We start from the raw sequence: 72,089 nt of genomic DNA, 5'->3' as shown, positions 1-72,089 counted from the left end.
TTCTCACTCAAACGAATGCAGTTGAGTTTTACACCATGGACATCAACACTTTGAGTTAAAAGTTTATAGTTTTATTATTACTATATGAAACAAAAAATTGTTGAAAGGAATATATTTGGACTGCTAAATGCACTCTCTTGTTTACTAAATGCACCTTCCTTGTGCAATTTTATTTTATTATTTTTAAAATTATCCCTTTCTAAAGACTAAATTTTAAAATTTTTTTATATTTTGAATCTGTCCATGACTCGAACCTAAGACCATTAATATGGTGTTGCAATAAGCAAACCATTAATCTAGGTTGAGGACAAACTAAATTCTAGAAAGTATTCAAATTATTATACTTATGTAAACTACTTTCTGAAAGTGTTATAATGCTTTATTGTATAATTTACTTTCCAAAACCAAAATATGGGTTGTAAGGATTTGTCAATAGAAACACAAAGAAGGACTTCCTAAAGTCCCAAACACCATTGTCTCGAAGTTTTACCTCTACACTCCCATAAGTCACTTTCCCCCGACCCTCTTCCCCATCACTTTCCCCCGCACCCCAATCCTTCTTCTCACCCCCACACTCGTCTATTCCCCTTCTTGCATCCCTTCACCTTCTTCTCCTCCCCTTTTCCACTTCTGCCTTCACCTTGTTCTCATTCCCCTTCACTTAGTAGGCACGCACTTTGTCACAAGTTTTTTTTATGATCAACAAATGAAATCATGATATGGATGTAATCATAATAGAAACACACTTTTGTTGTAGTGTGTGATGAATTCTGCATTTTGAAAGTGTGTTTTTATTGTATATCTATCGAAGACCCATAATGAAAATACACTTTCATTGTGTAACTCGCCACGCCCTTCAACAAAAGTGTATTCTTGTTGTAGGATCAAGCAAAACATATAAAAAATACCTTGTACAAAAAAGTAAGAGAAAAAGAAAACTTATCGGGCCTTAAGCCCATGGCAACAAAACATATATAAATGGCAATTTCTTCCTACACCTCCAAAACCCAAATGAATGACAACATCCCTCCATCCAACCAAGATGAGGGGTAGTTTTGTCCATCAGGGGTGCAGGAAGTAAATTCCTAGATAAATGGATCAATTATTGGATTATAAACGTACAAATCATGCACGAGGAGGAACCTGCCACACGTACGTACCATTTCTCACGATTCCTTGATCACCATGAATCAATTATATGTATTACTATTTAACACTTTATAATATGGGAATGAGGACATGGAATATCGTTTTCGAAGTTCAATTAAAAAATAGTGCAACTTTTTCATAGGATCTTCCTGTCACTATTTTGAAGCTGTTATTGCCATGCCTTCCACTCAAACATGTGATGTAATTTCGCATGACAATGGACAAATGTGCACCCCTCGTAGCTTCCTTGCTTGCATTACCTTCTGTCTCTTTATCCATCATATTGTATTTTATATCATTGTTTACTCCTATCCTATGTCCTGTATATTTTTTCAAAGTAACAGAATGTTCTAGAAGAACTTTATCTATTTCTTTTTAAAATAACTGTTTTTTTTATTTGGTTTGAAAATAACTTTTGTGTAATATGACTGTCTAAGTAATTTAATTCTTTTTATGTATGTTTTTAATAATGATTTTATATTTTTTTATCATTTTATTGTAATGAAGCACACACTGACTTCGTGGATGACTAATTTTTATTTGAAAATTTGGTTTGTCACTTTTAGTGAGATTCTTTCCTCCTAATCATATTTTTTCACCCACAAAATTCAAACTCGAGAATTTATTTAGTTGATCAAATTTAATACCACTCAAACGAATGACTTGTTGATATTGATTTCAGATCATTGGTTAATGTTGATACCATTTAACAAGAAATACTTTATAGAATTTGGGTAGGAGCCCATTTATTTGCCTTTAAAAAATTGATTAAAAATATGTTTAGAGATTTTATATTAATTCATTGAACTATTAAAGATGTTAATATTTTTTAACTAAAAACAATAACTTAAAAAAAGTATAAAAAGTATTATACCATTAAATTATTTGCATCTATTTGAGAGGGAGGAAAGTTTTCTTTAAAAAAAGTCAAGCTTAATCAACATCATTTTCATCCTATAATATATATATATATATATATATATATATATATATATATATATATATATATATATATATTTCTTTTTCTTTTTAATCTTTATAATTTTTGTTTTGGTCTTTGCCATTACTTAAATTTTGTTTAAGTGTTGGTGTGACTCACATAATTAAGGACATATCAGCATGCATGTAAGATTACCATCAACACTTAGAAAAACATTTTAGGGACCATTTTGAAAAAAAAAATGGACTAAAAAATATTATAGCTTTTGCAATATTATAATTTTTCAAAGGAACTAATAACAAATTAAAAAAAATGTTAGAGAACAAACACAAAATTAGTTAATTTATCAAAGATTAAAAAAAATGTCAAGGACAAGAAATAAAATTATTATTTTATTAGAAACTCAACAAAGAAAAAATTTATCAGGAAACAAACACAAAATATACTAATTTATTATGGACCTAAAATATATTTTAGCCTTATTTTTAAGCCTTTTGCAATTAAGATTTGATAATGATATCAATGTTTCCTCTTTTTAAAGCACCTTCCTCTTTCGAGGAGAAATGAATTATGTTAAATTTTAAGAGAAAAAAGATTTTGCACTAATAATTTAAAATAATTGTACACTATCATTTAATCACAAACTATAACATATACTAAGTTTGTTGACTTTTACAATAATTATCTTAAAAGTCATATCAGCATTAATTTGTGATTAAATAATAGTATAAAAAAGTTTAACACTTTATGTGCATGATGATAATTATTGTGCATTCTTAATTTTTACTTAAATTTCACAACAATTATCTATCTTTCGTCTCATTTATTGCTTACATTGATCCCAATTGATTAGTATTTACTCTCTTTCAGGTTTTTAATTTCATATAGTTAATTATAGGAAATTTTATTAGATTTTTATGTATTTTTACAGAGTTTGAGTGCACTTGAAAGAGGAGCTAAGGTTTTGAATTTGAAGATTGCTTGCTCAATGAGCAAACCTTGCTACCAAAGGAAGAATTGAATTTAATTGTTGCTCGTTCAACTAGTATTGCTAGCCCAACGAGCAACTGTTTTGCATGGAAAAGTTTTGGAATTTAAGGAGAATTCGCCCAACGAGTAGCTAGCAAGTTGTGCTTTTATGCGAAAACGACAGAGTGATTCTCACCCTATTTGAGACATTTATCATTTGGGACAAAGGGGTCAACCTAAGGGGTTTGTTGTGGAGGTCGAGCCCTCATTCTCTCATTATTTTTCATCTTGTACCTTGGTTTTTCCCTTTTTCTTGTATTTTTCATTTTTTTTATGCATCTCATGACAATGAGAGACTAATTTATCTATTATTAGGAGTTTGATGTATTAAATACTCTTTAATTATTGAGTTTGATGTACTAATTTACCTATTATTTTCACTATCTATTTAATGTTATTTTAGTATTATTGTTTTCTTTTCTTTATTATTGTGTTGTTTATGTCTTGATCACTCATATATATATATATGTTTATATAGTGTGAATGACATTAGAAAATGCTTTTAACACTAAGTTCAACTAATTTTATCTTTTAAAAAAATATTTTTAATTTAATTTTTTATCTAGAAATACATATAAAGATATTTATCCAAAGAGTTTTGATTCTAATATTTAAAAAATAAATCAAGCTAAGCTTTCCAAATTCTATGGTTATTGTGCTTACACTACGAACATGGATGTTATGCTCTTTGTTATTCTTAATGGGATGAACCATACAACAAATAATGAGTTTAGACATATCATTGTAGAGACAAACTCTTTAGCTACTATCCACATGATTGAGAGTTACTTTTGGCTCTCCAATGGGAGGTTCGCATCATCTACAGTGCCGGAAGTGAATGTCTACGATGAAATTCTTACGAAGAAAAGAGCTTTCACCATTGTGTCATTGCTAAAAAATTTCCAGATAATGTTTTGCCCTGTGTAACTGCACCGTAGATGTACTTATAATTCTGCTTTTTACTTCTCTTCATTAATCAAAAAATAAAAAATAAACCAAGCTCAAACAAATAGTGTAGAACTGTACCTGACCAATCCATTTTTATCCTTACTTGCTACTAACGCAATTTATGACTGTTCCCCCAGTCCCAAAACTATCATCCATCGATTCTCTATTTTGTGAGTCACTGTGCAGTCCAAGAATTGCATCACACTGCATCTGCCAAAATCTAATCCATTTTTGTTGAACACCTGAAAGCTCCACCATGCATAGCAATAGTAATATCCCAGCCAAAAGGGTCATTGTTCTAGCTCACCATAACCTTTCACCAACCAAACCATGCCACTATCAATTGCTAAGTTTGTCCAATCAATGAAGCATTCTCCTTATCACTTATCCAATGCAATTTAATTGTTTGTCAATAATGATCAATGCTTCAATGCAATCCCATTACGACGATTGAATCCCATTCCGCACAAAAGAAGAAAAATAATAAGTAGAATATATCGATGGTATAGAAAAGTTATACCATAATTCAATCATTTATTGTAATAGAATTAAAACTAATTAACTTTTATTACAATTAGTGTAAAAATCATATTTAAGATAATTTCAAATTATTTTTTTAAAAGAAAAAATGAATTTATTTATGGAACATGTAGACATAATTAAACTCACACAATCCATGCCAATTTGTTTTAATTGGATTTGATTTCTGTTATAATGGTGCACCCATGCTATGCTATGTAATCAACAACTCTTGACAGTTTATAGAAAATATATGTAGAAAAATATCCAATATTAATTAGCTTTCTTGACCAATCCGAATTTATTTAAAATTCAACATTATTAATTAAGTCTGAAACATGTTTATCAGGTTCAATTTTTTATCATATATAAAAAAAAGATATCGAAAAAACTCTAAAAAGTGAAATTCACTTCAATATAATTCTATGTTTTGAAAGAAATTAATTTTTAATTCTCCAATAAGAGTTACCCCTTGTTCACACTTAGGATTTGGATTTTGAGGGGGGAGGGGGGTAGAAAAAATAAATTTTACGAAACAAGATGTTTGAATTTGAAACGAAGAAAATACATGTAAAGGCTTAAATTGAATTCAAAATAAATTGAAAACATGTATCATTTTTTAAAAATTTCATTACAACAATACATAGAGCATGGTAATCAATAATTTTTTTTTTGAAAATTTCATTATAACAATAAAAAAATTTAAAATTACTAATAAAACATGAATTTGATATTTCAGAAGTTATTTTCCTTTACGATGATAATATAATTTTTATTTTCTCAAACCAATTGATATTGCCATAAAACAATATTGGCAAGAGAACAAACACACACTCTTCGGGAAAAGGGAAGTACAAATAGAAGGTTACAAAACACACCTCACTGGCAGTCAAAACACTGGCACAACGCGCGATTGAATCTAAAAATATGCTGATTTCACTTTTCCAAAACAAAACTCACACCACTTAATTTATGTCAAATGGACATTTCTTTTTAATTTGTTTTTTTTTTCTTTTCCCATTTTGTTGGTCTGAACTGAAACTGGGCTCACCACAACAGAAGTCTTACTAGGAAGTCCATAGGAAGTGATATTCTTGTACATGGGACTGGGACATACCCTGCAAGCAACAACAACAGTAGTAGTATTTAGTATTTAAAGAGGCAAGGACCCACCCCTTGGATCTATGTCACTGAACACAACACAAGTCATGCACTCCTCCCCCTCAATTTGTGTCTAAACTGCAACAACATACCTCTCTTTAATGTGTCCATTACTCACGGTTTCTGATCCCATTATTTAATTTTGTTCTTGATTCTATTCTCTTTTGTAACACGTCCTTGAAGAAGTGGGGCCTAGACAACTAGAGTGGAATGAATGACCTCGTGCCATCGATTTCCCCTGTATGAGATATTTTTATTATTTTTTTAGTTTTTTCCTTGTTCCACCTTTAATTACATTTATTTAATTTTAAACCCAAAATAACTAATTAAATTATTATAATTTCATATTGAATGATCTACATCTTGGGTAGTTGTAATTTTCCAAAAATATATTGTTCTATTGTTAATTTATCATTTATTGTAGTCAAAATTCAATTTTGATCTCCTTATTTTTTTTTCACGCGGATTTATTCTTTTATCATTATAATTGAGTAATTATAAATTATTTATTAACTTGATGTTTAATATTTAACAAAAATACCAATGTAACAATGTAAGAGAGTGTTACATTGTCCTTGACCGGATTGAGAATAAGATATGATCATGATTGATTAGATTAAATTCTCTTGATTTTGAGATATAAGATAGGACGCTCATGACACAAAACAAGTCTTACATGATAGGTTGAGTTGGGTTAATTAACAATCGACCCACTAGGCAATGCGATGGATTCGATCCATTGTGCTTGACCCAATGAAGACTAAAGAGCATACAATCTCTTTGTGTCTCAAGTTTGATAGCATATACTTTCAATTAGATATTGGTTTTGTCCAATGGAGATCGAAGAATAAATAACCGATAAATTAAAATTATATAATTAAAATGGTAAGAAGAATTTGGAATATAATGGGATAATTAAAATTGCAATTAAGTTTTTTTTTTCTTTTTTGTTGGAGGTTGAATAGGTAGATTGAAATGTTGCAATTATGGGATGCACGAACACGAAAGATATAATGAAGGAGCTGAATTGTCTATTGCCTATAGTCACCAAGGTGGTGAAACCGGCAGTTAAAGTTGCTTTCAAAATTCATATCTGGCTGGTCAAAACGCACTACTACTACTACACACCGAGAAAGAGGTGGGAAAGGACAAGAGAGGAAGGAGAGAGAGAGAACCAAACCAAACCAAACCAAAACCATGGTGTGAAAAACTTGACATGGGGGGCATATAGGGATTACAATATTTTATTATGGTTTTGTCCCTCAATCCTTGCCAGAAACAGTGAAAGCCTCACGAAAGTTTAGGACTTTTCAGACCACCTTCTTCAATCAAAGAGGACCCATCATTTCCTTTCCCTTATTATAATTATTATTATTAATTTTTTTTCTTTCTTTCTTTGTGTGTGCTGTTGATGGATCCCAAGGGCTCAAAGCAGCAGCCACAGCAATCACAGGAGGTGGTACCAAACTTCCTCAGCCTCCCCCAACAGCAACAAGGGAATACCAACAACAACAACATGGGAGAGAACAAACCTGCAGAGGTGAAGGATTTCCAGATAGTGGTAGCTGAGAACAAGGAAGAGAGCAAGAAACAGCAGCAACAGTTGGCACCAAAGAGGAGTTCCAACAAGGACAGGCACACCAAGGTTGAAGGCAGGGGAAGGAGGATAAGGATGCCTGCTCTCTGCGCAGCCAGAATCTTCCAGTTGACCAGGGAATTGGGTCACAAATCTGATGGGGAAACCATCCAGTGGCTCCTCCAGCAGGCTGAGCCATCCATCATAGCTGCCACTGGGACTGGCACAATACCAGCATCTGCTCTTGCTGCTGCTGGAAACTCACTCTCACCACAAGCTGCTTCTCTTTCATCATCCTTGCACCAACATCAACAAAAGATTGATGAATTGGGTGGGTCAGGGGGGAGTAGTAGTAGGGCCAGCTGGCAAATGGTTGGGGGGAATTTGGGGAGACCCCATTTGGGTGTGGGTGTGGCCACAGCAGCAGGCCTATGGCCCCCTCATGTCAGTGGATTTGGATTTCAAACACCACCAACAACAACAACACCAACAACAACAACATCATCATCTGGTCCATCTAATGCCACCTTAGCCACTGAGAGCTCCAATTACCTTCAGAAAATTGCATTCCCTGGCTTTGACTTGCCTACTTCTGCCACTAACATGATGGGTCACATGAGTTTCACCTCAATTTTGGGTGGAGGTGGGGGTGGTGGGGCCCAGCATATGCCTGGCTTGGAGCTTGGTCTTTCCCAGGATGGCCATATTGGGGTGTTGAATCAACAGGCCTTGAACCAGATTTATCAGCAGATGAATCAGGCTGGTAGAGTGCATCATCATCAGCATCAGCATCATCATCAGCATCATCAGCAGCAACAACACCATCAGCAAACTCCTGCTAAGGATGATTCTCAAGGCTCAGGAGGACAGTAGTAGAGTGTTTAATTATGGATTTGGATGAAAGAAAGAAAAAGAAAAAGAAAGTAGCATCATTGTCTAGATGCTGGCTGAGGTTTCTAGTTTCTACAATGGCTTTTGTATTGTATAATTGGGAGACTGTGAGGGAAAAAAAAAATAGGTGTCTCAGAGAATTCAATAGAAAGCTGGATTTGGTTTACCCCTTTGGTTTACCCCCCCCATATTGTTTCTTCTCCCCAGTACTCAAGTCTCCATATACAGGTTCTTCAATAAGTCTTTTTTTGTTGTTGATTTTTTTAGTTTTGATCTGTGGTTTGCAAGTTTTTCTTGGGTTATAATTGTGTGTTGTTTTGATGGTGTTAACTTGCAGGTGGAATTGCATGGCCAGATGGCTTGGCTGCTTTGGTCTGGCCTTAAAAAACTATTGTTTAATTCAGAGGTGTGTTGATTATTTTGTTCTTCTCTAGGTCAGGGTGGAGTGCTGATCGGTTTGTTTTGTGAATTTGAAGATATAGTTTCATAATCATATTTGTTAAATTTCATATTGGATATGGTATTTAGTACTTTTATGTCATCTGGGAAATTTTAATCTTTGTGTGGAACAGCACTTGCGAGTTACATCTGTGAAGCCTTCAACTAGTACTTTATCATCTGTGATTTACTACTATCTCTTAGCATACAACTTTTCTGTTTTCCTTCAAAATTCATCACTTGGGAGGATCTTTCCATTTTTAAAAACAATTGTTTTTCAACCTTCATACAAATACAATGGTACGCAATTCTAAAGAAGCTAAAGTTGTTTATTTCAAGTATTAACATCTAAAGCTCTGCTTCATTATAAAAGGCACTAAAATTTCCTTTATTTAGCAGTGTTTACACTTGAAATTTTTGCATCTGAACTTTTGCTAAAGGTCTCTTAGCTGGAGAAGTTACATGAATTGCCTTTAATATAATCAAATACAACTGCTTTAACTTTTAACATTTAAGCCTCCTTTCAGCATCAACCAAATTCTTTTGCCATTTTCTTTCTGTGGAGGTTTAGGGTCTATAATTTTTAGTTACATATTAGGAGGTGCAAGCAATTCGATATGAGAGGGGGGAAAGTGACTTACTTAGCAGAGGATTAAACGTCTCAAATCGACATCACACTTAAATCTAGAGGCATAGACGGATGCCAATTAAACTACAAATTTATTTGCGGCTAAGAGTCTAAGATAATTGATCATAGAATAGTGTCTTTCTCTTATTTGCCTTGAAGCATGGAAAATGAAAGACCCTTATATCTTTGCTAAAAGTATGGTTGCCAAATTCTTCACTTTTGACTGCCATGAACTTTTGAGCATCATCCTATTCTCTTATTTAACCTTTAACCACTACTAATTGATTCAAACCCTAAATAACCTGATGTTCCTCAAGATAAAATTGTAATAAGGTATATTTTTCAACCATGTGTTAACCCTGTTGAAGTCGAAACCATGGCTGCCTTAATTGTATATTAAAAATCATTATTTTATAGTTAGATGAATGATATCATTGTTGATCTGATTGATACATAATGGATTAATTATCTTGGGGAAGGTGATACTTTGCTACACAAGCAAATTTGTTTTTAAGGATAGAGTGCGGCTCCTGAAACTACTGGCAAGCTGCCAAAATCTGCATATGGCTTTTTAAAAACCATAGCAAGGTAGTTTCTATGAGCTCATCTTTTTATTTTTGGCTGTTGAGATCCCAATTTTAAAATCACTACATGACACCAGAAGGTGCCTAATTCATGCCAACTAGTGCTTATGTGACATCACTATGTGCCATGAGCAGTTGTGATCTCACTTTACCTTGTTGAATGCAAGTGGAGTTTTGTGTTCCAAGTCTTCAAGCGGTGTTGCCAGTATATGACATGACACCAGTTTGTGCTTGGTGCAAATAAATAATATAGGTCTTCATTTTGTTGAATAAGTAATGTCAGCTTTGGACATATGCACTTTTGCTATGCCACCTATACATGATCAGAATACTAGATAGAAATGAAGAATTTGTATTTATTAAGTCTTCTCCATCTCTTTTTTCTGCATGGTATGATAATTAGGCCTAGCAGTAGTGGAAATATATTAATTGGGGACAAAACTTGGAAGTTTAGAAGAGAGGGGATGACACCTAATTTTCATTATAGATCATTATATGGTATTACTATATATCTTAGCTTCTTTGTCAATTTCCATGAAAAAGGTTTGGCTGTGATAATTATTCCTTGTAATAGGTAGTTTGGCCTTCTCTTTCTTACAATTTTTATACTTAAGAAAGGTTAGTGAGGCCAATTTTTAGAGGCATCCCTCCATGTTGACAAAATACGTGTGAATCTCTTCTAGTTTTTTTTTTTTTTTTAACTTGTAAGTATTAGACTGTGAGCACTTTTGGGGTGCAATCTATGAATTTTCAAATTGTTCTCTTGAAGTGGCTAATTAGATGTTATTTATTCAACCAACACCGTCATTTGAATTCGTTGCAATTTAAAAATTGGCATGAGGGGCTTTACGTCTTCAATGTTGATTTTGTCAACTTGAACATGGCCATGAGTCGCTGCCATGACTTTGCCATCTCACTCCAATCCTTGCTGCTTCTATTTTACATTTCATTTATGCATCCACCGACTCTTTTATTATTTTTTCCAATGAACAGCCTGTTTTGTTGAATAATAACACATCATGGACAGTTTTTTTCTTTTTGAAAACAAGAAAAAAGGTACCCATCAATCAATTCAATCCCAAGATTTCTCAATTCAGTACCTTTATGCTGGATTGACCCAATTCAAAAGTGGCTAATTGACAAAAATACTAAATTGTAATCCCAAGAGCCAGCTAGATGCCACTGAAGATTACTAGGACTGAATTAGAATTTCACTTACACATTCTAAATTGTCATTTTGCATCCTAAGATGAGTCCTTCTAAACTACTCCAGCCATATTGTGCTACCAACCAAATGCTCATGGATCACTAAGGCTACTAAGTTTTAACCTGTAATGGGGTAATGCTTTTTTAGTTACATTTCGAGAACGGTATAGATCTGTTTTGTATACATAAAACTGAGAAAGAAATATCTGAAAATGAGTTTTTCGTATAATAGGTGGGATCTGCTTATTCTAAGATTAAGTGTTAAGCTACTTTATTTGATTTTTTTTAGTAAAGCCTATCAATATTACCAACAGGGTTGGGTTTAATGGAAAGAGTTAGTCTCTTACAAGTGACAAACCAATATTTATTTGAATCTTCGCTAGTAAAGATGCTTACATATTTAGTACCTGATAGTATTTTGTTTTTGAAAAAGAAATACCTATGGAGGGGAGAAAAGCTTATCAATATTTCAACCATTGTATTAATAGCGCATACTAAGTATATTAAGTTTATAATATTTCATATAATTTAAAAATTAGTTAATATTCCAACATTTAATTTCACTTTAACATATAATAAAATTCTTAAAATATAAGCATATGCCAACTATAAAATTACATACTGACGAATATTTTATTTTTCCAAAATTTGGCATATGTAATCATCTAGATCACATTTTGAACTTTTGTGAATCCCTTTCCTAAAATTATATAATAATTTTATACACAAATACTTTACCTTGATCATTTTTTGAGGATAACAAACCCATCCTTCATGGAGAAGATTCAATATGAGAAAAGGGGGAAATTCAAAAATAAATAAAAAATCATCAGACAATATCATTGCATGCCAGCACAGAAAGTGTTTGCCGAACTTGATGTTTAAGTTTTGACGGTGTTTCTTTATTTTGGGCGTGCCGTCGTTTTAAATGTGTCTCCCTTGTTGTGATCTTATTCTCCCATGACCAGAATTCAGAGTAAACAAGCACTTTACAGTTTGAAATTATAAGGCGTTGTGACATTAGTCTTTAAAATTAAGAAAATGTCAAAGTCTATAAATTTAACTATTTGTTATTAATTTGGTTCCTGAACATATGTTTAAGTTATAGTTTTTTTTTTAATGTTGAGCTAATATAATGATCGATTTTTATTTTTAAGGACTTTTTAAATGTGTTTTTGATTCAAGAACGCCGGTACACAAAAAATTCAAGAACTAATGTAATAACGCCTTCCAATTTCCAATTTTAGGAGTAAAAGTGGTTGTTTACTCCCAGATAAAATTCCTCACTCCCTGATCTGCATTGTATGTGCTTCATCTTCAACAATAATAAATTAATAATTTACAAACACGCATATTTTTGCCAATTTGTTTTAATACTAAAAATCGCCATATTGGGCATTTGGACCAAAGCTCGCTCTATCTAATTTCATGTGTTGATACATCAAGTATGAGTCTGACAGTGACCCAGAATCTTACAAGATATTCAAAATCGAATTTGATTTCATTTTTCTGGTTCACGATCATTTTCATATTTCAACTGAAATAAAATATTCCCTTGCAAAAAAAAAAACTTGCAATATTCTCATGTCCCATTTATTGGGGCATCCAATGCCCCATAACTTTTGAAACACTCATGCACTTTCATGCATGGGGTGGGTTGCATTGTATCTTGCCATATCTGTATCTAACACAAGCATATTAATATAATCCCTCATGTCCTGCAATTCTCCCATTTTTGGGTAGAAAAACATGGAGCAACTTAAGGATAAGGAAATCAAGCAATTCATTGGACATATCAATCATCTTTCTCTATTTTTTTTATAGTATATACAATTAGGCATAATTTAAAATACTCAGTTTGTTCTTATAGTGGAGGGTATGTACAAAATTCCGTGGATTAAATTCCTAGGTTTATTCTCTAAATTCTAATGATAACAATCCTATGTTATCTTATAGGTTCCACTAATCTGTCACTTCTGAAAAATGATTGGTTTACCAAATAAGTGGGGGGAAGGAAAAAAAAAAAAAAGACCACATGATCATAGTGAATTATTAAGTTTGAAAATTGCAAATATTGTAACAAGATAACATCTATATCAATCTCTGAACATAATGCGACACGTCTTTAAATTCAGTATAGAATACATGCAGCGTTGAGGATATAATGAAAAGCCAACAATGGCACAGAGATGGAGCTAGAGTGGAGTGGAGTTCGACTTTGAGAGCATGTGAAACCCACTGATCTAAAAGGAAACTGCTATATTATTATTATGGTGAAAATGAAGATCATTTAATTTCCACACGCTCAAAAAGCGAACAAGAAGTTACAGCATTAAGTTAAAAAGTAGTAGTAGTGCTCACCACTGTTTTTGCTGCTGGACTACAAACACAAGCATGCTGCTTGGAATGAAACCGATGATGTTTTTTAATTTTTATCTCTCTCTCATTCCATGTGTCAATCAGAAGCACTAACATGAACAGGACCAGGCACAAAAAAAAAAGATACTTGAAACTAGATTATTGGTTTAGGTTTTCTTTTTTCTGAACGAAATGTGGTAAAACGGAAAGACATTTTCAATACTATAGGACAAGACACCAATGATATGTTAGGACTGCGAGGAGATACGCCTCAAAGAGATTATTGAAGAGGTTCCAACCGCAAACAATTTCACCCAATTTACAGCTATTTAACTAGTCGTTAAATGTTAGAGAATTTTCGTGACGGTTGCTCGCTAAGGGATTCTATTATTGGTTTTGTTACACATGAGATTGACACCTGCCATACATCAATTAACAACGAGAAAATTAATAGTCATCCGTGTGAATACGTGTTGGTTATCGAATTAAGAATCAATTGCCTAGAAGTGTTAGTTTGATAACCAACGAGGCACCTTGTTAACCAATAATTAAATCATCGTTAATTGGTATATGAATGAAATGTTTAAAATCTCAATCATGATTCTAAATTGTAGTTTGCATTAACCACATTTTCTCACCGTTCTCTGCAATTTTCGTAAGAATCTTGCTAATGGATGTTCTCAACACTCAAGGTATTTATTAGAAAATCAAATAGAAATAAAGTTTAATGACACTTTTTATCTTTTTTTTATTTTTCACAAATTTTACTTTAAAAAATATTTTAGTCCATTTTATCTTTTTTTTAAGGATTTCATTTTATCTCCAACTTTTAAAAAATTTACAAATTTTATCTTCCATTGTTAAATTAATGTTGCATGTTGATATAAGTACAAAAATTAAGAATAAAATTCTTGATGGTTGAGAACTTATTTACAATGGAGATGATGATGGAAAAAGTGTGGATAAGTGGATGTACTTACAAAGACTCTCAGATATTCAAGTAAGGTTTTCATGAGAATGTTAATTAAGTGATTGGAAATCCTTTACCTCATAATTGTTGGATACTTACAGGTTAATGGTCATGTATTAGAAATACTAGTGTATGATATAAAAACATCAATCTATTTTCACCCAATAGCTTAAACTTTTAGAACTGTTGATTCATAACATAATATCCAAGCCTCTATAATTAAGTGATTTAGAATTTAACCTTTGTTTTTCCCATTTTTTTTTATAAAAAAAGTCAAATTTTAGTACATGCATGGTAGCTTGTGAGTTGCCCACACTTCAAGTCTAAAGGACTCTGATGTGGTGTGAGAGGAGTTATTAGAAATATAATATAAAATCATTTATGTATCTTTACTAAATAATTTTAACTTTTAGAATTATTGTTGATTCATTACAATAGGAAGGCCACAAGTGATCAGGATTGTGTGGGTGAGATAATGGCATCGTGGATTTGACTACGACCATGAATCCCTATGCATGCGGGGAAACATCTTGAGATGTGAGGATTAAGAACATTTCTACCTAGGTCATTCTTAGTTAACCTAAATACAGCAAAATTGAGACTATTGCTTTTTGCACTTCCCAATTACTTCTTGCATTTCCATTTTTTCCTTTTGGAATGATCAATTTGAAATGTAAAATTATATTTCAACATACACTTCTGTTTTGTCTTTCAAATGATCAATCCAAAAGGTTAAAAAACATTCTAGAAAAAAATACAAAAAGTAATTTGAAAAATACAAGCAACAACCCAAAACAAAAAGAACTTTGATGTCATGTATCATTGTATTAAAGAAACATTTTTTTTATAGGATTGTGGTTGTTTCAAAGAGCGACTAGTATTTTTACTCTTTTTCATCAATAAGTAGCTTACTCCTATCATTCATATAGTTTTGACTTCACACTTTCATGCATCATATCTAAATTAATTTCCTGTTATTAACATGTATTGTTATGGACCTGTCAAATCATATCATTTAAGCTTCGAGTCGAGTTTAACTTCTAAAATCAGGACCTCGTCATGAAAAATCTCATACCCGCATGTTGTTATGTGCACAACTATTCTCCCATCATATCCCTTAAAAGAGATCACTATTCACTTTGCTCATAGGAGAAATATTTATATAAGAAAAATCCCCTTTCAAATCAGTACATACAATCCCTGGTTTTTTTACCAATATACACCTTCTCTCTCCATTTAATTCTCATACTACACCACTTTCATTTTTTTTTTCTAACAATACACTGCTTTGATTTGCACATAGGAAGTCGGGTTTGGTCACCCCAACTTCTTTGCTTGAGTTTTTGCTTTTTTTTGTTTTGTTTCAATTTAAATTATTATATAATATAAATATTATATTATATAAAAAATATTTTTAAAATTACTTATTTATTAAATTAATTTTTTAAGGGTTGATTAAATTATTTTTTTTAATAAAAAAATGATATTATTAAATATAATTATTTTTGTTATATTATTTAATTTACTTAAGATATTTTTTAGGTGAATATTTTTTTTAAATATGAATTTTTTATGATAATATATTTATTTTAGTAAAAATTTAAAAATTTTAATATAATTATTTTGCTAAATATAATTTGTTTTTTTATGTCATTAAATTTAATTAAAAATAAGAATACTTTTTTTTAACAATTTATTTATAGAATAATATTATACTGCATTATCAATAAAATACTTAAACAATCATATTTTGCTAAGGAAAAAATTTAAGATAAAGATATGTTAGGACAATTGTTTCTGTTATGATTATGTTGCCGACAAATTTCACATTTTTTTCTACTTTCCTACTCATTTTCGTCTTCGTCCATCTAAGTATGAATGCGAGTTGAAACAGGACGACCTTTACAGTCCTCTTCCTCCTTTTATAAAAGCATATTTGATTAAACATGTTAGACTTAAGGTAATTTAAAAAGTCGTTTAGACCTAACCAACCAACATATTTAAGTAAATATAAATTATAATTATTTATATTAGTATTATTATTATATTGAAATTATTGTAATGTATCAAAATTATATATTTATTTGCCTGTTAAAAATATTATGAATGTATTCCTATATAAAAAGTCAAACATAAAAGCATATTTAGGGATAAATTTATGTTTTAATTAGAGAACTTATTACAAAGTAAGTTTTTTAATTAAGTTATCTTGAAGGCAATAAACTTATATCATCTTAACCTATTAGACTTGATTCTTGTAAAATTTAGTTCATCTATTTTCATCTGTCTCGTGTTTTGAGTAGTGACAATTTTAATTTTTATAGATTACAATTTGATTTACATGAATTTTTTTTCAATGATTCATGAGTCTATTATCTAACATAAAAAAAAGTTAGACTTATATAAAAGATTTAATATGAAATAGATCTAGTTAATAGTTCAAACTAAATTTTTAAATATGTCAATCTGGACCTAAAACATTTTTGTGACAAATAACATATAAATCTCAAACCTTAAGTTTTTTAATCGAACTTGACCTGCTTAGCCAAGGTCTTTGTTATGTCGGGCATATTCTCACTCATAATTAAGACAAGACACTATGACAAGATGACCAACTACTAACCTATTACCAATTTATATCAAGTTGTTTGTTCATTCATGAACTACTAGATATATAATATAAAAATAGTGAAAGTTATTATTATTATTGTTGAGGAGCTGATTCAAGTAATTAATGAGGGGGGAAAAAGCAACGTCCGTAACAAAAAAATATTGGCAATTGTTTCCTGCATCCCATTTTTTCTACTTGTACCTCTTTATTTTCAAATATCCTGAGATTGCCCTCCATGGAACCTCCGTTTGAAACTGACACCACCGTTGCTCCCTTTTCCTCCATTGTAACCATATTTGTTTCCTTTACTTTTGTCTAAAAGCCTCTAATTAACACCACAGTTGTCCTCCATGGGTCACTGTTCGTTGCATTGCATTAAAGAGTTATAATTCCGGATTGAAAAATCTGAAATACACAAAAAATCGAGCTCTTCCAGATTGCTCATTCCAAAATTATGCATACATAATTCCATAATGAATAATCCAAAAACATGTTATTTCCATATTACTTATTCTAAGATTATGTCTGCATAATCTAGAATGGACAATCCGTATGTATAATTCAAGATTGGCCATTCCATAATTATGCATACATAATTTTGGATTTGTGTATGCATAATTCTAGAATGGGCATTCCGAAAGTGCTAATTTATTTGCAATTTTGAATTTTACAATCTGGCATTATAACTAGTAAAAAAAATGTAAACAGTATTCTTGTTCATTCAAGTTTTCTATGGGATGCAAGAAGCAAAACATGGGTTGCAAGAAGTAAAAGGTCTAAAATATTTCCTCCAAAACTACAATTTGGGCTTTAAGCCTATCGATCCTTAAGGCCCAATTGAAGGGCCCTGAACTGGTCAAAAAGGCCTTAAAAAAGAAACAAAACTGGATAGTGTAATATATTTTAGGCAATTTCTTCCTCCATCGTGTCGAACTTGCTTTCTGCACCCTATCCAGAATGCGATTTACATGCCGGATTAGCCATTCCGAAATATAAAAATTTACATTCTAGATTACATTCCAAAAAGGCTGATCCATAATGTAAAATTACATTTTGGAATAGACTTTCTTGAAAGGTTAAAAAGGTGTAGGAAGTAAATCTGGAGGTTCAGGAAACAATTGTCTACACTTTAGTGTTTGTTTTTCTCAGTTATCTAGCCGAATTGACTTCAAGGAAGCCTAACACATGAAATCAGAGAGTCAATACCCAAATTAGACACCAACCCATTGAACAGCTCGATAGCCTGGAATACTCATCTTTTTCTATTTCTAGAAACAAAATATATATTTTGTTTCTGTATTATAGTATATTAATTTGACGCTCTGGACAAATTTAATAGTTAATACTCATTTACATTGATAAAAAAAAAAATGGTACAAAATTGTTAAATTGGCAATTGTTTTCCCTTAACGGGAATCCTCATAAAACCGGAGCAAGGTTGATAATATTGATATATGGTTAAAGACAGGGACGGATCTAGGTTGACATCAATGGGCCAATTGTCCCCACTAAATATTTTTTTTTTTTACTTGTTGAATATGTTAAATAATTAGTATTTTTGTTCCATAGAAAAATAGGTGTTGCTCCCACAAAATAATTTTTTTTTAAAAGAAAGAACATAATTATAAAAGATAAAAGAAAAACTAAATTAATACCAATTTTATTCATTTTATCTTTTTAAATTTGTAGAATGATAGATATTTTAATTTTTTTTATCATGAAATTATGTATTTTATAAAAGCTAATATTATTTTTTGTTTATGAAAATATTATAGGGTATTTTTTATCCACTAAAAAAAGTCTTTTGGATCTGTCACTGGTTAAAAATGCATACAAATTGTGATCGCAGGCATATATATCAAATGTTCGATAGGAAATTTAACTATTTAAGTGAGTTGTACACAATATATAACTATCTATCCTTAATTACAATTTGAGTAACTTGCAGATATTCTAATTAATTGAAAGGCAAATAATAATTAATAATATAACAAATCAATTTGATTACGTGGCCTTTGTTGGGCATGCCGAATTGTAGATTCTATCGGGTCACAACATTTCGTTATAAAAATATAATATGCAACTAGTGGACTAGGCAAGTTGGTAGAAATAATTCGATACATTTATTCTTTATCCTAACCTGAACCTAATCTCCACATGTCAATTACTATTCACAAACTCTTTATCCCAAAGATTGCGGTGGAAATTGAGTTAGTGGCAGTCTAATACCATATGCTAAATTATTATTTGGCCACTTTTAATTCACAGACCCACGAGTCTTTTAAAGGTATAGGCATAAAGGCCTTGGTTAGAATTTTCTTTTCCTAGGGTAGATTGGTTTAAATTTATTTTAATAAAATAATTATTATTTTTAGTGTGTCTGTCTAAATTATCTTTACTTAAAAAACAATTTTTTACTTATTTTAATAAGCAAATCTTATCTATTTCTTAAAAAAAACACATATATAAATAATTCTTATTTTAAAGTTACTTTCTTAAATTTAAACAAATTCACCCGTTTTCTTCTTTTATTGGAAGAAATTATTGATAAGGATCAACCATAACTATGCATTATATATATCCTTCGCACAAATTAAAGTAGAAAATCAAACATGAGTTTGTTATTAATAACTTCATAATTTAGTGTCCATGACTAAATTGTAAATGTATGAAATCAGATAATATTCAAATTCAATATCTAACAACTTTAGATGAACTTATTTTATCTCTTTTTATATTTTGTGAAGGGTGAATTTTTAGATAGTATGGTAATGATAATGATAATATCTTTTAAAAAATTAAATGCTAGGAGAAAAGTTTGAAAATATGTTATAGGCTTAGGACCTAGACTATATGAGTTTGGCACATTATACCAAAACAAAATAATGTTTTCAAGCAAAGCATGGGTTTCAAAAAACCGTTTACGATTGAAAATCTTGTTTGTGTATAAAATATTAGATATTAAAAGACAAATCCAACATCAAGTCAACCTTTTTGCAATTACCATAAGCAGAGAAATTACGGATTCCTTGAGCAGTACAAATCTACGATACGTACATCGAATGCTCCAAATTTTGGCATATAAAGAAGATAGTGGTTTTTCTTTTCCTCTAAGTTTGATGGAATAAAGGAATTTAGGAGAAAACAGAGATTTGAAGGGAATCCCTAAGAAGTTGCATAGTTTTATTCTTCTACAGCTAAGCCAAGCAGCAAGCACACAAGGTTCTTTGGATCAGATTAGTTATTTCTCTTGGCACATTTCACTTTAACAGTTTTTAGTTTCAAAATAAGTGTTATATTCATCTACATAAACTCAAAAAAATTAATAAATAGATAAAAAGAATAATAATTTTAAAAAATTAAATTTAATAAATCATAAAAAAAAATTAATATTAATATTACATAAAAAATAAAATCACACTTATCAGAGAGATATGACAAAAAAAAACAATTAATATTATATTAATAAGTTAATATTACACTTATTTTAAAATAAATTTTGTTTTCAAATACGATACTTAATTTGGAACGCATGAAATAAGTTGTAACTTCACATCTTCACCTAGATTTTTAGAGTTAAATAGATGTTAATTCTTTAAATGAAGTAAATATAATCTCTTTTGTAAGTATTTTTTGAATTATGAGACTTTTTCTAAGTTGGATTAGAATTTCATTCTCTCCTCCAAAATTTGATTGTTCCAAAAAATAAAAGAATATAAAACTAAGATTCAGTTATGGCCTAGGAGGACAAAGAATGAAGTTCTAAATTCTAAAATTCTTATTCTATTATTCTACCATTTTACAGCTCAGACATGCTTGATGCTTTTTCTCAAGGCTTCTTGAAGGCAAATTGTCAATAAGGAAGCCACGTGTGCACGATTTGAGGAAGATACTAACTTCCCTGAGTTATTAAATTTGAGAGTGACACCGACGCCTCATAAAATATCCAACTAGGAAAAGGAAAAGTGCACCATTTCCAATTCCTCTAATCCTATCCTCATCAACACAAAAATACATGAAACACTATACATTATAAAATCAAATTTCAATAATACTATAAAGGGCGCTTGTGTATTTTTTTATACATCTAAATCATTTTTTATTTTGTTATTTCTTTTACCATCTTATCAATAGGAAATATTTACTAATTCTACTTATGATTAAATTTTATTTTTCAATCACATCTTTTCATTCATAAAGCTTAAATTCAAAATCTTATTTAACATAACTAAGTCCAAAATCACTCACACTAACTACTTATTAGTTTTAATTTTTTTGGTTTTTGGGTAATATGAAACTATATTTTGAAGATTTACATTTTACTTGGCTAAAAAGGTTGGAGGTGGCGTGGTTGCATTATTATCCTACGATAAGAGGGAACTATCTATTATTCGTTGGGGAGTGGGGTCCACAGCACAATCCAGCGAATCCGTGGTAAATGGGCCCTGGGCGGCTCTTGGGTCAAGCTCATTCTCTCCCTTTAGTCCCTCTTCTAATTCTTTTGATTTATTCTCTTCACCCCACTACTCTCTCTTTTCATTTCATTTGTTGTTTTCAATTTTTATTTAATTCAACAAATTTTCCTGAAAAATATAAATTATTTTAAATAATTTTTTTAAAAAAAATAACTATTTCAAACTTCCTAATTAGATGATACTAGTATATATTTAGTTATTGTAACCCCACCTACTGAATTCGTGTGAGATGGCATCCTTCCTGAGATATTTAATTATAGATATTTTTTCACACACTTGAATAGGGTTACGATGACATTACAATCATATGACAGAAGTCGAATATATGTTGTGAGTATAAATTTGATTTTCAAGCCGGTTTGTATAAATCTATAAAATAAAGTCAGTTTATATATAAAAAAAATGTTGGGAGAGATTATTCTCTTAAATAATTTTAAACCTCGATATATCAATTGATTAAAGAAAAAGTTGTATATGTGGTCTCAGTTTTTATCATTTATCTAATTTCAGTAATTGATAGTGTAAGCGAGCTTACATGTTGTGCAGGTAAAGATTTTAAGTGGTAGAAGACTCTAGCATTTTTTTGGTATCTTTATAATATCTATTTTTTTAGTGTTAATTTAATAGTTTCTCATGCTTTTTCTAAACAACAATCATTAAATAAAATTAACGAAAAGTAAAACAAACAAACAAATAAAAATATTTTTTATTACATTAGATCAAAATTTTAATATAACTTTGGAAACCAGTCTAATTCAAGTGGATGAAAAAAAAATTATTGAAAGAAGAAATCTAATTAGATTCTTTAACAAAAATAATCATCAGTCAAGATGATGAATATTTTATATTAAATATCATGATAACAATCACACCAAAATTATAAATCATTATATATTGTAAGTTTATTGATTTTACATCAAAAATAATTTTTAATGAGTAAATAGTGTGAAAAAATTAAATTAAATGTATAATTTCTAATAATTTCAACTAATAATAAACAAAGTACTTTAAAGAATATGTTAAAAAATATATTACTAATATTTCTCTCTTATAAAATAACACAAAATCAACAAAAGCAATGAACTAATCACTTGCGAAAAATAAATTACTAGCCTATATAACCTGATGCAAACTATTTGAAAAATAAATTCAAGATCAAGAAAAATAAATTGGCAAGATACGATTAACACTTCCATAACAAAAGAAAGAAACAACAAATATATTGAGAAAATATATTAGCAAACTGAAATATTTAGAAAAAAAATTCCTTAACTTATAAGGCCGAGTGTTTAATTTGACGTTGGATAATTAATCATAAATTTAAAATTAATTTTAAATATATTTTTATATATTTAACTTTATATTAAAAAAAATTAAAATTAATCTTGAGTCCAGAATCAATTTGGATTAAATTCAAAATTTTATATTAAATTTTACTCATAATTTAATTTTATAATAATAAAATCACTTCAAAATTAATTTTAAACAAAATTTATGTTACCGACACCCTTTCAAATCCACACTCAGACTTTTTAATAAACTTCCACAGCAATTTAAACTTTTAAAAAGAGAAAACCAACTTAAAAAGTCAAAATCAAACCTGAACACGGTTTCATTTTGTCCGTTTTCATTGATACAAAGCAATTTATCTTCAATCAAATTTATTTATTAAACTGAATCATAAGTGTCCAACGTAAAACTATTTTGACAAAATTCACACGAAAAGATAGTACTTACCATTGAGAAAACACAGTAAAAAGCATGCTTTTCTTTGGGGGGAAAAAAGATTTTGCCGTCACACCAAATCATTGATGTACCAATACGGAATTGGCTATACACGAATCAAAACCGATAATGTTTGAGAAAAAAATAAGGAAAAATAAGGAAACATTGCTAGTTTCTGAACATCACTGTCTAGGGTTGATATCCTAAATAAGTTGTGTGGGAAACACCACGTCTATTGTTTTTCTATCACTCTTTATCCATCTGTTTTCTTCCTCAATGTATATTTATAATGATAAGGCAAATACACACATATGCAATATACGTAGTATTAGTACATGACAATGTAGTGTTGCTATTGTTAAATCTAATACTTCTAGTGAACCTTTACTACAATGAAATCTCTCTGGGTCCCTCTAACTAGACCCACATATGATTTGGACCAGAAGATCCATATCCAAGTGTATGTGCCCCCTATCTACAGCAAAATGGTAATTAATCATTGTTGGTCATTTATAGCACATACATACATACGTTATAAATATCAGATATAAAAATAAGGATAAATAAATTTATCTCCGAAAATGTAATATGGTGATAAATTAGTCCCTGAAAAATAAAAAATACAAATTTAATTCATGAATATAAAAAAAGTGAGATAAATTAGTTCTATTGTTAAATTTGTGAGATCATTTTGTTATTAACTTGTAGTTCAAGAACCAATTTGATAATAAATTGTATGTTTTGATAACTAATTTGATATTTAGTTGTAAAGTTTAGAGACCAATTTATCATTATATTATTTACATGTTTAAGTTGTCGCATTTTTTGTATATTTAGAAACTAAATTTGAAATTTTCATCTTTTAAGGATCAATCTATCATTACCTCACACTTTTAAAGATGAATTTATCTATTTATCTTAAAAATAAAAATAAGTTAACTGCAGGGAGGAAATAAAAAAGAATGAAAAATATGATGAGAAGAATATCAAGAACTCAATATTTCCTCCTATTTTGTGGAAAGGAAGTGAAGAGGGATATTTTTTAAATGATAGATTTATTTATTTTATTTACTTATGTGTCATTATTATATTATAAGAATATTAAAGTTATTTAGCATAAATATATCTTTTTATTTCGAATCAGATATAAGGAAAGAAAATAATAATTTTACTTATTTATTTTCATTAAATATTGAAGGAGAAATTTGTTTATTTTTCATTTCATTTTTTTATTATTCTCCACATCTAAAAAATATTATGTTTGGAATTTTTTAAACAAAAAGTGTTGTCTCAAAAATAATTTTAGAACTATTTAATACTTTTTAAGAACTAAAAAAAATTGATGGTAGCTTAAATAATTATGTTAGGTATTTGGTTGAATTTGACCAAAATAAAAAAAAACAGGAAAAATTGAGGATTGGACTAAAATTACAAGCTTTCTAAAATAGGTAGATCAAATGTCTTTATTTTAAAATGAGACCAAACTTTTAAATTTAACAAAATAGAAAGACCGAAATTAAACCATTTTTTTATGATTTAGTCCTTGTGAACACCTTTCTCCTTTTTTCTTCCTCCTCTTTCTTCCCTTATCCCTTCTTTGTTTCCTTCTCTTCTTTTTCCTTATCACCACCTTCATCCTCTTTTTATTTTACAAGCTATGTGTCTTTTGAATCCTCTTGCATCAACTAATTCTCTTTGACCCTAAATCGGAGAGCCTCAAGGCTGCAAAGTTTAGACTTGTTTCTTAGACAAGACGTCGTAACCTTGAAGTAGCAATTTGTATAGGCACTCCTTGCAATGCTAGTAACTTGATACATTGTTTGAATCTTGTTGCATCAAATTATTGGAAACATGGAAGTTGTCATTTAATTTTTTTTTCTAAATCACATAGTAACATAACAAAAAATGCATGTTCATCGACATGAAACGGTGAACGAAATGCTTGAATTGTATGTTGCTTGGTTTCTATAGAGAGAAATAAGAGGAAAATGGAAAGAAGAAAAGAAAATGGAAGAGAAATAAGGGGGGAAAGAAGGGGAAGAGAAAAAAAAAAGTAAGGAGAGGGGCTTAGCCACAAAAAAGTTTCCTTTAGTGGTAGGCTATGGCATACTTGTTTTTATTTTCAAATGTCTTACACTTTAACAATTGTAAGATAATTCTTGCGATAGTGTTACCAAACCTAAAGCTAACATAGTCTTATGACAGGGAAGTAAGACTAGAAATGAATTGAACTAACTCAAACCTAGTTCAAGACTTGATTCAACAATTGACTCATTAAACTTGGTTCTAAACAAAATGAGTTGGACTTGAGTTAAAAATTAAGCTCATTAAATAAACGAGTTAAACTTGACTTATACATAGTTTGACTTGATTGATTCATGAATCAACTTTATATGTGTGTGTGTGTAAGTAATTTTTAATTAATTTTATATTTTGTTTTTTTTGTTTTAAATAAAGTATGTAAAGTAGAATTGAGCTAACGAGCTAAACCAATTTGTGTTGCAAAATTGAATTAAGTCAAGTTCAAGCTAAAAATGTTCATATTAAACTCGAGTTGAGCTTTGAGTCGAGTTTGGTTAAGCTTGACTTAACTTGACTTATTTTTAACCCTAATGAAAAGGACTAAAATATAAGAAAATTGTTTGTATAGTAGTGGTGTGGATACCAAAGTATTTGACTCAACTAGATTAAAATGATGCAACAAGGGTTTGATGCATCGTATATCTCCAAGCATTTGGTCCTAAACATTGTATATCTCCGAGTGTTTTATGCAACAACATTAAAACCATGCAACAAGTATTGCCACCACAAGGAATTCTCACACAAATTGCTACTTGCATACTACATTATTTTTGTTAATGACACATGGAAATACAAACCAAGAGGGGGATGAATTGGTAATTGAAAAACTTTTTGCAATTTGCTTCCTTTAATCCAATTGAAACAAGAGATTTAGTTGTGTTGCAAATACTCTTTGATTTCTTAAAGACAGTTAACCCTTACACAATGATAGAAAACAAATATCAACACATAATTGTTAAGAAACTTAAGCAAGAAGCAATATAAGAGTTGAGAGGTTAGAAAAAAAAAGTACATACAATTTATATTAGTTTAATTTCTAGGAAATCTACATCCAATTGATCCTTAGTAACCTCACTAGGATCTTGCCACTATAATCTTTGAATTACAACCAAACTCACAAGCAAATGCACATCACAAATGTACTAACCCTTGAAAAGCTATTAAGAATTCAAACCTACATGTAGAAAATCCATTACATGAACACCATTTAGAAACTCACTCAATGAAAATAAAAAACAAAACACAAATTAAGGAAATATTTCACCTGATAAGCGAAAGACGTAATGGATAAAAGTGGAATAAAATGAAGTTTCCATTGATCCATTGATCTCAAATGTAAAATGAAGTTTCCAGTCAAATGATCAAAGTGGTGATGACACTTAGAGGTTCCAAAGCTCTCTCAATGAAAAATACAATAAAAAAATATAAGAAAAAGTGTCACACACGAAGTCCTTTGAAAAACTCATTTTTATAGTCTCATAACAAAAATAGTCAATTAAGCCATAGAGGTCATTAATTATATTGTTTTTCGCATCACCTGAGTTTTTGGAAGAACATACAAATGATTTATCATATAGTCGACTTTTTTGTGAAAGTGAAAAAACTCTTTAGACCCAAATAGTCAATTAGACATCAAGGACAATTGACTAAATGTGAACATATCTCAATTCTAATATATAGGGTCACGATTTAGTCTACTATATTAGCATATAGTTGATTATATTGATGCAAAATTGAAACTTAGAGACTTTAAAAACAAAGTTACGAAAGTTTCAATTCACAAAGGTTAATCATCATGAATCAATGCAATGTTAATCGGTTAGCATGTTGAATTGCATATCCTAGTTTAGGATGCATGTATGCATGACTTCACACACAATCAAGCATTAAAGTAATAACAATTATCCTAATCAAGACTAATGTTCCAGTTACAACTCATCATCAACAAAATACAAGGGTTTACATAAGCCTCATGACATCTTCATGTTTACAATCTTGTCCAAGAATTGTGTCTAAACCCTACAACCTAGAGATTCTTCGATTTAGGGACAATGATAAGTAGTTGTTAAAGAAGCAAAACTCTTGATATAAACAAAGAAGAGTTGATAAGAAAAAGGAAGAAAATGAAACAATGAGGGACAATGTTAATATAGACTAAAACATAAAATAATTGTGTAAGTATAAGGATCAAATTAAACATTGAAATATTATAAGTATAGGAATCAAAACATAAAATACAAACACATGAATTACACGTCAACACTACATTAATGTCATGACAATGCCATATTAGTGCATTATTAACAACATTAAGTTTTATTTGGCTGTAGGGACTAAATGTAAATATTTTGCTTGTATAAAGACTAAAACTAGTAGTTTTTAAGTGTAGAAACTAAAATATAAAAAATAAAACTGTATAAATATAGGGCCAAATAAATAACTAACCAGTAAAAAAATACAAATAAATAAATACACATTACAATGTGTGTCTTTCTTGACTTTTTGATGAAAGTGGGTAAACAATAATAATTATCCAAATAGTGTAGTATAAAAACAATTTACATGGCATGAGTTTTTTTTTTTTTTTGCCATATAGGACATTGGAGACATCGATCTGAATGACATTTTTCATATTTTTTTTAGATTTATTATCATTTTAGTCCTTTCACTTTTTAAAATTTTTATCTTTAGTTTCTGAATTTTGTTTATCTATTTTCAGTCATTTAACTTTTTCTTTATCATGAATTTTAGTTCCTTAAACATTTTTATATTTATGAACTAAAAATATAAAGAATTCTAAAAAGATTAGGAACTAAAAAAGATAGTTTACTCTACAATCAAAAGATTATAATTATAATCAGAGACAAATCTAGACGAGGGAGCAGGGGCTCTAGCCCTCTCTTGGAACTTTTTTTTTTTTATCTATATACATGTATTTTTAAGTTAATTAATATAAAAATAATTTTATATGTTATTATTATAATAATAATTAATTTTAATTAGTATAAAATTATATAAAACTAGATGTGTGTTTATTATTTTTATAATAACAACATTATCATTATTTAATATAAAAATTAATTCCAATTTATGTGTAAAAATAATATTTTTTTTAAAAAAATATTATTTATTAAAAGTTAGAAATTTAAACAACTATAAAGAAAGAAAAAATAATTTACATTTCTGAATCCGTCATTGGTTATAATACATTTTTTTAACAGAAATATTTTTCATCATTCATTGGTATTTTTTAAATGTAAAGATTAAAATTCATTATTTATTATAATTATTAAATTTTAAGAAAATAATTAAAAAAATGAAGAATGAAGTTACCCTTTAAGGAAGTTCATCCATCTTTAAAATACTAATAATCTTACCTTATATCTTGGCAGGAGTGACGTCATCACGGGAATCAGAGCAAACCCCACCCCCTTAGGTAGTACGGAGAATGGAACCACGTAACCGCCCTTCCCAATCCCGAAGCGCCACGTCACACGAAACGACCCGTTTTCTTTCTTTCGCTTCTCTTCTCAGCAGCCTTTGTTTTTAAAACCCCAAACAAAATTTAAAAAAAGTAAGGATTCAAAGTGAAGTGAAGTGCCCCCTGTCCTACTTCACTTTTAGTTTTCTCTCTCCTCTCTCTCTTTCTCTCTCCTTGGTCCTTGGAGTTACAAGAAGTTGTTTGTTCCTGTCCTTAATTTCTTCAACCTTCTCAACACGTTTAATATCACTAACCACTTCCTCGTTGAATCATAACATAACCACTTGGTCTGTGTTTGTTTTTGCAACTTCATATTGTACATAAAAACATGGATGATGAATATGCTAAGCTTATTAGAAGGATGAACCCACCAAGGTGAGTTGTTTTTGTTTCACACTCTTTCTTTCTTTTTTGTTTTTTGGGGACAGCTTTTTATGTTTTGCTTAATTATCCAAATTTGGCACCACAATTTTATTACTTTTTTTTTTGGTTTATGGAAGTTTTAATCAAGTGGGGCATAAAATTAAACCTCTTTTTTGCAGTTTGGTGCTTTCAGTTTTCCCCACTGATAGGGAAGTTCCTTGCTTGATTGATTCTTCTTTTCTACACTCTCACTCTTCAGTTTAGTATCCCATGTAATAATTAGCATACTATGTTTCCAAAACGGTTTTTTTTTTTTAAGAAAACTATTTTTGGTCAACTGTTTTTAGATGTTGAATTTTTCCTTACATGTGTTCATAAATCATAATCAAATTAGCCGTTTATGGCATGATTTTTCAGGTGATTTGATGTGATAATCGTTATTTCTGTGTTTGAGTTCTTGTGTGTGTATATCATGTTTATGTCTATAAGATTGGTGTTGTTTTTTGTTTAACTAGCTTATTGCTATGCAGGGTTGTGATTGACAACAATGCCTGTGAAAACGCAACTGTTATTCAGGTAAAGCTTGTGGTTCCTCTTTGTCTAGGTTTCACAAAATTGAGTTGACAATTAGAAAGATTCTTCTTTTTTCTTCTTTCAGTTTTTCATATGATTTGATTTGATGTCATAAAGCTGGTGTTTTCCTCTGTTTTGGTTTCACAAAATTGAGTTGACAACAAGAAAGATTCTTCCCGTTTTCTTTTTTCTTTCAAATTTTCTAATGATTTGATGTTGTTGAATCCTTGGTTGTATTTTTTTTCTTTTTTCTTTTTAATATAAAATCCAAAATTGTTTCCTGAGTTGATTTCTTTTTAGGAATAATAATAATAAATCAACTATCCACTTTTTTATTATCTAAAATTTAAATACTTTTGCAGGTTGACAGTGTCAACAAACATGGGATTCTCCTTGATGTTGTCCAAGTTATATCAGATATGAACCTTGTGATAACAAAGGCCTACATCTCCTCTGATGCGGTGTGGTTCATGGATGGTAAGTTTTCCCTTCTTCATCAGTGACAAGCTAAAAGGGGAAAAAGACTAAAAGTATTATTATTATTATTATTATTATTATTATTATCAACTTTGCTTCTGATCCTAGTATTTTTTTTTTTTCAGTGTTTAATGTGATTGATCATAATGGAAACAAGATCAGAGATAAGGAAGTCATTGATTATATTCAGAGGGTAGGGTTTTGTATGCTTGAATTTTTTAAATACTTTAATTAAGGCTTTGTGTTTTTCCATCTCTGTGGAAGGGTCCCCCTTTTTCTTCTTGGCTAGAAATCCTCAGGTTAAGTAAGCAGGAAACTTGTGTTAGAGTATGCTGATTTGAATTTGGTTCTTTTAATAACAGTGATACGAACTATAGTATTCTTTTACTCTTATTTGCTGCTTGCTGATTGAACTAGCCAGCAACTGGTTTTTCAAAGTGGAATAGAAGAAAAGAACATGCTCAATCTTAATTGTTGTTCACTTTTTATTTCACTGATTAGTTATTTTAGTTTTCGAAATTCTGTTGGTTCCGGTATTCTTCCTGCAAAGGTTGTATGAACCTGCCAGATCCATCTGGTGGACACACTGTTAGAAGTGCTTGGGCTGAAAGATGATAGATAAACTTGTGTTATCACTGTCATACTGATTTATTTAATAGTATAGTGATTAGTGAACATAGGATGATACAAAGCAACATAAAATCCTTGAAGAAATTTGAGGGTCTTGAAATTGTGGAGATTTGATCTTAATAAATACCATGCTGCACATGTAAGTTATCTATTCTGATGTTGTGATGCCTAATTTAGGTCCATTAAGATATGAATGTCTTCTTTGTTCAAGTGATCTGTGAATCTCATCATGTGAAAAATATATAGTTCGTTGATGATAGATGGTCAATAATAAGGCTTGTCACTTGTGGTTTCTTTTCTGATTTTTTTTCCTCTTTTTAATTTTGTAGAGACTTGAAAACAATCCCAGCTTTGCACCCTCATTGAGAGAGTCTGTAGGGGTTGTACCAACTGAAGAGCACACCGTAATTGAACTCACTGGCACAGACCGGCCAGGTTTACTATCTGAAATCTGTGCAGTTCTCACAGACCTTCACTGTAATGTGGTGACTGCTGAGATATGGACACACAATACTAGAGCTGCAGCCGTAGTTCACGTGACGGATGATTCCAGTGGCTGTGCCATCAAGGATCCATCTCGCCTCTCTACAATAAGGGATTTGCTTTCTAATGTCCTTAGGGGGAGTAATGATCCAAAGACAGCAAGGACAACGCTTTCACCCCCTGGTGTTACAAATAGGGACAGAAGATTGCATCAGATTATGTTTGCTGACAGGGACTATGAAAGGATTGAAAGAGCAGGACGAGGGGGACTTAGAGATAGAGATAAACGCCCTCTCCCTCATGTAACTGTTGTAGATTGTGTTGAGAAAGATTACACTGTGGTTACCATGAGAGCACAAGATCGACCAAAGTTGTTGTTCGATATTGTTTGCACTTTAACTGACATGCAGTATGTAGTTTTTCATGGTGTTGTCAAGACATTAAGGACAGAAGCTTTTCAGGTTAGCCAACTTTCTGTTGTTTGCTACATGGTTCAAATTTTTTTGCTTTGCATGCCTGTACTTGTTATTGTATCTAAACTTTGAATATTAACATGAGTTTAATTTGTACGTATTTGTCAATATAAACATTTTACAAAATCAATCAATCAGAAATCCCTATTATAATGACTTTTAAGGTATTTATCCTAAAAGTCAGCAATCTTACCATATATATGATAGTTGTTATTGGATAACAATATAAAAACCTTTTGCATTGTTAGTGCATATACTATTTACTCTATTTTGAACATTTGAACTATATGGATTCTATATGATTACAAAAGCTAATTGATGCATCAAATCTATACTTTCATTTGGTCAGCATGGACTGGTCTGACCCATTTTGGACAATTTTCTGCATGAATTTTTCTGACTGAGCCTTTTCTCCCTTATCTAGGAATTTTATATTCGGCATGTTGATGGCTTTCCCATAAGTTCAGAGGCAGAGCGAGAACGCCTCGTGCAGTGTCTTGAAGCAGCAATTGAAAGGCGAGCATCTGAGGTGTGAAAACAATCCAAAGCTTGAAGCTATACTCCTCACTACTTTTTTGTTCAGTGGTATGCTAAGATTATGTTTGTATGCAGGGAATGGAGCTGGAGTTGTGCACAGAAGATCGCGTGGGACTCCTCTCAGATATCACGAGAATATTTCGCGAAAACAGTTTATGTATCAAAAGAGCAGAAATATCAACCGAAGAAGGAAAGGCTAGAGATACTTTTTATGTCACAGATGTTACTGGTAACCCAGTTGACCCCAAGATTATAGATTCAATTCGCAGACAAATTGGTGACAAAGTACTGAAAGTAAAACATAACTCTAATCTTTCACCAAAGCCCTCTCAACCAACAACAATTGGATTTCTCTTAGGAAATTTTTTCAAAGCTCGATCTTTTCAGAATTTTAAGTTGATCAGATCTTATTCTTGAGTCCTCCTTTGTACATTCTCAGCATTTTCATTGTGTTACTTTCAAATCAAACAGAAATGTATGTATGCAAGATAAAGAAATTGTATATGTTCCTACCCCAGCAAAGGGGGGCTTGGAATTCACACTGTACAGTAGAAAGCTTAAACACCAATGTACATACATAGCTTAGTGTAAATAGTTGTGCTCAGTAGCATGTTACCTAGGTTGTAAATGGAGCAAGTAGTTCTTTTAGATTATCAAGTCCAAAAGAGTAAATAGTGCTTTTAAGTGGTGTGTTTGGAGTAGATGTAAACTTGGGTTTGTACATGATGTAAAGTGTACATTTTGGTGGTGTAATTTGGAGTAGATGTAAATTTGGGTTATGTACGTAAAATTAATGGAAAAGATGTAATTATGTGTATAATTGTCTGTCACCTTTCCTTTTTCTCTCTGTTCACATATCCTCTTGCTGCACTGTGTAATGCTATTTGCGTAATTGTTGATAAGAATGGTTAATTGCTTAGTAGTGTTTGCTTTGATTTTTTTGAAACTTAAAAGCCAAGTTTAAGTTAAAAACTAGAGTTTTAGATTTAAAATTATAGTTGCTAGGTAATTTTATAATTTCTTAAACTTAAAGTTAAGTGTTTTGAGTGGTATGCTTTTGAATTTCAAAATTTGAATTGGAAAAGGAAAAAGGGAAGTAAAAGTCAAAAGTTTTTTCTATTATTAACATTTTAAAAGCTTCTTTTTTTCTATTATTATGCTACAAGAATTTTTGTAAAAGCTGCGTACAAACTATTTTAAAAATAGAATTTTCTGATTCTTGGAAGAAAAATGATTTTGGAAATAAAATTATGAATAATCGGATTTCCATCTTGGAGATTAGGTTAAATCAAATTTGTTAAAAAAAAGGCTAATTTTTAAGTAGTTTTTTTAAAATTTGTTTTTCTTAACTTTTCATTTATGAAAAAGATAAATTGGATTAAACTGGAAAATTATAAATAGAGGGACATTTACATACCTTGAGCATTTTCATTTTTTCTAGTTATCGAAGCATTTGAAGTTATATCTTTAGTCTTCCTCAATCCTTACTTCGTGACTCTCTTACTTCATGACTACAAGTTGAAAATAGTTGCCAATCAATATTTGGTAACCTTTACATTATTAGCAAATGTTCTAACTAATAAACTGATTTAATAAGTTAATTATGTTAAAAAATAATTAATATCTGTTATATATAATATTAAATTTTTTAATATATATTTAATACACATATGAGTTTAAATAATTAATTTTAAATAAAAATTATAAGTTTAATAAAAATTTATATATATATATATATATATAAATATATTATTAGATTAAAATTAATTGTTATAAAATTTAATTGATGATTAAATTTATCAAAATAAATTAACTAAATTAATAGGTCAATTATCTTAATTTATAACTGATAATTTATATAGACGATACATAAGCACAATATTGAAATTATAAAAAAAAATATTAGGTGTAAAAGAAAAACAACTAAGAGAGTTAAATGTTGTCACTATTAATACAACACTACAGTTATTTCCTTGACTGCTAACTAAACAAAATGGCTTGCATACTCTAATTTTAGCCATCGTGTGCGCACATTTCTAACGACTAAGCTAGCTTCGATTTAAGGCTATACAGTATACGTTTGATTAGCTTAAAACTGTAACTTAAGAATATGTTTGAGATGTCAAATAAGCTAACTTTTTTTCTTTTTTAACTAAATTAAGATATTTGATAACCAATCTTATTTTATTAGCTTAAAAGTTACAAGTTACTTTAATTAGTTTATCTATCTTTCTCCTTTTCATTTTGGTTTTTACCATCTCTCTTTCTTAATCATTTTTATGCTATTTTCTCTTACTATTTTAATATACTTTTATTTTAATTTTTAATAAAATATTTTAAAACTATAATTACTTAGAAAATGCTTGTGTTTTAGTCAAATAATAATAAATGGATAAAAGCTATATTGGCCCCTTAAAGTGTATTGTGTCATCACATTAGTCCTTAAACCAAGAAATTTTCAAAGAAATACATGAAAATGCATTGTATGAATCACTTTAGTAAAAAATTCAAAAGTTATATGACCTAAAATGATAATATTAAGATATGTTTAAGAAATTAAGGGTACATTTCATTAAAAATTTAAAAGATTTAATTTTATAATATTCAATCAACAACATCATTTTTTCTTTAAAAGAGTAGGTCAAAATCTATTAATGGGCAAGAACAAAATGATGAGGAAGGAAGGAGAATGAGTGTGAGAGAGAGTGGTGCAAGAGGACTAAGCAAGGCTGTGATCTCAGCCTCAAAGAAGAGGGGAAGGTGGGGCCCAGAAGTGGAGGAAAGACTCCACAGGCTGGGTTGGCGGCAACGACTGAGCCCATCCCTGGTTGGCAATGTGATTGATCCTTTTCTGAAGAGCCACCACTCCCTTGCACTTGGCTTCTTCAATTGGGCCTCTCAGCAACCCGGTTTCTCCCACACACCCTTCACCTTCCACTCACTCCTCAAGTCCCTCTCCCACACCAACCACTTCTCTGCTATTCATTCACTCCTCAAACAGGCCAAGGCCCTCAACTTTCCCATCCAACCTTCCCTTTTTAGCTCCATTATAGCCTCCCACGTCGCCCGCAACCGTGCCCGCCAGGCCTTTTCGCTCTACTGTGGAGTTGGTTCCCTCTCTGCTGAAATTGGAGTGGCTACATCTAACTCGCTCCTGGCTGCCCTTGCCTCGGACGGGTGCTTGGAGAGTGCCCGCAGGGTGTTTGATGAAATGTCCGAGAGGGGGGTTGGTTTCAGCACGCTGGGATTCGGGGTGTTTGTTTGGCGGGTTTGTGGAGAGGGTGATTTGGAGAAGGTAGTGAGTCTGTTGGATGAGGTTGGGGAATGTGGTTCTGGGATTAATGGTTCCGTTGTGGCGGTTTTGATTGTTCATGGACTGTGTCATGCCTCTAAGGTGTCGGAGGCTCTGTGGATATTGGATGAACTCAGGAGCAGGGGCTGGAAACCTGATTTCATGGCTTACTGGGTTGTTGCAGCCGCGTTCCGGTCAATGGGAAATGTGGCTGATGAGGTGAAGGTTTTGAAGATGAAGAGGAAGTTGGGGGTGGCTCCCAGGAGCAGTGATTACAGGGACTTGATACTTGGTTTGGTTTCGGAGAGGCGGATTTATGAAGCAAAAGAAGTTGGGGAGGTTATAGTTGGTGGTAATTTTCCTGTTGAGGATGATGTTCTCAATGCATTGATAGGATCAGTATCTAGTGTTGATCCCGGTTCAGCAATTGTGTTTTTCAATTTCATGGTTGAGAAAGAGAGGTTCCCAACTATCTTAACCATCAGCAATTTGAGTAGGAACCTGTGTGGGCATGGCAAAGTTGATGAATTATTGGAAGTGTTCCATGTTTTGAATTCTCACAACTACTTCAAAGATGTGGAGGGTTACAATGTGATGGTGTCATTTTTGTGCAAGGCTGGGAGAGTGAGGGAAGGCTATTCTGTTCTGCAGGAGATGAAGAAGAAAGGGTTCCGGCCCAACGTCACGTCTTATAATTACATAATGGAAGCATGTTGTAAGGAAGATCTGCTGCGTCCTGCAAGGAAGCTCTGGGATGAGATGTTTTCAAGTGGCTGTTGCGGGAACTTGAAAACATACAACATTCTTATACAAAAATTTTCTGAAGTGGGGCAAGCTGAAGAGGCTCATATGCTCTTTTACCACATGTTAGACAAGGGGGTGGAACCTGATGTTACAAGTTACACTTTACTTCTAGAAGGACTCTGCCAAGAAGACAAGCTTGAAGCAGCTTTTGAGCTCTATAACAAGTCTGTCAAACAGGACATCATCCTTGCTAGAGACATACTGAGCTCATTTATATCATCACTCTGCAGGAAAGGTATTATTCACTTGATCAAGTATTGGTAACTAAGCATGTTGCAAATGCTTGTTTGTCAGCTTGTTGCCTCATATCACAATTTAACATTTTATGCTGTATGTTTCCTGTGCAGGACATCTTATGGCTGCCTCCAAATTACTTTGCAGTCTCAATCATGATATAGGATGTGCAGAATCCCATGTAATTTTGTTGGAAAGTTTGGCAAATGCTCAAGAGATTCCAATTGCCATTGAGCACTTGAAGTGGGTTCAAGAAAAATCACCTTCGATACTACAAGATATATGTACAGGACTTTTGGCTTCTCTTTCTTCTGCTACATGCCCCGAGCCAATATTACAATTTCTTAAAAGAATACAAGATGTGTTTAATTTCCCATACTTAGAAGGATATCTGCAACCAATTATTACCATGTGAGAAGGTTATCATATCAGATTTGATTATTTGAATGCCATTGGCTAGGTGCACATGGAACTTGTTAACAAAATCTTTACGGTGCATTTCGATGAGGAATTTTGAGAGTAATTCATTTTTTAGTGAGTTTAAAATTCTATGCGGTGAAATATGTTGTTCAGATTAGGAATTTAGAAAGAAATTGAAATTTTGATAATTTTATCAAATATTTTAATCAACCTAAATAGTAGAATTTGAAGTTCCACTAAAAAATAAAGAATTTGAAATTCTTTCATGCTCCCATACGCGGTACACTCTCTCGTGATGCCCACTCTTTCTTGGCTCAGAGCCATCTCTTTATTGGTGGTTCATACCAGGTTCATTCTCTTCTTGCTTTGTGATCTAAGTTTTGCTGCTTCAATTTGTGTTTTGTTTTTTATTTCGTTGATTTGTGTTTTGATTTTATTTGACTGTTTGATTTCATTGAATTGCATTTCTCTCTTTGCTTGATATCATTGATTATGCACAATGGAAGGATCTTGTTTTATCAAAGAGTACATTAGCACATGAAGAAAGTAAATAATAAGCAACACTAATTTGCTATACTTGCACGAGATATATAAATAATTCACGTAGTTTCATACTTTCATTTAACCACTTAAGTAGAAATGGTTTGACATGCATTGTTTCATGCATCTTCTTTTTCCTTTTAATTATGATTGATATCTCTGTCTGTGTGCCCGTGTGGACTTTGTAATTAGTAGGAGGTTTAAAGACCATATTGGGGTACACCAATTATGGTTAGTTTCAAGGTTTAATCATTATATGTTTCTTTCTTCTGGATCCGAACTTAGGACTTGTTACTGGTGGATAATTCTTTGACGTGTTTTATTCCTAGCAATTGCATGTTACTGAAATATGCTCTGGATAATAGCAATGCTGTAAACTAGTCAGTTCCTTGTAACTTGTTTCCCCTCTAATATTCTTCTTGGGAGGTGCTTTCATTCAGCTCAACAAGACAACAAGTACATCAACATATTTTCTTAGTTCATGTTAACAATAGCAATGACGGCATACAGGTCACGATTCTCTCTGCTTTCAATAGAATCTATACTTTTTTTAAAAACTATGAGTGCACAAGTCCACAAACTTCAACCCCTTCTCCTATATCAAAATTTGCAAGGCAGCCTTTAAAGCATGGTAGTAATGTCCCATTCCCATTTGCTGCTCATATGGTTGTGCTGTGTTAATTTGCAAATTAAAATATTATTGTAATTTTCAATTGAAAATAAAATAGGCCGATAAAGAGAGAGAGAGAGAGTAATAATGAAAACTAGGAAGTGTTAAGAAATAAGAATATGTGACATGATGCTTGAGAGAAAACGAGAGAAAGTTAGATAAGTGAACAAAGACAGTGTGGATGGGAATATATAACCAAAGCTTTTAGGAGTTTGTTCGAATAAGGTTTCTTTGCTTGAATTGCTTGAGAGTGAGTGAGATATTAGGAAACCGAGAGCCAGTCAGCCAGAGAACTAAATATGTGTAGATTGTCATACTATATGTGGAATGTGACTCAAAATCAGCAAAGCCACAAATGTGAAGGATTGAATTAGTTGATGTCATCCCGGTAGACATACACGACATAAATTCAGTTGTCATAACTGAATTGGTGACTTGGCGCCAAAGGAAAATCTTTTGCTCCTAAAGCTAGCAACTTGTGTCTATAAATACTTGATCATGTAAATGAGAAGAGAAGGAGATTTTCATAGAGAGAAAGAGAGTTTGAAAGGAGATAGAGAGCTAGGAGATTGAGAGAGGTTTTGTTACAAAGAAACCGAGAGAGAATAAAGCTAGCTTCTGCTTGTATTGAACTTGTAATCTCCATGATGAATGTAATGATGATGAGCTGTACTTTTCCGTGGATGTAAGCACATTGCTGAACCACGCAAAATCTTGTTGTAGATCTTGACTTTATACTTTGTTGTGCTCGTTCTTGTTTCTTTGATCTTGTGAAGGTCTCAAAGACTTTAAAGAACCAACATTATATGATCTGCATATAATACTAATCAATGATATTCATCTCACCTTCCATGGAACTCATACTGTTCTGTGGAAATTGAAGATTTCTACAACTCCTTCCCAGTCAGTTTCTCCCAAATTTGGACAACCTCTCTCTTGGATAATATGTTTTCAGGCAGCCTTGTGTAAACTGTCTTGTTTAGAGTTCTGGGCATTGTTTACCCCAAAGAAAAACTAACCATTGCTTATTGATGCCATGCGCTTTCTTTCTTGGTGGTTCATACCAAGTTCACCTAATTTGTCGATCATTGATTGAATTTAGTTTTGGGAGATTGTGATTTTTAAGTTGGCGGTGATTCAAATTACGACGATATCTTGTTATCATGAATCTTATCTTCCTAACTATAAAGTTTTTAAGATGTTATTTAAGTGTTTTGTTTAATGAAAGTATATATTGGATTGATCACTTTTAATAAAATCTCTCCTTTGTTAATAAGGTTTTTTTTTTACAAGACTCAAACATGATATTTTAATTAAAGGATCTGAGGATAGTTTTTTTCAAATCTACGACATATTGTTTGCTAAGGACCTATTAGAAATGATTTTTTGTTTTTAATGCTTGAAGCCAGTCTTCAATACTATTTTGAAAAATAGAGTTAAAAATGTTATAAAATTTAATTAAAATTTCATTTATTTTATTGTAAAATTAGAAAAATAAAAAAACTTTCAACTATCTCAAACATAATCCTAATCTAAAAAGACTAAGATAATACAAAGCTTAATGTTAGCTCATTAAGCTCAAACTGCCCATGAACTTTAAGATCGGTTGAATTTAAGCCAAGTAAATAGATTTGATGTCTTAAAATTAAGTCAAGCCTCAAATACACCTAAGCTTAATTTTGGTTGATGTCTGGTACTCTTCGCGGGTATTTAAAGCATATCAAGTTTGACTCTCCATTTTAGTTAAAATGGATATTTCCTGTCAAAATGGAAATAGGATTTCGGATACCCAAAGTTTTATTTTTATTTTCATGCCTAAATGGTACAAATGATTTAACACGGTACAAGTAGTTAAGTCAACACATTTCATTTTGTTGGTGATTGATGTACAATATATATAATTTTAAAGGAGAGAAATAGAAACTTGGGTAGAGAAAAATGGTTGAGGGAATGAAAGCAGCTTCGGGAAGAAGACATCTATTAAATAATGGAAGGAAGGTTGGATGCTTCAATTTTTGGATAATGATGATCACGAGACTAAATTATACCTTGATTTTTTTTAATATCAAAAGGTCTCGTTCGGAGTAATTTAGAGTTTTAAGTTATTAAATTTTTTTTAAAAAAATAGTTTTAGCTTTTCTAGACTTCATTTGGGATAGTTTTTAGTTGCAAGTTTCAAAAATTTTAAATTTATAATTATTTTTTAGTTTTTTAATTTCATTTTTAAAATAAATCCATTTTTGAAAGTTTTATTAACTGTGAGACTCATATCCTATTAGTTTTTATTATTGAAACCTAGAAAATTATAACTTACATGTTCTAGGAAGTAGGTTAAATCACGAACTACGATCATCAAAAACCTGACACATTCTTCAACTCGTAGCGTTTAACAACACGCAAACAGAGAGAGAGAGAGAGAGAGAGTAGTCTGAGGCATGTATTAAACACACTGTTCTTAAGAATTTATTCACATAAAACACAAATTTCCAAACCCATCCTCAATCAATCAAGTATCAAAAGTAAAAAGTAAGAAGAAGAAGAAAAAAACCAAATAGAGAGAATAATGAGGATTGCGTTTTTCGGGATGAGCAATCAATATTGGTTATGATCAACAAAATTAACTGAAAAAGATAGGTAGTTATTAAAAGTGGGAAGCTCAAAAGCTAATTTATTAATTTTAAATGTTTGAGAAAACTAATTATTAAAATAATTGAAAAGTGTAAAATGATAAAAAAAAACAAAATTATAATTTATTTAGAAAAAGTAATCAAGAAATTTGATAAATATATTAAGAATAAAAAGGAAAAAAATATATAAAAATTAGAAGCTAGCAAAAAGTTTATTTATCGAATAAAAGTTGTTTGAAGTAACGTTTTAAAAAACGCTAGAAGTCACTACAAAAAATTTATTTATCGGATAATCAAAGAAGTTTGTTAGCTAGTAAAAAAAATTAGAAATCAACTTAAATGTATTATTCAACATGCCAATAAAAAGGGCGTTCATTGTATAGGAAGAAAAAAAAAGTGGGTCATATTATTTTTTTATAATAAAAGAAATCATTATACGATTAGTTTAAAAATAATGTCATTAATATGTTTGTAATTTAATAGTAATATTGTTAAAAGATTCATAGTACAAATTACCATATTCATAACTTATTAAACTAATACAGGAAACTGTTTTTTGAATCCCTATGGAATTAATTTATATTTATGAAAAACCAATAATTTAGATGGTACTTATTTTTAAAGATTCATATATCGTGTATTATGTTAATATTATTTATAGTGTTTATTCAAAGGGAGAATGTCGTGTATTTAATAAATAAGTATGAAAAATGTAAATGCCTGACTTACGAATTATGTCGGGATAGTTCTTATTTTCAAAAATCATCCTTTTTTATGAAAAAAAAAACAAATGAAATCACTCAAAATAATGAAAATTCAGGATGAATTACTTGATTTTTAAAAATTGTCAAATAAAAATTTATATTTTTTCTCTTTCAAATATACATATAATTAAAAATAAAGTGCTAATTTTTTTGTATAAATCAGTTACAAAATAACAGTTTGATTTATTTTTCGCAATTGTTTAATTCTAAAAGTGTACATTTATTTCCAATTTTAGAAATATTAATATGAAAAGATCTAATTAAAATACTATTCATTTTTGTGGAACAAAATATTCTGTTTTTTAATTTAAGTATAATTTCAAATTTTAAGTCATCTCTTAAATTGATTTTTTTTTGTCACATATAAAGGTATCACTAAAAAGTGCTGATTCTTTGGTATAAAATAAGTTAAAAGATAACTTGTTTTTTTTTCGGTTGCTTAATTTTAAAAGTGTACCTTAATTATCATTTTTAGAAATATTAGCATGAAAAGATTTAATTTATAAATGCATCCTTATCCTATCGCGATTTATCATTATTGCTTTATCCAATTATAATACGACTTGCTCGTCTTAGAAGTTCAGCAACATTAGGCGATTCGATAAGACCAAAAAAGTCAAATAATTATACGTATATTTTACTCAATCTCTGAATGAGATGTTGTCTAACAATAACATGCTTATAAACTACTATGATGGTCATCATCACTCACCAGACTATGGGATGCACGGCACCAACTAGAGTTAGGGATTTTGTTATTCGTGGCCATTAGGAACAGCCAGATGCTAATGATTTATATTAACTTGAAATATAATAACAATTAAAATTTCTTCTAAAAACCAATTAAAATATAGGTGATCTGACAAAAGGAGAATATTCAAAATGTGGAAAAATGAAAATAGAACATCTGTAAATGTTAAGTAAAACTAGAAAGGGTGTGACGCTTAGAGGAACTCGTATTTCGTGTATGTTTCACAATGATACTGGTGCTACGTGCTCACTACTCAACTGCCATAAAAATAAAAGGTATTTCTTCAAAATAAATTAATCTTAATTAACACACCATCTCAATCTTTAACACCCATACTTAAAATTAAAATCTAATCAAAATTGACTTCACTTGTTTACATAAACAAAAATCTATTCTTTTGTTGTAATCTTTAATATTCTAACTCGCGTTATTATGTTAATACATTGGCAAGTTTAATAATTTTGGATTAATTTAAAATTTAATTTTATGAATCTATCTATCATTATATTGCATTATATAACTTTTATTTTTTTATATAACAAGATTTACTTAACAAAACAAACCACGATGGATACAATTAATTCTCTCCTATTTCTGCCCCCCACCAAAATCGTTGAGCCATCCACCATATGATATCAAGCATAGCCTCTCCTCGTTTATATACACTCATCTCTGTACACACTCGTCAACGCCAAAAGGGCTTTAAAAATGTAAATCTATTACACCTATTGTAAAAAACAGATGTATTGAGATATTATAAGCTATGCTCTAGCGGACTGTACATCATTCATCCCTTTACCCACCCAAAAAAAAATGCAAAAATTTTACACCTAATCTACATGCAACTAACTATTAATCTTCAGGGCGTTGAATCTCACCCATCATGATCCGGTTACTGGAGACCTTGAAACCGAGAAGAGAAGGATCTATCTGTTTTCCTTTCTTACCTTTCTTTTTCCCGCTTCGCCCTGCTTGTGCTGCATCGGATGACTCGCTCCCGATTCCACTGGCTGCATGTGAGTCAACCACCACCTCAGGAAGAACGGGCTTTTTGAGCATATCTATAAATGATGTCTCTGACACAGCACCTTCACTGAAGGAGGAAGATCTAAACCGAACCTCCTTTTTCCCAGAAGCCTCTGTCATGCTACTCATTGACGAATTTCCAGACGTTTCTCTTCTCCCTACCATAGAATCTTTATATTAATGAGACTGATGAAATGATAAAAATAAAAAGGTAACGAGGGCTGTTAAAAATTCACATACCTTCACCAGATGTGAGGTTTATTAAATTATTTTGATTGACATGGGGTACGGATGGCTGGTCTGACTGGACATCAGGTGAGGATAAAACCCGCGTTACATGGGGGCGCTTATGGAAAGCATTATCAAACCCTTTTGTTGAAGGAGGTATCCTGTCAATAAAAGCCAATCGAACCTCAAGTTTAATAATCATTTTTCCAATAATATGAAACATAGGTATATTCAAACTGTAATTATTTTGGCAATATACTCGGTATATGTAGACAATAACAAGATCAAATGCTTTAAATGTAGCCAGTGCATTTTCGCCATTTTGGAATATTAATCCCATCAAGTTTAGATAAATTTAGTCAAATGAAATTCTTCACAGTTGCAGTCAAGAAAGTGTATAATTATGGGCTAAATGAGAAATTATGTAGGCAGCGCACAAGGTTCACGAAAAATTATGGGCTATTCAGACTACAACCATATGCAAAGCCTATTGCTAAATGAGAAACAAGAACAGATAAAGCAACATATAGAACTTTGAACTAAACAAACATCAAGCATGTAATGCAAACCTTAATTGTTAGCCAGCAGATCAAAAGATTCAAAGAAATTTCTAGAACCCAAATAACCAAATTATTAATTTAAGACCTAAAGGAAAAACATGCATCCAGATATTACCTGTCACCAGAAACCTCATCTCCACGTGAATTATTCAAACCCATCTCACGACCAAATGAACCACCATCACCACCTGAAGAATCTTATTTATTATTTTCAACCATCATATACAAGCACAACTTCAATGAAGGATAACAGTTGTGTGGTATATTACCTGCACTGCTCAGTGAGCTATGTCTACTATGGGCAATTGTGGGCAGTTCCATGGAATTCATGATGCTTTCCACTTGCTCTGACATGTCTGACATCCCAGGAACCAAATTGCTCATTGTGCCCATATAGTCATGTCTCTGACCCTTATTTGCTTCTAACTCAAGTAAGTCTTTTTCCATAGATGATTTACCAATCTGAAAAGGAATTCTGTAATTGGGATGTAAAGTGTCCTTATTAGCAGATAACAGTGATTGTTCTTCAACCAATGAACCGGATCTAGATCGAAGAGGCATTCTTTCAGTATTTCCTAGATTGTTGTATTGGTCAGTCATATGCATGTTGGTTAAATGATCATGGATTAAGGCATTGGAATTAGCACTTTGAGTCCTTTCTAAAAAAGGGTCATTCAGATGGACTTGCTGATCTGACGGATGCTCAAAAGGATGCATTATTGAACTAGCCTCAGGAACATGCCAAGATTTGTCACTTCTTGATGAAAGAGGATGCCATTTATCAACAGTTGATGGTTGTGTGGATTGAACACCCAGTTTTTGATGAAGTCGTTCCATAAAACCTCGTGCTGAACTCTCTTCATGAGCACCAGCAGATGCAGGTATGTTTAGATCTGCTGATGTAACAGTATCTCCTAACTCTCTTCTCTGCCTCACAGCTTCAAGGTGTTGCTGTATTTGCACCCGTGGATCAATCCAGCTATTTTCCACATGCCCATTGTTGCCATGGAGTGAACTCTTAAAAGCATCAGGGTGATGACCAAAAAGATCATCAGATGATTGTAGATGATGAGAGGATAAAGAACCCATTTGATCACCTGGATGTAAATAGCGATGGCGGTCATGTAATTCCCTTCCTTGGGAAATCGGTGCAGACCTCTCAAACATCATAGGATTATCATAGAACCCTCTCTGGTTCTGCTCTGGAAGATTCCTCCCCAAATAATTTAGTTGCTCCTCTTGTGACACAAGCCTCTGCTGCTGTTTATGGATATCTGAAACATTAAATCCAGCTGAATGACCCAGTTGATGGGTTGCTGGATTTCTTGCCATCTGTCCAGTTTCATTCATTGGCCATGACCTACCAAAATGCCTTTCTCCATCCAACCCTAACTGCCGTCTAAGAGCCAAAGATAACTGCTGTGCCTGAAGCTGATCTTGCTGAAAATGAAGCTGTTGTTCGGAAGGCAATATATTTCCATGCCTTGCTTGCAACAAGAGGTCTGCCAAATCAGCTTGCCTTCCTTGGGCAGCATTGATGCCCATATTTGCTTGGATAATCTGTTCCATTGATGGATCGGGATGCCTTAAAGAATGTGGATTCTGCTGCAATTCATGCACATATCTCCTCAATTGTACCTGATCTAACAGGTTATCCCTAGAAATATCATGTTTTGACTGCCCAAAATTGGGATCAGGGATCTGCTGATGCATAAACTGTTCAAGAAGCAACTGCTGAACTTGAGATTGTTGTTGGGGCTGAAGTTTCATTTGTTGGTGAAGTAGTTGTTGATGATGCATATCTTGCTGTTGTTGAAGCTCAAGCTGGCGTTGTTGAATCTGAAGTTCCAGAATACGTTCAAAATCTGATCCAGAATTCTGCATCATCTGCTGGATGTTGGGGCTCTTGTTCTGAGAAAGAGCAAAACCAGGAAATCGCTCTAAATCTGACCCATTATGATGAGCAGGGAAATGATTGGATATACTACTCTGCTGTTGAAGCCTTTCTTTCTGAAGCTTCTGCAACATGAGTTGCTCTGCCACATCAAAATTATTAAATTTTGGTCCCATATGGGACAAGAACTGATCTTCTAATGAGCCTACATGTGGATTACCATTAAAATGCCTATTTAACCCATATTCATCAGCCCATGTCTCCCTGAAAGGAGGCTGATTAGCCATGCCACCAACAGAGCTTTGATCAGCAAAAGCAGCATCTCTATCAATTAATGGATCTAGAAAATGACCCTGGTCACCCAATCTCAAAGAACTATTGGAAGATTGTGCACGCCTTAAATGAGAACCATCTCTGAGTTCAGACATCAATAGCCCAAAAGGGTGCAACTTATCGGCCTCATTATTATGAGTATCATTCACTGGAACTTCATTTGCAACAGGTTTTCCAGTAGGATGGGAATACGAAGCATTGAAATCCATGGGCCTCGTCATAGGTTTTTCATTTATGCTTCCAGCCAATTTTGACAAAGTGATATCTACATAAACAAATATATAAATAAAAGTAGAAATAGATTCACAAATAACAAACAAGGGCATACAAATTGATAAGCAAAACAATAGTCAATGGACATGAGAATGGCAGAACAGGAAAGCAAATAACTTACCCTCGTCATGAGCAACAATATTACTGAAGCACTGGTCATCGGAGAACTTGACCTCAGAGTGATAACCTTGGTTGGGTATTTGGGAAGGAATGCCAACACTTGAGGTAGTATCAGGTCGGGAAGAAGACCAAGGTTGATCATCACTAACAGAAGACCCATCATAGTCAAAATTATGAACATCTACTTTTAGGTTCCTTCCAATGGCATCAGTCGGTTCTGATTGAATAACCCTGTTACTACCAGAACCTAATCCTGACTTGACTTTCAAATGAGGCATAATGTCACCAAGTTCATGAAATGGTGATCCTTCGGGAGCATCTGACAAGCGAACAGGTAAGTCCATCCCAAAAAAACCCTGTTCAAACCACAAAATGATGTCAATCCCAAGAAAGGGTCCTTGAATTTCCCCTTGAGGGTCCAGATAGCACAAACTCAACTCCTCGAGAGCAATAACACTTTCAGGTGGATACGTCTTCTCATTAATTTTGAAGTCCTGTTGATTAGTGCATGAAGTTTGATGCAGAGATGAAAAATCAAAGAGAGAGCGAGAATCATCAGGTAGATTACTACTGACTTCAGAAGCAGCAATTGATTCAACACCATTCCGATTAGCATGTTCCCGAAAGCCAGAAGCTTGTCCCTGATGGTTATCAAAATCTGCTGATTCAGCAACTTGGTTTCCAGGAATGCTTCCCTCCCCAATGCAGTTAACGGAACTCTCATCTCTCCCATGCACACCAATAGTTGCCATATGCTTCTGTTTGCCTTCTTGAAAAGTTGCAACTTCTGAAAATTATAATAATTTGTATACAATCAATAAATGTAAATAAATAGAAAAATCTTTACTTTCAACAGATTAGCACAATAGAATAAAAAATAATATTGATTTCTCACCCTCAACTATATTTCTCAATAAACCGCCAGCAGTTGATGCCGAACTAATTAGAATTTGATCAGAATCATCCGAGACATCACTTCCTGATATAACCTTTGCACCACTTCCAATGGAAGGTTGTTTTCCTTCATTTGCAATACCAGGACCTGAAATAAGCCACGGAAAAAAAACAATAAGAAAAAAAAGAAATCGATTATTTTTTACAGGAACTAAAAAATGCATGCATATGTCACCTGAAATATCATCATTTGACACTCCATCCCTTCCTCTAAAGGAGTAGCCTGAGACTTCACTGCTAGTAATTTTTCCTTTCCATATTTCTTTAAGGACAGACTGAAAGAAAGATACGAAATGGAATCAATATCAATGCTGCAAAGCAAATAACCCTTCAAGAATAAAAAAGATTAAAACATCAATCGTTAAGGCATAATAGCAGTGTTTCTTCATCTTTTGTATTCTGCATATACCTCTTCCTCAGCAGCAGGAGCAACAAATGCTAATGGTTCAACAGAACCATGTTGAGTTATTGGTGATGCATGATCCATCTCAGAAGGCAAGCTAACAAAATTTGGATCAACCTTTTGCTTGCGATATATGTCAAGCAGCTTGCCCCTTGGGTAGTAATATGAATCAGCACCAAGACTAGACTTCCCCAGTATGGTTTTATTCCTATCCACAAGTGCTGATCCAGCACCAGAGCCAATAGGAGGCCTTACAATTTGTAGGTTTCCATTATTATTCGCCCTTCCTCTTCCTGGTGAAAATCGCACATTGGAGCCTTCTATACGTCCTTTCTCCAGCCCAAATCCAGGTGCAGCACGGTATGTAGACACGCCAGCAGCTTGAGCTTCCAATCGATGTCGTGGCCTCCATTTATCACGAGAATCAGTGTCACGATCAGACCCAATGCGATTGCCAACACCAGGAGAAGGTTTTTCAGAGTGACCATCTTCCTTCTCAACATCATTTCTTTTCTCATTACGAGAATCCTTCTCCTTATCTTCAGGACCCCATCTTGATGACCACTTATTCTCCCTTCTAGAGTCATGACCAGAACCACGGCTCTCATGCCAGCGATCAGAGGGCAAGGATCTATTCTCCGAGGTTGAAGTATTCTGACGATCTTCTTTTCTACGATCCCTTCTCCCAAGCAAGCTTGTTTCTCTCTCCTCTTCACGCCAGCGGCGACTGATGTCAACATCAGGAGCTGTCCTCCTCCAGTCTTTCTTGTCCTGGGATCCCTCCAAACGCCAACTGTCTTTCAGTATGGGATCAGTTGAGTTCACCTGAGCAAAAAGCCAAGTAGATGGATATCATCCTATCATTTTCCAAAGATCAGGTAAAACCTATGGATATTAAAGGGATAAAAATTTAGCAATCAAACCTATAGTTTAAGTAACCACTCAAATTCAACCATAAGAACAAAAGATACAGCTACATAGGTATTCAACTATTACAAAGTAAACCTGATTAATCAACCAAACAGATGTGCATAGGTAAAAGAAACTACAGAACTCCCAGTTACATCATTGTATTAGAAAATTTTAATTCTTTACAAATATAAAATGTGCACAATAACTCTTATCATGTTAATTGGGCACCTAAATCAACATTAATAGTTTAACCTACAACCCCATGATTTTGAGAGACAGCTGTGTCAAGAAAAACATTTTGTGAATTTGGAAGAGAATCTTCAAAATTAAAGAATCAACTAACTCAGAGAGTGTAACAAGCAGATGTATTGTCACTGCTTTTAAGTTTAATAACAATAGTACCTGGCAAATTGCAGGAAAAAAAACACTGATAATTACAAAGGAGTCGGTGATCAAAAAGACTTCCCTCTCACTGTTTTCAAAAAGAGCAGTGCCAGCATTGTAAAATCAAATAAAATTGCATGCAATCGTGCCATTTTAAACTCTCCAGTTTCCAAAATGATAAATTCTCGGTCAACAAAATGATAAAGAATAGCAATAGAACCCTACCACACCAATAGATTTCATGAAGGGTGGGGAGGGGCTATGGTAATGCAGGTAAAAATCAAAACATCGAATATTACATACCCCCACTGGGTTGGAAGTTGTCTTTGCATCAACAGGTTTGGAATAAAGCCACTGTGGGGATAACGGTATGCTGTTGTCAGACAACAATTGATCTGAAAGTAAAACGAGTTCACAACCAACTGTTACCATTTACGCATTAATGAGAGAAACGACACTAAATTTTAAATTGTAAAAAGATAAACAAGATACCTTTTGAATCATCGAGTAGCGCCCCAATCCCTTTCTCCCCGCCATGTCCTCCGGATGCTTCATCTAACACAAAATCAAAATGCAAGTATTAGCAGACATGCCATTCAAATCAGTTTATAGTTATGAAAAACGCCTAAAATACAGTAAGATAAAACAGATAACTTTTTCCGAGAGGAAACAAAAATGCAGAAAAAATAAAGGGCAATTATATTGCTTCCTCATGAGCTACAAAGAGTAGCTTCTGAAAAATACATCATAAAATCCATATCATAAAAGGCTTAATGGCGGGATCTGCGACATCCACAACCACTTACAATTACATATCATCAAAGCCTTTTTTCGAAAAGAAAAAAAAAAGTCAACAGGAAGATCAAATCACCAAGCCACACACCCAAAAGAAAACAACCCCACCAACAACGCAGTCAAATCAGCTTACTTATGCGTTAAAAAAAACATGATAATTCCAGATTCAGATTAACAACAACAGCAAACTGAACTCCACCCAATCCATCCAAGCACGGCCTTAGAAGAAACCCCACTTCTCAGCAAACCATACTCACTAAATCAAAAGGACGCTATACAGATCAATCCCAAATCCAAAGTCAACCCAACCCAAAATTAAAAACAAAAAAACACTAACAAAAACACACAGAAAAAATAAACAAAAACAAAAACAAACAAAAGAATCCAGAGCCACACAAGCATGAACAGGCTCGTCTGTCGGGCGCGCAATTGACACGCAGAAGGAATCGCGGATTGAGATTCGACGGATCGAGCAATGATTGCGAGCGAGGCAATAAAAACGTGCGTTTCGAGAGAGACTCGAAAAAAAAAAGCCCTAATCGAAATTGGAATGAATCAAATCAAATCAAATCACCTCTGAGGGAATCGGAGGGCTTAGCGGAGAAGAGATCGTCGGGGAGATTGACCTTGCCGTCGCCCATCGCCGTCGAGTTCGGGATTGTCGGAATTCGGAAAAACGGAAGAGATCCGAAAAACGGAACGGAACAGAAGAAGAAGGAGGAGGAGAAAATGCGAAAAGGGGAACGGAAAGCGAGAGCGAGAGAGATAGGGTTGAATGCTTAAGTGCGCGTCGAAGATTGAGAGAGAGAGGGTAGGGTTTGCGAATTGAAGGGTATGTGATAGATAGTGAGAACGAGAGAGCGGTGAGAGAGAGAGAAAAAAGAGAGAATGAATGGGGTGAGGGTTTGAGGGCTCACGGTGTGGTGTGTAACATCAGGAACAACCATGACACTGCCATATATTAATATATTTTTTTCATTTTTCTGTTTTTGTTTTTATCGCATATTTGAGAATATTTATATACATTTTTTTATCATAAACCTCGAAAAAGAATTTAAATAATTCAAAGTTCGATCAAAAGATAAATAAAGTTTAGATAATAATTATTTTCATCAAGAATTGAACTCAAATAATATTTAAATGATATAACCTTAATTTCAATATATTAATTATTTGTATTTGATCATTTGGTGGAGAAAAATTATACTAGTATTAAGGAGGTTTTAATCTAGGTATTTTTTTATACTTTGTAAGTTTTGATATTGGATAAATTAGTGGTGTATTTTGGTAATTTGGTCTATGTATTTATCCAAACTTTGTGATTTTGTGTCTATATTTAGAAATTCTATATTTGACAGTGTAAAAATGTCTACATGTATTAATAAATAAAAAATGTTTGTCACATATTGTTGTTAGAGGTGATTTTCAATAGCACACTCCTTCTCCCCGATTCTTCTTTCTCTCATGGCATACTTTTCTTTTACCTTATTTTTCCCCTTTCTTCTCTGGTTTCTTTCTCTCTCCTCTCTTTTATCTTGCCTTGTCGTCTTCTAATTTGCATGAGAAAGAAAGGAAACTTGGGTGGAGGTTGCAACACAAGATCAAAATGAATTTTGATTTCTTTAAAGAGGTGAGGGGAAGAAGTGGTTCATCTCTTCAGGGGTAACTTATTAAGTGCTGATTATTTTCTTATTGAAAATAACTTGTGGTGATCTAGTTTTTTTCTCTATTAGATTGTGTTCCTTCCTAACATCCCCATCCCATAATGACTATTATAGTTGCATTTGAAAATTTATTTGTTTTGTCGATAGAAGTCAATTGAGTGAGGTAGCTGTGTAGCACACCAAATTATTGTTACTATGGTGTGGAAAGAAATTTCAAGGAAGGATGGGATTTCACTCCATGTTCTTGGTGACAGCGAATTACAAAGCCCATAAAAAAATTCATTGACTTGCTTAAATAAAATGGTTCAATAAGAACTTATGCAACCACCCGTAAAAAGTCCAACACTAAAGTTAGTAAGAATGTGAGTGAAGTGGAAAAAATGAGAAGCCACACCTAGTTGTTGAGTTTGACTTTAGATAGTGAATATGTGTTGGAAAATTTGTTAGGTGATTAGAGTTGCATGTGAAGGATGAGACAAAACATTAGGATTACGCCAATTGTTTGCCATATAAGTCGATACATGCAAGCTAGTATCTTTGATTACGTCAAGGTAATGCCGACTTCTGAGCTTAGTATGAGTGAAGTCATTAAGGAGCTAGTATTAATACGTCGAAAGGGTCAAGTCGAGATTTAGTCCCGAACATTGTGGTAATTGGTAAATTCTTCTTTCAATTTATATCTTTGTTTCGTGGTAATTGATAAAATACATATATAGCAAACACATGAATCATTTTTCTAAAATTATTTTAATTGCATATTTTCTAAAGGTTATAAGATTTAAATGATGATCAAGAATATTATATATCAAACTAACTTAATCAGTTATTGTTGGTATTAGAGTTGAATGATCTTTCGACTTAGTGACCAGAGAGAGAAGAGTATTGAAGAAGCTTGAGGAAATTGATGGTCGATCTGTGTGGGGTCCTTGTGTCAAAAGTCTACTCGACGATATAATAGTCAAGTGGCATGTTGCAATGGAGGTAGTTGGCGGTACAAGTTTGGAAGTGTCACCATTTAATACTCATGGAGCTGATCAGGAAACATACCATATTTTGTACAAGGCAGAAGCCTGACGGGCATCTAAGAAGATTGAAGATGAAATTAAATTTTAATTAAGGGAAGGATTATTGGGAAACAATTCAAAGTTGTAATTTCAAATATTTTTTAGATTTAAAAAAGGATATTATCTTATTTTGAGGATGCTTTTTAGATTTAAAGATATATCTTGTAAATTAGATATTTGTTTCCTCTTTTAAGATTATGATGCTAGGTCTATATATAGATATTCTTAAGACAAGAAGAATTACCCAACCTGAAAAAGGGGTCGCTACCTTAGGTGAGAGAGGGTGGTCATGTTAAGGGAAGGTTTACAAGTTTGTCCAGCTTGTCCGAAAAAAATTGTTTTGAGGAGATCGTGGCTGTAGGGATGAGGATCTGAACCACGTTAAACAAGTTGAGGTTGAAGTTATGGATTTAGGGGTGAGGGCCTGAACCACGTTAAACAAATTTCTAATATTTTTTTCTATTTCATTTATGGTGTTGTCTCTTGTTCTTGGTTGTGAGATTTTTGAGTAATAAAGACATGAGTGTGTATTTTTTCCCCAACAATTGGTATCAAAGCCGATGGTTCGACTTGGTGATCAACTCGGATAAGTAAGAAGACAGCGGTGGATCTTTGGCCTGTGGATCCCTTGTATTGAAAGTCTTCTTGGCGATGGGTCCAAGCGGTGTATCCTGTGGGTGGAGTGGTGGTGCAAGTATCTAGAGCATGTGGGCTCTAATGGCCACCATATGGAATACTCATGAGTAATAATGGCTTTCGCTCGAAGAGAAGGCTACCATGTGGAAGAAACTTACACTTGAGAGGAAGATTGTTGGAGTACAAGTGTGAGGTAAAGTCCAACATTGTGTGGGAATGAAAAGGTTGAACATCATATAAGTAAATAAATGACCCATAAACCTTAGCCTTAAGGTTTTGGGTTAAAATGTGGAGTCAAGTTCACTTATGTGATTGTTCATAACTCAATGGTATAAATCTCCCTTGGTTTACCCTCCTTAATTACACAACAGTTATAAGATTGACTTGGTTATTGAGAATGAAGGTTTAAGGGTTGAATAAAGGGGGAGGAAGGGGAGAGATCGTGCATTCGAATCACCCCACTATCATTCTAAAAACTAACATTGGTTGATAAAATAATATTTAATCAAATAAAAATTTACAAAAATTTGGTATTTTGTAACTTGATTATTTAAATATGTGTGCGCGCACATGTGTGTGTTTATTTAAGAGGCCCGCTTAAAAATTGAAAGGTATATGTTAGCATTCAACACCCTTTCGTTTGGACAAAAAATCACTCTTACTTGATTTAGACTTGCATAAATTAAAGGACAATAATGTATTTTTACTCTATTTAAAAAAAAAAACAAAATCATTTTTTCTCTTTCCTCCATGTTGTCATCCTTCACACGTTTCTCAATCCACCCTTCACACTCCTAGCTTGCCATGTACTTCTTCCACCCCTCTAAAAACACAAACCCATTTATCGATGGTGGCAGGAGGACGAGGAAGGTGATGAAGGTCAAGTCATCGTTGTTGCAAAGGAACACATACTTCTACCATAGGTACCAAAAGGGTAAGGTAATGAGGAAATTGATGATGTAGCAAGTGTCGAGGCCTCGGTTGTCATAGTCTCCAAAGAGATTATGCTTGTGATTTCAAATTCGAATTGTTCAATGTTGTGTTTGAGGTTTGTCATGAAATTATGGATATCACCTACACATATAACTAACATGGGTTTAGGGGGGCTGACATTGGTGCATTTTCTGGGTTTGATTTGGTTTGAGTTACAATTGCTCACTTCATATTCAATAGAATTTAATTTATGTGTCTTGCACTAGAGGAAGATATTCATAAGCATTATATTTCATTATTGTTCGTGCTTCTTATGGATGGATGATGGATTGGTTGTAATGCAACAAAAGAATGACAATGCCTGGAAAGGAAAAAAAAAGGTGATTTTGAGTCATTTGGTTTTTTAAAAATAAAATGAAACTAAAATTACATAGTTTTCCTTTAGTTTTTGTTGATTTAAGTGAAAGAAGATTTTTTTTTTTGTCCAAATGAAAGGATACTAGTTGCTAGCATATATCGTCTAATTTTTAATTGGATTTATATTAGCAAATCCCTATATATATTAAGTATTTAATTTGTGTTACAACATAATCAATTTTTCAATTATAACCTAACTCATTTTATTATATAGTTTTTGTGTCTTACACTAACCTCTTTTAATCCTTGAAAAACATTATGTGATGTTTTCTGTTAGGGAGGCTGCTATAAATATTTTTTTAAAAAAAAACAAAGGAAGTTTATGTTTCCTAATAGATATCTTTGTTGCTTCTTATATTTTTAGTCGCTTTAATTTCTTTTTGTCTATATAATATCTAAAAAAGTGTTTGATTTTTATTTTTAAAACAATTTTAAGCTTAAAAAATAAAGAAAATAAGTACACATGTTGTGTTGCTAGTGACCTCTTTTAATTTATTATTGACATTTATGATATGATAGTTTATGAAATGGTCATGTCAAAATATTTATATTATATAGATGGTTACATAATGGACAAGTATGTCTCAAGAAAGTTACAAGACGATCTTCTATCTTCTCAAAATATATTTTCCTCAGCTAATAACAAATTAAAAGAGATAAGTGAGAAATTGTTTCTCATTCATATTTGATGTCATCGGATTAATTATATTAACTTCCTTTTAAAATGATTTTTTCATAGATAATTAGCTTTTTTTTTATAGGAAGACAATTTTTTTGAATAAAAATTAGGTCATAGAATTCAATTATTGATCCATTAGTTCGAACATTGAATTAATGCTCTAACCAAGTTGATGACCAATCCAATTTTTAAAACATTGCCCTTGTTTTTTTCCACTATTTGTTATTTTCAATCAATTTTGGTAATTTTTTCTAGACAACTAGGTAGAAATCTCAAAATTGTAGGACACGGATAAACCTAAAATAAGAATACTATTTAGTTATGATTTTTAATAATGTTTTTGAATCAAGACTAATCAATTGAAAAAATGATCAAATTGTCCTTAAAAGACAATATTAGTTAAAAAATAATAAAGGTAGGTAAAAAGGAAAAAAAAACCCTTCATAATAGTCAAATATAATTTGGTTAAATTTATAGAAATTGTTTAAAATTTATGTGTAAAATCACCAAAATACCCATAATTGATTGTAAAAATTCAATGGGTAATATCCGATTTGGTCTCTGAAAGTGAGGCAGTGATGAATTGGTCCCTGAAAGATGAAAAATTCGAATGTAATCCCTGAATGTGCAAAAAAGTGTGACAAATTGGTCTTGCTGACAAATTTATGAGACCATTTATTAATAGGTTGAAATGTTTAAGGACCAATCTGACAATAAGATGTATTTTTCGAGGATCACTTTGACATTTAGTTGAAAAGGTCAAGGATCAATTTGTCATTAAATTATCCACAAAACAAATTTGTCGTACCTTTTGCACTTTCGGGGATTGAAAATCAAATTTTTTATCTTTGAGAGACCAATTTGTCATTGTCTCATGCTTTTAGGAACCAAAATGAGTATTTATCTAAAATTCAATCAATGTCTTCTTTGTAACATCCTTGATTGTTGACTTATCAGCGACTTACGCATTATGACACAAACATCCTTGTTGATAAGGTCAAAACCCCCCGTAAGTAATCTTTTATGAGACTTTGATAATCATCCTTGGCTACTTCCAAGATCATTGATTGTCCTCATAAACTAACACGATACTTTTCAATCAATGTCTTGTCTGTAACATCCTTGATTGTTAACTTATCAATGACTTACACACTATGACACTTCATTAAACATCCTTGTTGGTAAGGACAAAACTCTTTATAGGTAGTCATTTCTTAAACCTCGACAATCATCCCTAACTGCTTTCAGGATCATTGATTGTCCCTACAAACCTCTCCATAGGTCACGCATTTCGTAACTACTCCAAGCCAAATACACGTAACGGTGAAGTTCTTAAATGATGAACTATGAAAAAACATATGCATTTTGTTGGGATAGGTAATACTAATTATCTCCTTTAACTCATCTTTATTTGTACAGTCTTTGGATCTCTCTCATTCTGGTATGATTCACGCAAAGTGTTACATTAAACTATATAAATCATAAAACAATTATCTAGGTGATGTTTTTAGATGAAAAATTATTTATGAGGTATTATGAGTGTATTTCAATAATTCATAATTAATTTGAATTATATCAATTTATAAAAATAGAGTTTATTATCTTTTTAATCCTTTTTTTTAGAATTTCTACTTTTAGTCTCTCAACTTTTATTTGAGTGATCAACATCCTTTGATTTTTTTGTTCGTTCTAGCATGGACTAACAATAAAGTCAGAAAAAAGAAATTAAAACTAGTGAAAAAAGATTCAAGGTCTAAAAACAAAATTCAAAAAATTTAAGAACAAACAAGACAATAAAGCCAAATGTTTATTATGAATAATCAAATAATAAATTAATAATTACAAAAAAAAATTATTTATTAGCTTAAATGTGATTTTGGTCCTTTTATTTTTTTAAATTTACAATTTTGATTCTCTATTTTAAAATGTTATTCCTAATGTTTTTTTTTTAAATTTGTAATTTTATTCCTCGCATTTTAAAATAAAGGCATTTAGTCCTTCAATTTCGTAAAATTTGCGATATGATTTTGATCCTTCCAAAATATTGACAAGTAAGAGATTAACATGATGTGATTCAAATTTAGTAATGAGACAAAAAATTGTTTGTTTAATCACTCATAATCAATGTTAAAATTTTAATAGTCAACACTGTCAGTTTGATAAAACGACAAAAATCAAAGATTTTACAAAACTAATGACTAAATATTTCTATTTTAAAATAGTAGGACCATAATTCATATGATTAAAAAGGTGAGGTCTAAGTGACTTTATTTTAAAATAAAAGGATCAAAATTATAAATTTTAAAAAATAGAAATACCAAAATTTGATTTAAGTTTTTTTTTGGAGAGGGAAAATGTCTATGTCTAGTAATAAAAAAAACATCTAGTAATAAATGATCTATGGAAATAAGATAAAAAATTTGGTCCTTCCAAAATATTGACGGATAAAAGATTAACTTGATATGACCCTAATTTAGTAATGATGCAATAAATTATGTGTTTAATCACATCATAGTCAATGTTAATTTCTTAACAATCAACACTTTCAGTTTGGTAGAAGGATAGAAATTGCATATTTTACAAAACTAATAATGACTAAATGTCTCTATTTTAAACGAGTAAGACCAAAATTGCATATTTTAAAAGATGAGATGACTAAATGTCTTTATTTAAAAATAGAGGGACTAATATTATATATTTAAAAGTGCTTATACATTAAACATCTTAATAATGAGCACGGGGGATGTTCGTCTTAGTAAAAGTGTTTAGCCAATCAAAGGTCATCTCACGATCATTCTCCATGAAGTATAAAAATGTTACCCAATTATCTTTGATGGTTAAGATTCTCACATCCAAAAAATATAAATGTGATCTCTTCATGAAGTTTGGGACGACATTCAATAATGGAAAACACGTCATAAATGTAAAGGTCTTTTGGTTTTGGTTCGATAATTGTAGTATTCGAGACCCGATCTAACACATCAACAATACGATCAAGAGATTGTTAAAGTCTACTTGTTGTCCCAAATTTTGTCTCCTTTTCCCACCCTTTTCCTCTTTGTATTCACGTTTGAGGGACTTGGTGTTATATTTGGTACATTTGATGGTTCTTCATTCACATCTTCATTACCACATTGATAACTACCAGCCCCACCTTCATGTGTTGCATTATCCTCACCTTCAACATTAGGTGCTTCATATGTCGGTGGATTTTGATATGGAATTAAAACAGAAAATCCATTAACTATTGTGCCCTTGAAACATTTTTCAAAAATCTAAGCATTTAGGTCCCTCGTGCTTCCATTTCAAGACATTCGGATCTTCCTATAGTCAAATATAAATAAGTAAATTAAAAAACAAAGAATCAAAACATAAATAAAAAACTATTAGCATAGTATAACAAAAACATGAACATACCTTGCTTTTTGAAATCCATCATTCTTCATATGCTACGATGGTATTTTTTTCATAATTCCAACCAAGACTAGTGTCTTTCACAACTAACTCGGCAAAAGATTGAAAATCTTTTTTTGGTGAATCTTGTTTATTTTTTAATTGAATCCTATCAAGCACATCATGTTCTTTCTTGAATTTTTCTCTCTAAATTCTTCCATCCTTCTTTACTAAAATGATTTCCTGGCTTGTTCCCAGCATGTATCTCTTTGATACATATTCTCAGAAAAATTTTAGTTTTCTTATCATCCCACTTAGTAGAGTCCTTTTTGGGTGCCATTATAATATTTTAGATGATAAAAACATAATCACATTATAAAATAATAATCTAGAATCATTTTTTTAAAAAAATAAGGGTCAATTAAGATACTAAGTTACTGGAAAAAAAATCTAAGCATCTCAAATCACAATTTAGTGTGAGGGACATGGCCCACCCACAATCCACACTATCATCAACCACAACAACAAAGTATGAAAAATGTGCATCAGAAAACAAGTGCCTTTCCACTGTCATATGAAGCAATTGTCTAGAAACCCAAAAGCAACACAAATGGAATGTTATTGGTCTAGTGCATAATGTCATTTAACTGCTAGAAGGCTAGCATAAGTGTGTCTGATTTGCCAGGTTGATTCTCTTGAAAAGTTGAATAAATTACTTGATGCATGTTATAGAATAGGAGTGGAGACAAATTCAATGGTTATAAATGAAATAAGAATCATTCCTTTGTTCTCTTGGTACCATGAGTTGATTACTTCTAAAGTGACAATTTTTAGTTACTTAGTCTTTCATACTATGTATTGGACTGGATCCAAAGTGTTACTTAAGGGAAATTTATTTAAATACACAACCTGCTTCTTTGACAGAGCTTTGACAAAGAGAAGGACATAACAGGCTTTCACATCCCATCTTTGGAGATGGTGACTATTCTCTTTAACTCCTTGTAAGCCATTTAAAAAAAGTTGATTGATGGTATGAGCTTGCTCTTGATTTTATATGGTGCTTGAATAAGGACTATCTGCCTATGAACTTTGAGCTAATTTTTGTCTTGTATAATGAACATGTTTTATTTTGACAGTGATGATATTATGTAATTAATGAGCAGAATATAATATAATCAATTAATCATGATCCCTAAAATTGTTGCCTGATGTTCTATGATATACCATGCTTATGGTGAGTAGAATATAACATAATCAATTAATCACGATCACAATTTAAAAGGCAAAAACATATAACATCATAACAAAACTAACAAGCACCAAAGGTGTAAAAAAAATAGAGGTCGAGTAAGTGGCATCTCATTTATAATGCACCTTTCTACACATAAAACAATATACATACAAAGTATTCACTTGAAGCTTCACATTGGCAACGTATTAATAATCTCCCCAAAACCAACATATATATGAACCCTATACTTCCAACAAGTATGTATCTGCTAAGTGCTTATCACAACTACTATACTTCCAGCAAGTATGTATACCCCCAACAAAAAGATAGCAACACCCATATTCTCATGTCCAGTAACTTGACCCAAAAGCACCTAGATGCCACCAACAACCCAGCGACCCCAACATACGAAAACCCAACAAAATGTGCCTTACCCCCACAAAATTGGATCAAAATCCCACAAACAACAAGAATCCCCATATTACCAAACAACAATTGTTACAGAAAAAAATAGGGGTTTCATTCTAATTAACCAACTCAACAATTAGGCATAAACCAAAATCGAAATACACAATTATGAACTTATGTGAATTGGGAAGGAGACTGGTGCTAAGGGAAAGAGACTGTTGCGGAGGGAACCGAGGCTAGATCTCAACGAGAGGAACACCACAAAATGAGGCTCCTGCGAAGGGAAGAAGAGAATTGTATGTTAAAAAGAAAGGTATTTTTGTCAAAAAAATCATTAAAGAGACTTTCGTGTTTTGGACAAAACTGTAGCTTATCCAATTAAGTTATTTTTATCTTTTTTTAGCTTCTATTTTTTAAAATAAGTTTATACAAACATCTAAAATTTTATAATAAGCATTTTTTTTATAAAATAAGTGTTTTTTTCTAAAACAAAACTTAACCAAAATCACCCTTAACAACCTAACTTTTAAGCTTTCAGCTATTTTTCTAACTTTCAACTAGTTTTGTCGAACATAATCTAAGTAGATAAGAACAAAATTATTAAGCCAAGTCATCAATCACTTTTTTTTTTTACCAAATCATCAATCACTTATAAACACACATTCTTAACTCAAAAGACATTATTAAACATTTTGAATTAAATAAAGTTGCATATGTTGAAAAAATTAACCACCCATTTTTTTTTAATTTATCCTAAGGTTGGTTCAATATCAATTAAAGTGAATTTTTGTTTATGTACTTAGAGTTTCATGTCCATGTATTTAAAATGTTCACACTTTTTTAAGCGTTAATTCACTACTCTCGTAATAAATATTTCAATAATGAAGTTGAGTTTTTTAAGCGTTAACATCATGTCCTTGTTCCCACAAATAACAATATAATCCAAACAAATCATGTGCACCAACCAGTCTAATGATCCTTTACATAGGATTGGAGGTCCTATGACAAGGTCCAAGACTAAGAGAATGGAGCAAGCATTGCAAGGCCCGATTCTAAAGATTAAAGAGAAAGAAGATCAATGTGAATTAAGGGTTGCACCTAATTGGGTCACTTTCCTACAAATTAATGAAGATGTTTTGAGGCCAACTTGAAGAATTACTTTGGGAAGCCCAATTTACAAGACAATAAACATCAATGGACTGAGTTGATCAATTTTGGTGGACTATTAATATTAGATTAATTAGATAATAACTAAGTCTAATTTCTCTCATTTTATTTGTAATTTTTGTACTATTTTTTTGGCTTAATTTTCTAGTGACTTTTCATTTTCTCTTAGCCTCACTAAATGCTTTATAGAATTCTCCAGGTAATTTAGTGGCTAGTGAGAATTTATTTCCATGGTTATTGTCTTTTATTTTCATTTAGTGACATGCAATTATCAATGCATTTGGTAAATGCATATTAGTGAGAATTTATTATAGCATTTAAAGATTAACCTATAAATAGGGAACTCTTGTACTTTCCAAAGGCAAAAATTGAAGATTAACGAAATTTGAAAGTTTCTCTATTGCGAGAGCTTTTTCTTTGTTCTTGGGTTAAAAACTCAATAGTGTTGGTTCTACTTGCAAGTCACGGTTAGAGTTAAGTTCCTTTTTTTTTATACCTGTTTTCAAGACGATCCTAAGTGTGTTCTTATCACCTAGAGTTTGCACTCCTTAAGTCTCATATCACACGATAAATATCATATTTAAAATGTGCAATAAATTACAACATGGATAATCAAAGTGTGCAATAAATTACATCATGGATAATCAATCAACAACTTTGAACTTGTGGACGAATATTAGACTTGCAAATGTAAATCCACCATCCTTGATAAAACATATACTCTAAATAGTAATAAATTCAACACAAAGTGATTTTGTAAGATAGGAAAATGATGTGGTGTAAAGTTAAATATCATAAGAAGGGGATTGAATTGTGATTTCCTAAATTTTATAAACCTTTTTCAAAAACCAAAGTTATCGTCTAATGTAGCTTTGAAAGCAAATAATTTTTTTTCACAAACAGGTATGATCACAAGATATCAATAGATTTTGTAAAAAACACTTTTTCAAAACAAAATTAATTTCAAATCTTAGGCTAGTTAACACAAGAGATATAGAGATATAAGACACATAGAGTTTTATACTAGTTTGCCTCTACCACTAAGACTATGTCTAATTTCTGACAACCTATCAAGTTCCACTAACTTTAGTCAAAGTTACAAGTATTGTTTATTGTCACTTCTAACTCTTACAAACTAAGTTTTTCCCCAAGCTTAAACTGCCCTAGTACTCTTTGTTCTATCAAGCCACTACTAACTCTAAACAAATAAAAAGATTTGTTGTTGTTGGTTTACTCACTAACTAGTTCTTAATGTCTTAAAGACGATTATAACAATGAAGCACTAAGTTTTTTCTCTTAGGATATGCTGAAAGGTTTACAACTTTAAAATATACAGAGATAGAGCTTAAAGAAGAGGGAACAAAAGATTTGAATTCTTAGTGCATTAGTTCATTTTTTTACCTCTTCAAAGCTTCTTGTATTTATAGATCATCTTTAACAAGTGTTTGTTGTCTCTAAACGGATTGATTTTCTTTGTTGAAGGCTTTCGTTTGAACAAATGTCTCTTACATTAAATGCATGTCCCCTCCATGCTGGGAAACCACTTTTTTTAGCTTTCTTAAAGGTAATGGTGTCTATGTTGTAGTGCACACACCAAGTCGAAGTTAGCTAAGAACAAATTAATGTATCAAATAAAAATTTCTATTAACTATATCTATCTCTTTTACCTATAATAAAGATGTCTTTCATTTCCATAGTCTTGTCTAAAGAATGAAAAGTTATGTTACATGAAAGATGAAAAAAAAAACACATTAACATGTGTATTGCAAGATAACTAAAGAACAACCTCACAGAAGCTCCCACATGACCTCTTTTAAATTTGTCTTCCTGGTTGTCCATCACATAAGTGATCTTCCTTGAACAATGTGTCATCCAAATGCGACCATGTCTCATTTATCACAACAAAATAACAACACACAAAAATATTCTCGTTACAATCAAACATGTCTCTCATGCACTTCCTAGTCCATCATGAACCTCAATTCACGACTTTCCCATTTTCATTAAGTTTTATTGATCGATATCTTCACCACTCTCAGTGTTTTATCCTTGATTTAGTCTTTGGTTCATAACTCCATCACAAAGGTCCTATGTTTTATTCCAACTTCAAGTAATTGCATCCTCCTTGCTTTAGGAACTTAGAGTCTCATGTTCATGTATTTAAAATGTTTACACTTTTTTAATTGTGGTACTTCTCATAATGAATTATGAGCACTTAGTTAGGATTATACGCTTCACAAATGCGCTTCACTTAGAGTCCATTTGTCTCACAGGGATTCAATTCCCCATTTTTTTCAAACAAGGTTTCATCAAACAATACCATACACACATAACCTAATACTTTTAGTCTGCACTCTTAAGGTCTTAGATCATAGGATAAATAATTCAATTAATCAAAGGCATAGTTAATAATATATAACAGTCACAAGGCAGTTGAAGGTCTCCCTCTCAAAAGTGGAACCCTAACATCCAATTCGTAAATACCACAATTGCATCAACAACATAAATAAATTCCCAAAAAATCCTTATTCCATAAGTTGAAACATTAGGTTACCAAATTCTAAAAATACCAAATTAACTTCAAGTGTCATCTTCTTACAATAGAAATTACATTGTTTTATACATCAAATTTAGCATAATAAAAATATGATAACACATTAAAAATGTGAACACCTAACATTTTTTTTCATAAAACGAAGAGAAGCCAAAGATCATCTTAAAATACAATCATATTGGTTTGCCAATAAAGAAAGATCTTGATTATAATTTATCTTATTATGGTAGATAAACAATATTTTTTTCTTTGACTTATATATGTGATATATTTCTAACTTTTTTATGTTTGCGTATATAGTAAGGTGCCTTCTAGCGTGCACAAGTTAGATAGGTCTTGCACCATGTGAAAAGAAAATGGAGCGTTAGATATGAAGCTTTTATAATTAACTGTTAAGATAGGTGTGGGTCTACCATAAGATACACACGCTGAAATTTAAAAAAAAAAAAAACTCTGCACCCTTTGTTTAGCCTTGGTGATTTTCTCGGCTGTTTCTTTCTTCCAAACCCTAACCCACTGTTAGCATAACCATCGCAAGCAATAGAACCACCACTCATCATCTAGCTTCCACAAATTACCACACGCAATAGAACCACCAAACACCAGATCTCCAATCGTCGCTCTCCACGGAACCACAGCACACGGAATCTTCGTAAATATGCCCATTTTTTAACACATGAAATTGAAATGATAAAAATATAATTGTTTATTTTGCCTTTTGTCTTCATTGTTTCATTGAATGAGAGAAATTAATATATAATGTGTGGTTTCTCGAAATAGAAAAAAGTATAATTACAAGTAGAACTAGACATGCATATAAGTCCGTCCCGCGAAGTCCGTAACCACAAAGCTTGAAGTCTGTCCTACAAAGCTTGCATTTTGAACGAGCTTATTTTTTTCAAGCTCGCATCCGCCCCACATAGTTTGTGCGGGCTTAGTGGGTTTGTATTTACAAAAAAATAAAAAAATAGACATTAAAATTTAACCTATTTTAAATAATTTTAAAAACTAAGTATGAATTGTCTAATAAAAAAATATTTGCCTAAAATGATAACATAATTTGTATCTTATGCTAAATAAAAAATATTTTTTTACATCATGTTTATTTAATCTATAATTTTATACTAAATCAAAATAACATATCACCATTTACTAACCATTAAACCATATAGGAAATATTTAAATTTTATATTATTTTTTTTACTTTATTTAACCCCTTATTTATTAGTATTATATATTTTATATTAAAATTTAAAAAGCATGTAGTGGCCTACAAATAAAACACGTTTTATCTATACATTAAGCGAGACAAACTAAAAAATCAACAATTTAAGCAGACTAAAAATATCAAAATCCATATATCATATGACCTAGGTCCAAGTCCATATGCCCAACTCTAGTTACAAAGCATGAATAACATTTGAAGGAATTAAGTAAACCAAAAAGTGTATCTATTAAAAGTTAACATTGCCTTTATATATTTGTATATAACAGATTATAAATATTTAATAAATAAATATAATTTAACTATTTTTTAATAAAATTTGTCTGTTTGGCAACTCAATCAAATCAATTTAATTTTACTGTTGTAAGCGAGAGAGAATGGTAAAATATAATGTTTGATGATATTTATGGTATATATATATATATATATATAGATTTTAATTTATAAATGTATTAGATATTTCTAAACTAAAAATACTTTTAATTTAATTTTATATTACGTATTCATATAATACAGATAAAATGAATTATTTAATCCTTTATCTTATTTTTTATATTCAGTTTGGTTTTTTATCTTTTAAAAAATTTGGTAATTTATTTTATTTTTTGTTTAAGTTGAGTCCTTTATCCTTTAAAAATTATGTTGTAGTCGTTTATTTATTTATTTTTGTAAAGTTTGATCCTTTGGTACATTTAAGATTTAGGTAATTAATCATTTTATAATAAACTTTTTTGTTAAAAATTGAAGTAGAAGACAAGGGGAGAAAACTAAACCAAAAAATTTAATTTTAAATGATTAACATGTCAATCTTTAATAGATTGAATGATAAAGTTGAATAAAAATAAATAAGATAAATAATCAAATTAAAAAAATAAGATAAAGGACTAAATAAACTTAACAAATAAATAAAAGACTAAACTAAATTAAAAAAATGAGATAAAGACCAAACTGGATTTTTAAAAAATAGAGAACTAAATTGAGAAAAAGGAGATAAATAACCAAATACATCATTTACCTTATAATATATAACTTCATTTGTAGTTAAATTTGTAATTGAAAATGAAAAAAATAAAAATTAAAAAGCCAAATATTTAAAATTCTAAAGAAATCGAAACAAAACTATAAATTTTAAATGATTTAATTAATAAATGTCTTGGATTTCTCTATGTTTTCTTTACCGTTTTTTAAAACGATTATTGTTTTTGGGTGTATTTCATTTGAGACATGAAATTAGACTAAAGTTATAAAATAAATGAAAATTTTTTCCCTTGAGATTTTTAAATATAGAAAAGCTAAAATACATTTTATATTCTCATAAATATAAAAAAATGTTTATAATTTATCCTTGTAGAATTTTTAGTATATTTTTTCATCACAAAATTAAAATGTAATGTCACATTCAAATTGATCTAAACCCGCATAAAAAACATTACATTTCAATTTTATAATAATGAAAAATATTCTAAATTTTTTGCATAAAAAATTCTAAATATTTTAAATATTAAAACAATTATACGATAAAATTAGAATATGATATATCTTACATGATAAATAGTATTAACTTATTTCAGTTGAGATCTTTAAATATAAAAAAGTATTAAAATATTATTGATAAGTATTAAAAAATGAGAAAATCTTTACAAGACAAACAACTAAGAAAAATTCAATTTTATTAAAATAAATCTAAACCCATAGTGTGGAAGAAGCTATAATAAGAGAGCAAAATATTATTCAAACGAGTAAAAATATTAAATAAAAAGCACCAAAACGAATATTAAAAATATGATATATATATATATATATATATCATTAAGTCTTATAGTGATAATTATTTTAAAATGCATACATAAAATAATTTTTAATTAATTAATAATATCATATCAAAATTATACCATAGAAGAGTTTTAGTTGTTTGTAAGAATTTTGTACATTTTTTGTAAGAAAAAAAAAGTAAAACGACAACGCAATAGAGTCGTTTCGCTCATTTCCCTTGACTAGTAGATGCACCAAGAAGAAGAGGTAGACCCCACCACCCACCCCTTGCGGCATTTGTACGGCATCTCCGGCAAAAGGCCCAAAGTGTTAATAACAAAAAGGCAGCAAAACGCACTGTAACCGCATTCCACCTGAAGACTGAAGACCAAGCGCACCATGGACAGCAAAAACGTCGTCGTTTGCGACAACGGAACCGGGGTACTTCTCTCTCTCTCTCTCTCTCACACCCCTTTGCATTGCAACGGATCTTGCAAAATCCGTCAAATTAGTTCATCATTTACTTCCACGGATCCGAACGGTGTTATATTTCTGATATTATATTAAAAGTTATTCTTATTATTTCTGATACTGTGAATGCAGTATGTGAAGTGTGGTTTTGCTGGGGAGAATTTCCCCACATCGGTTTTTCCCTGTGTGGTGGGAAGGCCAATGCTCCGTTACGAAGAATCACTCACCGAGCAGGCGCTTAAGGTATATATCCCAAACCCAATAATTCACTAAGAAGTGGTTGTTGTTATTCTTATGACTTGTTATTATTGTTATTTGTTATTATTATGGCTTTGATTATGATATGAACTTAGATTGGTACATTGTGTGTTGTGCTTAGGATATTGTTGTTGGAGAAGGGTGTGCAGACTTGCGGCATCAGCTTGATATATCTTATCCTGTGAACAACGGCATTGTGCAAAACTGGGATGATATGTGCCATGTTTGGGATCATGCGTTTTTCAATGAATTGAAGGTGACTTTCTGGTGCTTAGTTTTGAATGTTCTTTTAAGTATTGTTGCTTCGTCAGTTGGTAAAATGGTCGTGTTTTGACAGATTAACCCTCAGGACTGTAAGATTCTACTCACCGACCCGCCTCTTAATCCTTCTAAGAATCGCGAACAAATGGTTTGTTTACTGATTCTGTTGCCTTTGTTTTAGAAACTAAAAGAGCTAATGTATCCTATATTTAGTTATTGAATTTAGTTAGAATGCATTGATAACGTAAAGTTTTTTACATTGTCATATAATCATAGATTGCCATTTAGGTTAAGATTGTTTACTTTTGTAATAATTACTTCAAGAATCATATATAAGGTGATTTCTATTTAGTTGATAGTATAAAAGTTTTTATATTGATGGTGTATGAAAATGAAACTCTTAATTATTTTAAATATTATTGTTTTATGTGATTTGGCCTGACAGGTTGAGACGATGTTTGAGAAGTACAATTTTGCTGGAGTGTTTATCCAAATCCAAGCTGTTCTAACATTATATGCTCAAGGTGCTTATAGAGATGAGTGAAGGTTGATGTTTTGTTTTTCTTTATAATCTCACCCTGATTGTAATTTACTCCCCATTACTCTTATTACCCATCTTTGGAAATACCGATTTTAATTGTAAGTTATAACATATAGTTGTTTATAAACTGTAGTTGTTTTATACTCTGTTACAGTTTTGCACATCATATCTGGTCAAATTACGTGTCATAATTTGCAAAGATTTGTTTGTATAATAGGGAGTTTCTCTTTGTGCCTTCTATCAGCTTGCACTTTAACATTTCTTTACTTGTCTCAGGTTTGCTGACTGGATTAGTTATTGACTCGGGTGATGGTGTCACTCATGTGGTAATTAATTAGCTTCTATGCCACTTAATTATAATGCTGACCACTATAATGACAGTAGGTTTTATCTCTTGTTTTTTAATCTCTGTTTTTGATTTCTTTGAATGTAGCCTTTCATGTCAGTTGTATATAAATATTATGATGTCAAACCTTACAAGTTTATGCCCTTGTTGATCATTACAACTAATCTTAGATGAATTGGGTAGTGTAACTAAAACATTTGACAATGTCATATATCTTTCTAAATAATATTGTATGTTATTCTTAACAAGTAATCAAATATTGATACAGAAATACCATGTTGAGTGGCAATCTCTATTGGAAAGTTGGTACTGGATGAGCTTGTTGGATTCTAAATTGTTGGATGCTCATTAGTTAACCATCACCCTTGCTTTTTATGTGAATATCATATTTTCCTTCTTTCAATTCAGTGCATGAACATCATCATTAGTTTGTTTAGCATTGTTCATATTTATGGATGGGATTGCAAATTTATTTGTTATCAATACATTATATATACTTTTAAAAAATTATTTGTTCGATGAAAGTTTTAAATTCCATGGTGGATTTGTGAGCTTGTCCTTTAACTTTAAATAATTTTTAAAGAGTGTTAAAACTTACTGTACTTTTACACCGGTGTCAGTTGATTTGAATCCTAAATGTGTGTATATTGGTGTTCTAACAATGAATTTGTTGACAAAAATTAGAAATAGTGTTACAATTCCTCTGTCACCCCTTATGCCTTCATTGTTGATATTAACCCAACTTCCTTCAGTCTGGACACATCATGTTTCCTTTTTCTTTCATATATATGGGTCAGCAGTTATCAGTATAACAAGTGTCTAAGCCATACACTAGTGTTGGGTGATCTTGATCCTACTTATAGTTACTGCTAATTCTGAGGTACATTTGAATGGATTCCCCACATTGTGATGGCCATTTAACTAAGGATCAATAGGTTGAGGATCTTATTCTATATAGGTCCAACAACCGAGAAAGGAGAGCCTGCATACAACTCACAAAATGACTGGCTTTGATACTGTTGTATGTGTGTTGGTCAATGAATTTATGCAAGTAACAATGTATCATGGCCAGACACATTCTTAATGGTCTCTTGCAGTTTGGAGATAATTTAAGATTTATGTAGAGAACTTAAATCAGTTCTTCAAGAGAAAACTATTACTCTCCCCATGGAATTTTCTTGAAGCAAAATTGAACTGGTGAAAGTGAAATGTTGTGACTTGAGAATGGGGACCTCTCTATTCTATTTCCTTTTTCCTGAATGATTATGAAGCATAATTTATGAATGAAACACTAACTGATCACCAATCAGTAATCACACACACGTGTTATGTTGTACGACCCATGGTTTAAGAGAGCAAAAGGTGGTTAACAAGTTCAGTATGTTGCCATTACAATGATACCAAATTATTATTTAAAGTATACAGTCCAAAGCTGTTAATAATGAAAGTTTATTTTCCAGGTTCCAGTTGTTGATGGCTATTCTTTCCCTCATCTAACTAAACGAATGAATGTTGCTGGTCGACATATAACCTCCTATCTTGTTGATTTGCTTTCAAGGAGGGGGTAGAGGCTAACTCCTTTCATTAAAGTTGTAATATCTTATGTATGCTTCAATTCTAACTGGAACATAATTTTTCTTCCTTAAGGTATGCACTAAATAGGAATGCTGATTTTGAGACTGTTAGGGAAATCAAAGAGAAGCTATGCTATATAAGGTTGGCTACAGATCTCAAGCCACGCTTGATTTCTTGTGTCCTTTAATCTTTCCATAACAGGTACATCTATTTTCCTGCAGTTATGACTACAAGAGGGAATATCAATTGGGGCTTGAGACCACTATCCTTGTTAAGAATTATACTGTAAGTTGGTATCCTGGATTTCTTGAAATCTTTATGTGACTAGTTCCGTGTAAATAATTATTGTTTTAGTTGGCAATTCTGGTTAAAATGGCTAAGGCTTGCCTGACGATAGAGGGATGGGAGACTCATGTTTTGCTAATCCTTTAATCTGTTCTTTGATGCATTTCTTTTCATATGATTTTCAAGACTTTCTGTAACTACATTCATACTTCTTGTGCCATAACTCATGCATGTAATATATAGGATTTATTATTTTATTATTTATTATTGTTGTTGTTGTTGTCCACTCACTTGTAGTGCATTTGGTTTAAAGGATGGAAGGAGAGGGTTCCCTTGTTTGGTTTGGTCCAAGAGAAGTGGAGGGGAGGGAAAATATGAGTAATATATTGTTAACCGTAATAAGCATTAGTGAAGGGGACGGGAGGTAAAATAAAACCTTATCACATTTCAGTCAGCATAGTACAAAAATTCTAAACCACTTTCCCTTCCCTTCAATTCCCCCTAATATTGGAAGGGAGGAAAAAATAGAAGGGGAGAGATTTGGCCTCCTCATTCCCCTTTCCTTGCTACTAAATTTCTGAACTAAACAATGTAGGATTAAAAAAATCTCTCCCCTCCCCTCCAAATTTCATTTATGCATAAGGTAACTGTTATTAATATTGTTAGAATATATGAAAATATCTAATATTATTTTGATCTTATCTCAGAATCTTAGATTATCCTTTAGGATTAGTTTCCCTATATCCTCATTATCTCTTAGAATTGGTTATCATATTTTCTTATCTCATGATTTGTTTCCTATATAGTTAGGATCATGATTAGTACAATTAAGGGTTAGTACTCTAGGTTGTATGATCACATCGTATCAAGTCAATATCAATCTCATAATAGTCTTTCCTTTTCTCCCCTTTATACATATTGATTTACCCCTCTGAATC

At 31.6% G+C, this 72,089-nt stretch overlaps 5 protein-coding genes across 5 annotated transcripts in view; 4 read left to right on the top strand and 1 right to left on the bottom strand.

Annotated features, from left to right (window-relative positions):
• Window positions 1-6,799: 6,799 nt before the first annotated feature.
• On the top strand, window positions 6,800-8,798 carry LOC100778951 (transcription factor TCP20). The gene is made up of 2 exons (XM_003549057.5): window positions 6,800-8,441; window positions 8,551-8,798. Exon 1 carries the CDS (start codon window positions 7,158-7,160, stop codon window positions 8,193-8,195), a length of 1,038 nt encoding a protein of 345 aa, XP_003549105.1. The 5' UTR covers window positions 6,800-7,157; the 3' UTR covers window positions 8,196-8,441; window positions 8,551-8,798.
• A 20,057-nt stretch (window positions 8,799-28,855) lies between these two features.
• LOC100818506 (ACT domain-containing protein ACR6) lies at window positions 28,856-33,124 on the top strand. Its single transcript, XM_003549049.5, has 7 exons — window positions 28,856-29,146; window positions 29,665-29,710; window positions 30,070-30,184; window positions 30,310-30,377; window positions 31,144-31,758; window positions 32,195-32,299; window positions 32,383-33,124. The coding sequence occupies exons 1-7, from the start codon at window positions 29,100-29,102 to the stop codon at window positions 32,722-32,724; spliced, it is 1,338 nt and encodes a 445-aa protein (XP_003549097.1). The 5' UTR covers window positions 28,856-29,099; the 3' UTR covers window positions 32,725-33,124.
• A 1,844-nt stretch (window positions 33,125-34,968) lies between these two features.
• Window positions 34,969-37,078, top strand: LOC100813184 (pentatricopeptide repeat-containing protein At5g14080). The gene is made up of 2 exons (XM_003549043.5): window positions 34,969-36,638; window positions 36,751-37,078. The coding sequence occupies exons 1-2, from the start codon at window positions 34,997-34,999 to the stop codon at window positions 37,050-37,052; spliced, it is 1,944 nt and encodes a 647-aa protein (XP_003549091.1). The 5' UTR covers window positions 34,969-34,996; the 3' UTR covers window positions 37,053-37,078.
• A 6,062-nt stretch (window positions 37,079-43,140) lies between these two features.
• LOC100810477 (uncharacterized) lies at window positions 43,141-51,233 on the bottom strand. Its single transcript, XM_003548466.5, has 11 exons — window positions 50,866-51,233; window positions 49,989-50,051; window positions 49,800-49,891; window positions 48,207-49,025; window positions 47,973-48,072; window positions 47,739-47,885; window positions 46,845-47,630; window positions 44,493-46,715; window positions 44,339-44,411; window positions 43,676-43,824; window positions 43,141-43,593 (listed from the first exon to the last, which is right to left on the bottom strand). Exons 1-11 carry the CDS (start codon window positions 50,930-50,932, stop codon window positions 43,262-43,264), a joined length of 4,851 nt encoding a protein of 1,616 aa, XP_003548514.1. The 5' UTR covers window positions 50,933-51,233; the 3' UTR covers window positions 43,141-43,261.
• Window positions 51,234-67,693: 16,460 nt separating this feature from the next.
• The window catches only part of LOC100796648 (actin-related protein 2), an 8,853-nt gene continuing 4,457 nt past the window's right edge, over window positions 67,694-72,089 (top strand). Inside the window, exons 1-9 of the mRNA XM_003549029.5 lie at window positions 67,694-67,855; window positions 68,018-68,128; window positions 68,265-68,399; window positions 68,481-68,552; window positions 68,850-68,928; window positions 69,222-69,271; window positions 70,752-70,855; window positions 70,939-71,007; window positions 71,088-71,151. Of these exons, the coding sequence (XP_003549077.1) occupies window positions 67,814-67,855; window positions 68,018-68,128; window positions 68,265-68,399; window positions 68,481-68,552; window positions 68,850-68,928; window positions 69,222-69,271; window positions 70,752-70,855; window positions 70,939-71,007; window positions 71,088-71,151 (726 nt within the window). The 5' untranslated portion in view covers window positions 67,694-67,813. The remainder of the gene's footprint in view (window positions 67,856-68,017; window positions 68,129-68,264; window positions 68,400-68,480; window positions 68,553-68,849; window positions 68,929-69,221; window positions 69,272-70,751; window positions 70,856-70,938; window positions 71,008-71,087; window positions 71,152-72,089) is intronic.

Source organism: Glycine max, chromosome 16, assembly GCF_000004515.6.
Source record: "Glycine max cultivar Williams 82 chromosome 16, Glycine_max_v4.0, whole genome shotgun sequence".
NCBI lineage: Eukaryota > Viridiplantae > Streptophyta > Magnoliopsida > Fabales > Fabaceae > Glycine > Glycine max.
Note: the sequence above shows the minus strand (reverse complement) of the source record. Positions and strands in the feature narration are given on the sequence as shown.

Bases quoted from the DNA above. Each gene is read 5' to 3' on its own strand.
- LOC100778951 (XM_003549057.5), top strand. From the start codon at position 7,158: ATGGATCCCAAGGGCTCAAAGCAGCAGCCACAGCAATCACAGGAGGTG.
- LOC100818506 (XM_003549049.5), top strand. From the start codon at position 29,100: ATGGATGATGAATATGCTAAGCTTATTAGAAGGATGAACCCACCAAG. The intron at 29,147-29,664 runs GTGAGTTGTTTT...ATTGCTATGCAG, and splicing joins AGAAGGATGAACCCACCAAG to GGTTGTGATTGACAACAATG. The intron at 32,300-32,382 runs GTGTGAAAACAA...GTTTGTATGCAG, and splicing joins TTGAAAGGCGAGCATCTGAG to GGAATGGAGCTGGAGTTGTG.
- LOC100813184 (XM_003549043.5), top strand. From the start codon at position 34,997: ATGAGTGTGAGAGAGAGTGGTGCAAGAGGACTAAGCAAGGCTGTGATC. The intron at 36,639-36,750 runs GTATTATTCACT...TTTCCTGTGCAG, and splicing joins ATCATCACTCTGCAGGAAAG to GACATCTTATGGCTGCCTCC.
- LOC100810477 (XM_003548466.5), bottom strand. From the start codon at position 50,932: ATGGGCGACGGCAAGGTCAATCTCCCCGACGATCTCTTCTCCGCTAAG. The intron at 49,892-49,988 runs GTATCTTGTTTA...TTTTACTTTCAG, and splicing joins GCTACTCGATGATTCAAAAG to ATCAATTGTTGTCTGACAAC. The intron at 44,412-44,492 runs GTAATATACCAC...AAGATTCTTCAG, and splicing joins TAGCTCACTGAGCAGTGCAG to GTGGTGATGGTGGTTCATTT.